The sequence below is a fragment of the Coregonus lavaretus genome (genome assembly GCF_964263955.1).
Source record: "Coregonus lavaretus genome assembly, contig: HAP1_SCAFFOLD_2574, whole genome shotgun sequence".
Taxonomy (NCBI): domain Eukaryota; kingdom Metazoa; phylum Chordata; class Actinopteri; order Salmoniformes; family Salmonidae; genus Coregonus; species Coregonus lavaretus.
In genome coordinates this window covers 6,654-78,604 of record NW_028160723.1, presented here as the reverse complement: position 1 = coordinate 78,604, position 71,951 = coordinate 6,654, and the positions used below count along the sequence as shown (strand labels likewise).

Sequence of the window (71,951 nt, the reverse complement as noted above, 5' to 3'; positions counted from 1 at the left end):
GCACTAAAATAACTTCTTCTGACATGTTTTCCTTTTCTTTCTGTCCTCCTGGAACGGGAATAGAGGGAGGGTGGTATAGTAGTGTCTGATGATTGACATACAGGGATGGAACTCCCATCTTCTACACAGCACGAGTTGGTTTTGGGGGGAATACAGCAATGGGGCATGCCCTTGATGTCACGGCTGACAGAACAACAAGAGCAACAATACTTTGAATACGGAACAACCTTGATCACTGGCGTGGTGGCATGGAGGGAAATTCAAGATGCTATAGCTAGCTAACGACAAAATACAACACTGACGCACTGCGTCAGAACTGTCACAGGCGGTTCTAGACTACTCTCTAGAACAATTAGTAGGCCTAGCTATCACTTCTACTGCATTCGGATGCCTAGCCCAAGCATACTCACTCTTTGTCAGTTTAATTAATATAAATCCCATCAAAGTACGGCGATTTGAAGATTCCAGAAACATGCCGCTCCAATCCGACAGAAAAGCCGAGACTAACAAGTGGGGACGATCAAGAAGTTGACGATGAGGCGTAACCATGTTGGATGACTTGTATTCCAGGAGGTAATAATAACAGCCATGCTGTGCCGGAGCATGACCTAGAAAGAGAAACCACAGGCGTGAGTGTCCGCGTCACACGCTCTCAATCATATTCATATGGCTGAGTCTGGAATAAAGAAACATGTTGCTGTCTGGCCCATCCCACGGCCTCCTAATGAAGTCATTGGAAATAACGTCGGAGATGGTACCTGAACGCCAATCTAGCGGTGCAGGTTTGATGAGCCAGTACAAAGCCCTGGGCCACCTTCAAAAAGATGGCAAAAGGAGGAGAAGAAGATTTTTAATTGAACAGCCAAACTTGAAGAGACTTCTCAGTATCATTCTCCCCGACAACTAGGAAAGGTGAAGCATGCCCCCAGCAGACAGGCTTGTGCTAGCGTCTGCTGGGTGATTCACTGGGGAGGATAGAGCTAGGTGGATGGTGGAGGGAGAGATGGAGGTAGGGAAGGAGGGAGGGAGAGTGGCTCTGGTTAATTGAGGGGGGTTCACAGCTCGGCCATGTTGTATAGGGGGTGCCCCCGTGATCACGGCAGGGGCCCTGCGGGTGCTCTCTCCCTCCCACCTCACCTCTCAGTCCAGCCAACACGCAGACACACACATATACACTCTTCATCCTCGCAGGCCATGAAACCAGATCAAACCAGATCCTACCTTACACTCTTCAACCCAGTCTGTCTACCTTGAGAGAGAAACTTCACTCAGAGATACCAAAATAAAGTCCATTAAAACTGAAACTTATTTCCTGTAACTGTGTTAGCCTACGTGGCCCACCACACTTCAGTAGGACCCTTTCTCTGTAGGTTATGTGCCCCAACACGCTGCACCGCACCGGGATCAAGGCTGCAGAGGCGCGCCCCTGAAGTAGGTCACGGTGTGACTGGGCTATGGATGGGCGCACAAACACACGGCTGGAGACGACTGGGGTTCAGGTACCCTGGCAATCACAGGAGGAGGCGGAGAGGAGAGGGATTGGGCCTTTCTAGGTCACGTCTCGCGACGGCACTCCTCTCGCTCCGAGCAGACCCGCCGCCATATAACCCTAGGCAGCAATAACACATGGCTACCTGAAACACAGCACACTGCTGGGCTATGGGGGTCGTTACCTCTTACTCCACCTCTGCTCTCTCACTCGCTATGTCCCCCAATCCCTCTCTCTCTCTCTCTCTCTCTCTCTCTCCCCCCCTCTCTCCCTCCCTCTCTATGTCCCCCTCTCTCTCTCTCTCCACCCTCTCTCCCTCTCTATGTCCCCCTCTCTCTCTCTTTGCTCTCTCCCTCGCTCTGCTCCCCCCTCTCTCTCTCCTCCCTCTCTCACTCTGCTCTCTACCCTCTCTCACTCTCTCTCTCTCTCCCTCTCTATGTCCCCCTCTCTCTCTGCTCTCTCTCTCTCTGCTCTCCCCCCCTCTCTCTCTCCCTCCCCCCCCCTCTCTCTCCCTCCCCCCCTCTGCTCTCTCTCCCCCCTCTCTCTGCACTCTCTCCCCCCTCCTTTCTCTCTCTCTCTCTTCCCCTTTCTCTCTCTTTCCCTCTCTCTCTATGTCCCCCTCTCTCTCTCTCTCTCTCTCTCTCTCTGCAGTATTTCTCTCCTCCATTATTTCCCATCTAAATCCATTCTGTCCCCTGTTCAGGGATCAGCCTGTGGACTTCAAAGGGGTTGGAACTGGGTCACAGACTGACACTGCTGCAGTACACACATCTTGGCCTGAGCAGAGAGAGACAACTCATTTAGTTTCTATCGCACTCTCTCTCTCTCTCGCTCCACCTCTCTCCTGCTAGTTTACAGTGAGAAAGACCTTCCTATGGGCACAGAAAGGGTGTGCGGCTGAGGGACACTGGTAAGGCCATCAGGAACAACAGAGAAAAGGGGGAGAAAGTATGTATGGAGGGAGGGAGGTAGGGAGGCTTGTAGTGGGCTAGGACTAGGCAAAACAGCACAACTCTACAAGGACACACACATACATACTTCAAAGGGCAAGGCAGTGTGGGTAAACCTGGGCAGGCAGGGCATTATTACATACAGAAACAAAACAAACATCACACACACCACCCCCAGAAAGGAGAGAAAGACAGTGAGGCAGGAAGAAAGAGCAAGAGAGAGGCAGAGCAAGGTCAGTCAGAACACAAAGCTGCAGGGGCAATGTGTCTGTACATTTTGTAAAAACATAACTCTGAACAAGTCTGAAAGACAGAGAGAGAAATAGAGAGGGAGTAAAGCCACTTCTGCCTCATCATTACAATGAGGTCCATACACAACAAAACCGATCCGTCCTAAACCCTCAAACCAGTCGTACACACACACACAGACACACACAGACACACACACACACACAGACACACAGACACAGTGCAAGGGCCAAGTGATGTTTATCGTAGATGTAGCTTATAACCTGAACTGGGCTGGATCGACTCCGAGACATCAAAGACAAGGCCAGAGCCTATCATTGCCTCCACTGATACACACACATGCATCAGACACCCACAGGGGACATGGGGCTGTTTCACTTCAAGGACCACCACAGATGTTTCTCTGTCCATCAAAAACCTACAGATAGGATACATGATTTCCAAACAGGGCTCTATAGTACGTAGTGAGGGTAGAGTCCCTTGATGGCATTGTGCATGCGTGTGCGTGCTTGTAGGTTGATGCTGAGATGACTGATGGCAGGCAGGGGCAACAACAACACAGTGGCATATGGTGCGCCTGGTAACCGCAAACTTGACATAAGCGCAAACAACTCAGCCGAGCGTGTCCCAGTCCTAAGAGGGTTAAGGGATAGGCTGTCAGCATATGGGAGGATAATAACACGTATCACTGTGACGATAACGCGCTTTAGGCCGCATGTCAACTTTAAAAAGAGACGGAAAAGGAGAGAAAATACATGGGCTGATGACTCCGACAAAACACTTGACAACGTCTCAAGACGAACGAGAGAGTGAGAGGGAGGGAGGGAGCGTTTGAAATGGGTGAGGGCATTGAAACACACGCACATGGAAAACGACCAACAAACACACCAGGTGCCAAGGATCATTCCACGTGTCTCCTGTCGTTGACCCTGTGGACTTCTGACCTGTAGTGACACCAGTGACAAGAGAGGGACACAGAGGAGCAGCAGACATACAGATAACACCTCATCACTGACTCCATCTCGGAGCCATTCTCTGTCTGTCTCTCATACAGACATGCAAACAGAGAGAAGATCATTTTAAGAGAGAGCGAGAGAGAGAGAGAGCAGCCTTATCTACAAGCCCTGACAAACACCCTCAGCCTGTGACCAACCATAAACCGAACTGACCTTTGGAGGAATGCATGGACACACACACACACCGGCAGACACAAACACAAACTAACATTCAAAACACACACACACACCAACTTGGACTTCGGGGAACACTCTCACCCTATAGTTACACACACTGACAGAAACATACCTACTGTAGATGAGCACGTACACAATCACACATCCTTCCCAAGAAAAGCCTGCCCACATACACAGATCAAAGATAGGCCCTATCTTATGCCCATACAGTACAAAGAAAGACACGCTCCATGCACACACACACACACACACACACACACACACACACACACACACACACAGCACCTGGTCGTGGGAGGTGGGGGAAACAGAGAAAAAGGAAAGGTGTCAGTGTGTCACTATAATTAACCCAGTTGATCGCTGACACCCTGTGTGTGTGTGTGTGTCTGTGTCTGTCTGTGTGTGTGTATGTGTCTGTGTGTGTGTGTGAGAAGCAGGATGAAAGGGAGAAGGGAGAGGCAAAGGTGGAAGAGAGGAAGAGAGAGAAAGAGAGAGAGAGAGGTAGAGTGACACGGATGAGATGTGGGCAGATGCGCTGTCAAGGATCTGGGGCTCTTGAGGGATCTTGGCCAGGAGACACCGGCCCCAAAGCCCAACACACACATGCACGCAGGGAGGGAGGGAGGCACGCACACACAAACCTTCTACACAACACAGATCATATTTCTGTTTAACTACTCAATATAATGTGCATGACAGTGTACATTTCCATTCTAGCCTGCATCTGTCTGTGTGTGTGTGTGTGTGTGTGTGTGTGTATACGTGTGTGTTTGTGCATGTGTGTGGGTGGGTGGGTATAGTAAGCCTGTTTCAAGGACAGAGTCTACTCTCATTGGGGAGGCAGGACACCCTGTCTGAACGGCTGGCTGCTTCCTCTGCACCCGGCCGCTGGAACACACACACACACACACACTCCCTCTGCAACCTGGCACTGTGACATGGGCACACACACGCACCAATGCACACCCCTCTGATTCATACTGTATATGAATCAGATTACATGTCAAACATGGATGCTCTATGAGCGTCTAATGAATGCCTAAGGAAGCCCTTATGAAGCCCTTGTGAATGGCCTGGTCTCATACCGGCAGCCAGAGGCCCCACCGCAGCTCCTCCATCATCTAAATTTGATCTTTCTCCACAGAGGGAGGGCTAAAACTGTTTACAGCGATGTTGCGTGGTGTTTTTATGTAACCTCAGTATTGTTGCTGCACCCCGTTAACCCCTATTTAAGCAATAAGTTCTCTCTCATCGAGCAAGCCCTCTACCAACGCGAACCAGGAGCCCGTGTGGGCGCTGCACACGCCTGGACTCAAACGTGACCTCTGGAGTTCCTCGGTGGCTGACCACGCGTCCTCTCACCTCCCTCCGCCTCCTCCCCAAGCTCAATCTCCTCTGTACAACTCTGGCACCTCGTCTTTTAACCCCGGCAAGCCCGCCGCCATGTGAAACCCCATGTAACATCAACAAGCAGAGGAAAGGAGGGGAAGGGTGGGAATCGATAGCTGTGTTTTAGTGGTGTGTGTTCTCTGTGCCTGGCCTCGTGGAAGACAGTGAGCAGGAATCCACCACACACACTGCCTCGGGCACTCTGGAAGAGTCTAAACAAGACCGTCCCAGCGGGACACACACACACACACACACACAAAAGCAACACACACACTGCCCCGCAGCCGCAAACGACCTACTACGCACCTCACACACTGCTGCCTTGATGATACCATTTGTTAATTTGGACAAAAAATGCAATTATCAACACTGGGGCTAATAAATGCATAATTCCTAATAATGTTTCACCACTCAGATCAGAGTTTTTTTTCTCCCCCGTTTCTTTTTTCTTTTCTGTTCCATCTACCCTCCAGCTAGCTAGCTTGTTTCTGTTTCTAGTAGTGTGAGCCTCTCATCGTTTTCTAGTACTTTCTGTGTATGTACATCTGTTTCCTCTTATTCCTCGTCCGTCTTCAGAAATCATATTTTGTTTGTTTTCCTAAAGAGGACAGGAAGTGTTGCTTTTTTCTACATCCTTTTCTGACTGACAACTAAAGCCTCCCAGAAAAGTAAAACTAAATGAGAACACAATCAATACAGAGCTGGGGGGAAGCCGCACGCACGCCCACGCAGACAGGTACGTACGTACTCACACACACACAGCAATCTAATCCTGAAAAAAATAACTAATAATAATCCAAACACACGCTTAATATGCAAATGCATGTTTTTACACTGAGCACGGTGTTCCATTGTTCATGCAGAAGCAGAAGAGTGGGGGGGATGAAACCCTGTGATGAGAGAGATTCACTGCAGCACTGTTAAGATAGGGAATACGAACACAAAATAATGTTTTCTCCCCTTCTGATCAATTTTTAATTTGGCCTGTGCAGGCGAGCTATTCCCGGGTCTGGGCTGGTAATAATTGGGTTTTATTGACAGCTGCCATCCCACGGGAGACTATTTAAAAGAGGTTTAACCCCAGAGCAAGTCTCAGCCTCCGCTGCCTTTGAAGGTGTCAAGTGCATTGATTTTAACTGCAGGAAACGCTGCACCTTCCACCTGGAGATTTGGGACCCATGCAGGACCTCAATTACAAGGCCAGCTCAGACCAGCCCTTCCTCTGACCACTTCAGGCACGGCACAGCACACACTCCTTCGATGCTACCCTCCCAGAACCCCAGAGAGCCTCGAAAATCCAAACCCTATACACACACACATGCCCTTCTTGTACACGCATACATACATACATCATAACCTAGCCCCCAAAGACCAGCATCCACCATGATCACCAGAACAGAGGAAAAACACCCTAAGATTTACACACAAGCAACATACACTGCTATTTAATGCACAGAGCAGTCAGAGAACATACACACACACACACGGGAGAGTTCAGGGCTAGGGGGTAAAATGAGGGGATTTGAGGAGAAAACAGGGAGGAGGGAGAGTAGAAGGAGAGAGAGAGAGAGACAGAGAGAGAGCGAGAGAGCGAGAGAGAGAGAGAGAGGCCTGCTGGTATAAAGTACCACAAAGCGATGAAGTAGAGAACCAGATTTTGAAGAAGACATCAATCCAGAAAAAAAAAAAAGAAGAGCAACATGACAGAAATTAAACAAGATTCCTGTGTTTGAGTTCAGCCCGCTTCCCTGCCCCCTTTCAGCCTCCCATTGAAATTCTGGGCAGATACAAACCCCTAGGCTTTTGACACACTTTTGAAAACACCACACCCCTTCTTTCTTTCCAGAAAGTCTCCAGTGCCGAGCCTAACTGCCTAGAAAGAGCGAGGAGGGGGCGGGGTGGGAGGAGGAGGGTGTATAAATCTTATTTTCTATTAAATACTTTATTTTCAATGAAATGCAGTTGCTTGTTTTTTTCCCAAAGCTTTTTCCTTTCTTACTCTGCGTGAGTGTGTGTGAGTGTGTGTGTGGAGCAGGAGTGAGGGTTGAGGGGTTGACTTAAGGGGGTTGTTGCGGTAGAGGGGGGTGCACTGCAGGGAGAAAGGGGGGTGATGCGAAGGGGACCGGGGGAGGGGGGGGTGAAAGGGGGCTAGAGGTAGGGGTCAAAAATACATTCAAAACCAAACAGAAAAGAAAGCAAATATGTTACAAAATATGGATTGGAAGAGGGAGAGGGAATGTGAGAAAAAGAGGCATGGTTGAGGCTGCAGCAGAGGTACTGTATGTATTGCTGCTGTCAAATGCTCTTTTTCACTCCCTCCTGCGCTCCAAAAGCCACTGGGAGAGAGCAGCTTCCTACCCCAGCCAGGTCACCTGTGACACAAGTCAGTATTCAACGTCCATCCAAGTCTGAGGACGTCGGGAGATGAGGTGGAAACTGGCCACTTGGGGCAACAGTGAGCGCTATTACCTTCAAGTAGGTAATCCAGTGATAGAAAGTTGTTTTTAAGATTTTTGTTTTAAGCCTATCCCAAATATGAACCCTTACCTTTACCATTCGGAATTAATGCCTAAACTCAACCCTAACTTAAAAAATCTGGAGTTAATGCCTAAATTTAACCTTACACACTCTGACGTTTAGAACGTGGATGAACGTCTAATTCTGACGTGAGACTGTGAGAGCTAGTTGTCCTACCCACCATCCCTCCATCCATCCATACGGGAGACCTAAGTAGCCTAATAGCAAGCTTAAAGAGTGCTGTATATGTGTGTGTGCTTGTGTGCGTTTGTGTTATGCTTGGGCGGTATACCATATATATCCTGGGATGATTTTAGGAGATAAAGCAGATCGCGTCCTTCATTGCATCTGTCATATTATTTTTCATTATGAAGCTTACCAGTAGTCCCATCACATGGTGTTTGTATACAAGCACACAAGGACATTACATTACATTTACATTTACGTCATTTAGCAGACACTCTTATCCAGAGCGACTTACAAATTGGACGAGAGACCGGAGCCTTGTGAGTCACTCACTGTTGTGGAGCACACGCCAGGTGATCTGGTTACAGTATGGAATTCACAACTAAATGTTTGCCAGCTAGAAATCTTATTACTATTAAGCTAACTGTCTAAAATGTTCTAAATGCTCTGGAGTTCTGCATTTGGTTCGCTTCTTGCAAAATCAAGCTTCTCTTGGTAAAAGCAGAGAAACACCTCCTGGATCAAGAGCCTTGCTGTCTAATATTTTTTTTGTGTGTATGCAGCAAACTTTGAGTAGCATTTTTGAGTTACTTGTATAACTTTATGAACCGGAATGTATGTCCCGCAAATTTTTTTTTTTTCAGAGACTGTGGGCCCGTTAGCATTTAGCTAGCATTCGCTATGGGATTTGACATGTACTTGTTAGCATTGCCAATATTCAGATTACAGAGGCTCAGTGGGGTTTGAAATTGCACCCCTTGTGTTCAGTGCCAATATTACTGAATATCCCAGGATGACACAAGGTCGGTATGAAGGTATGGCAATCTGGATACCGCCCAAGCCTAGTTTGTGTGTGTACTTGCGTGCGTGCATTTACCTAGATGAATGTTTTCCGGAATATTGCAGACAGTATGCGACAGCATTTGCTATCCCTCCCTTTCATCCATGAATGACAACAGTGTTTGTCTTAGTGGTTAAGAGCGTTGTGTCAGTAACCGAAAGGTCGCTGGTTCTAATCCCCGAGCCGACTAGGTGAAAAATCTGTCGATGTGCCCTTGAGCAAGGCACTTAACCCTAATTGCTCCTGTAAGTCGCTCTGGATAAGAGATTCTGCTAAATGACTAATTATTATTATTATTATTTGTGTACTGCACCAATCCACTGAGTCCTCTCACAATACCAGAACTACTAGAACCCAGCACTGCTAAACACATCCTACCTGCATCCTCTTCTCTCTTCTTTCTTTCTTTCCCTTTTTCTCATTCTCCCTTTCCCCTCTCTCTCTCTCTCTCTCTCTCTCACCACTGGTCGGTTTTCCTCTCTTTTCTACCTTCCTTCCTTTCTCTTGCTCTCCCACTCTCTCTGTCGCTCTCTCTCTCTCAAAATGCAGCCTTGACAGGGCCAGAAGGTAATGACATTATGCAACAAGCAGACCTGTCCACTTTCAACAATTGAAATCATGAAGGAATAAGCTGTCATTAAGAGGGCCTCTCCCTGCAGTGGAGCTGTCAGCCGGCTGCCTCCCTCCACCCCTCTCTCCTCTCCTGCCTCCCGACTCTGCCTGTGCTGCCACTGGGGCCCGCGCTGGAGTGGGCTCCCCTCGCCTGTCACTTTACCGCCAGGCTCTGGGAATAGCGCCACTTCTACACCACCCGCAACAACTGTGCCGAGTGTGAGGGAGGGTGGTGTGAGTGGTGGAGTGTGTGTGTGTGTGTGTGCGTGCTCCGTGTGTGTATGGATACATGTGTGTGTGTGTGTACAGCATAGTGTTCTCATACATAAAATATCTTAGTAGTCATAAATGGGTAGGTATAGCTGTCATAAGTGGGTGTAGTTTTTTTTAAACCACACACTCAGACATTGCTTATTTAATTGTCATAGTCTTGGGGATAGTGTGATAGCTTGTCATAGACATACTTATTATCCATAGTGGACGCTACAGTTAGTATTTTTCACTATGGCAACTGATATAGCCTATAGGTTGGCGTCACAGAAATAAGCGTGTTTTGAGTAGGGCAGGTCTGATGGTGAGAGCCAGGGAAGGTTGCCCTCAGATTCACCCTGATGGGGGAGAGGCACATGCCCAGTCAGGGGGAGGTGGGACGTCTGGGGTCTGATTAACCAGCGCAATCAGCTCCTTTTCCCACAATCCACGGCTTTGCCAGAACTGATCCCATTGGATAGGAGGCCGGGGCTAAGTGTGGCTTCAAAGGAGGATGGAGAGGAATGAAAAGTGGGTTTTCTACCACTGACACATACATGGTGTGAATTCCCCCCTCTGCCGGCGATATGGCTGTGTGTGCATCCGTGTGTGTGTATGTGTGTTGAATGGCTAAGGGCTCCCTTTGTCTCCATTAGAACACACTGGTAATGACTGTGGACTGCAGGGCCCAGACTGCACAGCTCCTTTGCATCTGCTAGTAGTACACATCAGGTGGGGGGGGAGTTTTGAGGGGGGAGAAATGAATGAATTGTATCCCGCAATTCATCTGCACGGGATTGCCTTTGTATGCTAAATAAACAACTAAGTTAGAAAATAGTAAAACAGATTATTATAGCCTAGCACCATTCTGGCATGACTACTAGATAAGGAGAGGGGACATCTAAGGCCCTAAATCAGTCCCACCTACACTTTAGCCTTAGCTCTTCTCTTCAGACAGTACACACTCTGCTGTTCAATATCCTGTACACTAGAGCACTCTGTGGCTGCACAGCTCTCCAAGAGAGGAGTCTTCCAGACAAGTGGCCAGACCGGACGAGAGAAAATGAGAGAAGAGTGGAGGAGAGGAGGACATGATGAATCTGCAGTGTGAAGAGGTTCTACTTGATCTCCTGGTCGGCTGTGTGTTAATCAGCCCACCTGAGATGAGAGACGGAGATAAACGTCTCCTCGTACAGTCTAGCTAGAGCTACCACTCAGTTAGTCAGAGAGGGAGCTGTCTGCCTGTCTGTCTGTCTGCCTGCCTGCCTGTCTGCCTGCCTGTCTGCATGTATGTCTGTATGTCTGCCTGTCTGCATGTACAGTGGGGAAAAAAAGTATTTAGTCAGCTACCAATTGTGCAAGTTCTCCCACTTAAAAAGATGAGAGAGGCCTGTAATTTTCATCATAGGTACACGTCAACTATGACAGACAAAATGAGAAAAAGAAATCCAGAAAATCACATTGTAGGATTTTTAATGAATTTATTTGCAAATTATGGTGGAAAATAAGTATTTGGTCAATAACAAAAGTTTCTCAATACTTTGTTATATACCCTTTGTTGGCAATGACACAGGTCAAACGTTTTCTGTAAGTCTTCACAAGGTTTTCACACACTGTTGCTGGTATTTTGGCCCATTCCTCCATGCAGATCTCCTCTAGAGCAGTGATCTCCTGAGTGGCGCAGTGGTCTAAGGCACTGCATCGCAGTGCTAACTGTGCCACTAGATCCTGGTTCGAATCCAGGCTCTGTCGCAGCCGGCCGCGACCGGGAGACTAATGGGCGGCGCACAATTGGCCCAGCGTTGTCCAGGGTAGGGGAGGGAATGGCCGGCAGGGATGTAGCTCAGTTGATAGAGCATGGCGTTTGCAACGCCAGGGTTGTGGGTTCGATTCCCAGGGGGGGCCAGTATAAAAAATATATATATATGTATTCACTAACTGTAAGTCGCTCTGGATAAGAGCGTCTGCTAAATGACAAAAAATGTTTAATTTTTTTTTTTTATGTTTTGGGGCTGTCGCTGGGCAACACGGACTTTCAACTCCCTCCAAAGATTTTCTATGGGGTTGAGATCTGGAGACTGACTAGGCCACTCCAGGACCTTGAAATGCTTCTTACGAAGCCACTCCTTCGTTGCCCGGGCGGTGTGTTTGGGATCATTGTCATGCTGAAAGACCCAGCCACGTTTCATCTTCAATCCCCTTGCTGATGGAAGGAGGTTTTCACTCAAAATATCACGATACATGGCCCCATTCATTCTTTCCTTTACACGGATCAGTCGTCCTGGTCCCTTTGCAGAAAAACAGCCCCAAAGCATGATGTTTCCACCCCCATGCTTCACAGTAGGTATGGTGTTCTTTGGATGCAACTCAGCATTCTTTGTCCTCCAAACACGACGAGTTGAGTTTTTACCAAAAAGTTATATTTTGGTTTCATCTGACCATATGACATTCTCCCAATCCACTTCTGGATCATCCAAATGCACTCTAGCAAACTTCAGACGGGCCTGGACATGTACTGGCTTAAGCAGGGGGACACGTCTGGCACTGCAGGATTTGAGTCCCTGGCGGCGTAGTGTGTTACTGATGGTAGGCTTTGTTACTTTGGTCCCAGCTCTCTGCAGGTCATTCACTAGGTCCCCCCGTGTGGTTCTGGGATTTTTGCTCACCGTTCTTGTGATCATTTTGACCCCACGGGGTGAGATCTTGCGTGGAGCCCCAGATCGAGGGAGATTATCAGTGGTCTTGTATGTCTTCCATTTGCTAATAATTGCTCCCACAGTTGATTTCTTCAAACCAAGCTGCTTACCTATTGCAGATTCAGTCTTCCCAACCTGGTGCAGGTCTACAATTTTGTTTCTGGTGTCCTTTGACAGCTCTTTGGTCTTGGCCATAGTGGAGTTTGGAGTGTGACTGTTTGAGGTTGTGGACAGGTGTCTTTTATACTGATAACAAGTTCAAACAGGTGCCATTAATACAGGTAACGAGTGGAGGAGAGAGGAGCCTCTTAAAGAAGAAGTTACAGGTCTGTGAGAGCCAGAAATCTTGCTTGTTTGTAGGTGACCAAATACTTATTTTCCACCATCATTTGCAAATAAATTCATTAATCAATTTGTCTGTCATAGTTGACGTGTACCTATGATGAAAATTACAGGCCTCTCTCATCTTTTTAAGTGGGAAAACTTGCACAATTGGTGGCTGACTAAATACTTTTTTCCCCCACTGTATGTCTGTCTGCCTGCCTGTCTGTCTGCCTGCCTGTATGTCTGCATGTCTGCATGTCTGCATGTCTGCATGTCTGCATGCCTGCCTGTCTGTCTGTCTGTCTGTCTGCCTGCCTGCATGTATGTATGTCTGTCTGCCTGCCTGCCTGCATGTCTGTCTGTCTGTCTGCCTGCCTGCCTGCCTGCATGTCTGCATGTATGTCTGCCTGCATGTCTGTCTGCCTGCCTGCCTGTCTGTGTCTGCCTGCCTGTCTGCGTCTGCCTGCCTGTCTGCCTGCCTGTATGTCTGCCTGCCTGTCTGCCTGCCTGTATGTCTGCCTGTCTGCATGTATGTCTGTATGTCTGTCTGCCTGCCTGCCTGCCTGCCTGCCTGTCTGTCTGTCTGTCTGCCTGCATGTCTGTCTGTCTGTCTGCCTGTCTGCATGTATGTCTGTCTGCCTGCCTGTATGTCTGTCTGCCTGTCTGCATGTATGTCTGTCTGTCTGCCTGCATGTCTGCCTGTATGTCTGCCTGTATGTCTGTCTGCCTGCATGTCTGTCTGCCGTTATGTCTGTCTGCCTGTATGTCTGTCTGACTGCCTGTCTGCCTGCCTGTATGTCTGCCTGCCTGTATGTCTGTCTGCCTGCATGTCTGTCTGCCTACCTGCCTGCCTGCATGCCTGCCTGCCTGCCTGCATGCCTGCCTGCATGTATGTCTGTCTGCCTGCCTGCCTGCCTGTATGTCTGTCTGCATGTATGTCTGTCTGCCTGTCTGTCTGTCTGCCTGCATATATGTCTGTCTGTCTGTCTGTCTGCCTGCCTGCCTGCCTGCATGTCTGCCTGCCTGCCTGCCTGCCTGTCTGTCTGCCTGCCAGCCTGCCTGTCTGCCTGTCTGTATGTATGTCGCCTGTCTGCCTGTATGTCTGCCTGCCTGTCTGCCTGCCTCGCTTCCACTTTTCCTAACCACGTAAACCAGAGTTTTTCCTGGTCTGGTCATATGGTCAGGAAATAACTCCTGGCTTTCCTCCAAACACCTTCGCACCTTAGACGCCTCCAGTCGTCAGGGCTGTCTACCACACTCCAACAGTAGTAGAGTAGGGTGAAGTTGCCCTCTAAACTGATCTTGGGTCAGTTTAGCATTTTCCCCACTAATGGTTAAGGTTATGATTGGGAGAGGAGGAGCTGATCCTAGATCTGTACCTAGGGGAAATTTCACCTGGGAGCGCCAACAGTAGCGGCTACTAGCTAGGTATCCAGCTCCATCCCAGAGTAAAGCCAGAGTGGAAGGACTTCCTGTAAATGCCATGATGACGATGTGTCAGGGCGTAAGGATACGGCTCGTTTTATCATGATGAATGGACACGGCTACACTCACAGCGTTCTCTATATCTCGCCTGTCACTTTGCGTCTGAGGAACGCAACTCTCCCGGCAAATGTAATAATAACCAGTCGTACTGTAACACACACATCTCTGCTCCAGTCGCGCCTGCAAATAAACTTAGCCATCTGCGCAAGTCTTTATGACATTTAGAAGGAGGGAGAGAGGGAGAAAGCAGGGATCTCCCCTAAGTCAATTTGAACGGTGGGCCGATTAAATTAGGCAGGAAGCTTAGACCACGTTGACAAATGAGCGCTGTGATGAGGGGGGAAATAAGAGCGTGGAGAGAGGGGCTTCCGGCGCGCTAACGCAGACCTGCCATACACGAGGGCACGGGGAGAAGAAATGAGAATCTAAATTACACTTCACACAACATCGGCATCACGGCTCACGCTAAAACTTCACCTGGGTTTACACATTATGGATGGGAGTCTGTGGAGGAATGTGCCTGCCCTAAAATAAGGTTTTTCATTGGAGAGAGCCCTAACAAAACAATAGAATACCTCTCTGTGGCAGAGAGAAGGAAGTGAAAGGAGAGATTCAAGGTGGTCTAAAAGCTTCCCCAGTCTTTTAAGCCTAGTTTACTCCTAAAGGCCATTCTTCACATCACCACCCTTATTACTACAAAAACATACTGCTTCCACCACCCCCACCCCCCCCCCCCCCACCCTCTAAACCCAAACCCTGGGTATCTCTGGGGTACACACACTCGTGAAGGAGGGCACGGCTGGGATGCCTTCCAATGGTCTTCGAGAGAGGGGGGGGGGGGAGAGAGCGAGAGAGAAAGAAAGAGAGAGAGAGAAAGAAAGAGAGAGCGGTAGAGAGAGAGTGTTTGTGCGTGTGTGTGTGCTGTGTTGAGGGGGGTGCCATGCTAATCAGGGAGCACAATGATGTGAAGCCGCTGCAAACCTGAGGGCTGACCTGCAGCTAAGACTCCACACAGACAGACATACAGAGACAGACAGACAGACAGACAGAGACAGACAGACAGAGAGATCACAGCCTAGCACACTGAACTGCAGTGCTGCAGCCGCCAGTGCCACACATAGGGGAATACAAAGAGAGATAGAGAGGGGGTGGGGTGGGGGGGGGGGGGGGGGGGCTACAGGCCTACATACTCTCACAATAACCCGTTTATAAAATGACAAAGTATTCAATACAAATCAAAAAGCAACTAAGACATATATACACCACAGAAATAGGCTACAGGCCTACATACTCTCACAATAACCCGTTTATAAAATGACAAAGTATTCAATACAAATCAAAAAGCAACTAAGACATATATACACCACAGAAATGACACAGAATCACATTTGCAATGTCCCTTACACACACACACACATGCATCCACACACAAACACACAAACATTGTGGCCTAGACCCATCTAAAAAGCCCCGGCCAACCTACAGTACAAGAGAGCTTCGTTGACACGGCCCTAACCAACCAGGCTACCATAAGTCACGAGGCCACACCAAGTTCTGCCATTCACAAAGACAAACAAGACCCATACCTAAACACAACCTGAAGAGCCACCCCATGGTAACCCCAACCACCCCTGCCAACCTAACACCTCTATACCCCTGGCAGGTTACCCTCAGTGTCACCCGGGTGGGCGGTGCCCCTACCTCCTGGGCGCGGGTGATGAAGGGGATCTGTGTTCCTGAGTCAAGGTCTTCGTTGATGATGAGGCGTCGTGCCCACTGGCCGGCCCGGACCACCCCGCCCCCCTGGATGAGCACCAGCAGCTTGGCAGGGTTGGACATGGCATCAGCACTCAGGTAGATGAAACTCCTGGGCTCCTCCTCTGTGGCATCCACCTGGTCACATGACACAGTATCATCCTTTCATTAGTACTGCAACTTAAACAAATATGTAATCAAAATCATTTGAAGTACAGTCCTCGGAAGTAAGCATGGCCCTGTTAGCATGTTTTTGGAAGGGGGTTGGGGGTCTGACATCCTCCTTGGTAACAAATAAGTCCTTAAAAAACGCCTAGTGTGTGCGTCCTCGACTGCCCTTGGACCCTTGGATGGACGCAGTCCCCAGTGTGCCTAAAGGAATCTCTAAAGAGACACACACTGTCCATAAAACCACGGGCGGCAGCTGCAAGAACGTAATCCAAGCAGACAAAGAAAATGGAGGAGGAGAAATCTCAGCCTTTCTTCTATGTCGTTCTCTCGTTCCCTCCTCCTATACTTGGCCCCGGTTAATCTGCGGTCACAAGTTCAACTCGAGGCAGGTGGACCGACCCACCACTACCACACACACACACACACACACACACACTAGAACATAATGATTTTCCAGTGGAATAATGAGATAAAATAGGGCAGGCAGAGTGTAAAAAGTGTATAGGTGTAATAAAACTGGGTTAGCTAGGTGATTTATAGGTTGTTAGTGCCGTTACGGCTACTCCCTGCGCCAGAACAACAGAGGTCGTAAACATTCACTATAAACAGGGCTAGAAAAATTATCTGAGCTAATACGAAAAGGACCAATCTTCCTCAGAAAGAAAGAGCAACAGGGAAGTCAAGCCTGTGTTGGATGTTGGGATGAGCAGAGAGCAAGAATACACAGCTGACAGCGAATAAAGTCCCCTTGAGCGCATTTGAATGCAAAACAGATTAAGCAACAGCTTTTCTGACTCGGGAGACGACGTGTCACAATACAGTTAATTTGTTGAGGAGACACTTTTGGACAAAGAGAGAGATAGAAAAGCTTATTCCATCTCCCCAATCCTAGTTTTCGCGGGACACTCAATATCATAATCATTCTCAGAAGCCGACGCATTTACGTCAACTTTCACATTAATATCCCCTATAATCTTCAAGGGCGTGAATGAAAGGCCTGAATGCCTCATTTTTCACTCACAATACTTACTGGCACGATTTCTTTTGTCAAGTTGCACTTCGTCTCCAGCAGTTCGTAAACATAATGCGTGATGATCTGAAAGACAAAGAAAAACAGACTACTAACAACAATGGCACAGTGTGCGGTACACATCTCATGTACAGCAACACAACAGTATGCAGCTTGAGTGAAGAATAATGCACTTTTACTTTGTTTGTGTATACAGTGTATTTGGCCCCTACACAGGCAGACGGTACTGTATGTGTGAGCTAATTGAAAGTGATTGGAGTTGGCCGTGCCGTGCTCTTCGAGCTCAGAGCTCAGTGCAGTCCCGGTATAGAGGGAATGGAAGCCAAGGGAGGAACTCTGTGATATAAGCACCGAGCTGATGTAAGATATGTTTATCCTCCCAGCCACAACACCGAGGAACTTGTATACAGTGCAATTTCAACCCCAGGCCAACGGTTTCATGGTTCAACGACATCAACAACTTTCTTTCTTTTTACCCCATCTCCTCCCCTTCTTTCTATCCCTCCCGCTCTAACTCGTCGGCAGCTGAAAACATAAGGGCTTTTGTGGCATCGTTTTTTTTGGAAGCAAATGAGAGAGGGATGAGGGAGGAGGAGAAATACTTTCTGTCGTCCGTGTTTTGGCGTGTTTATAGTGGATGATGATGATGATCTCTCAGCTGTGGGGGTATTAATCAGACGTGCCCAGCCTGGCATGGAATGGCATGGAGGTGCTGTGATGTGGTATAGTGGCCCACACGGGTGGGCGAGGACAGGGGTGTGTAGTGTGGCATGGTGTGGGTGAGGTCTGTGGCGTCAGGGGGCTGTGGGTCTGCTGTGACCACAGGGACAGCTGGACAGGCCAAAGTCAGGTGCCTCCCTGTCCTTTGTGTTTGTGTTAGCTTTAGCTTGACTCTTCAGAGCCCCACAGGAAACCAGGGGCAGGGAGGGATGGGGGCGCCATGGAGGCAGAGCATGTCAGGTCTAAGCCCTGAGACACAGGCACACACAAACTGAGTGACCACTGTCACACTGTTGCCTAGGTACTTAAACCTATTTACAGAGCTTTGCAGCATCATCAGTACAATACAACATAGTACACCCATATCCCGAAACTACCAGAGATAGCAGGGACTCGGTACGGTATAGTCTCTGGATACAATACAATACTCCACAACATTGTGCAGAGTTAAACCAACACCTAAAAGTTCAGTATTCAAAGCCCACAGACTCCTCTAAGCAGTCAGAAAGAAAATACTAATACCAATCATTATAACCTCTGTTAAAGCCAAAAGAAACTCAGTGCTAACCTGATTATGTGTCTAAAGAAACACATTATGGACAAATGATGCCATGAGATATGATTACGAAGGATTAGCCAATCGCAGGCCTGGCGGACAGACCAAATGAGATGACAGATCTTACCATTTGACCCGCTAGATGAGGAATTCTCCAAATGGTAAGAGATATAGCTGCGGCCGCATCAGCTAATTCACTAAATGTCAGGATCCCTGATGAAGACTAAAATGAATGTGAGGCTCAATATGAGAGTTTTTAATGGCATCAATAAGCCTTGCAGGAAATTTCATTTGTGCTACATTATTTGTTAAGCGCCTCAGGTGGCCCGGAAACCATCTGATGTGGAAAAAGAGAAGGAACGGGGGAGGTGGAGGAGAGGGAAGTGGACTGAGAGCGTGTGTGTGAGTGTGTGTGTGTGAGTGTGTGCAAGCGCGTATGCATATGTAGGCAGAGCACGCATGAAGCATAGTGTATATGTGCTGTTTCGTGTGTGTCCGTCCGCCGGTACACAGAGGTCTTTGTTCAGGTTGACAGACAGGCCCAGGGTCAGGATACAGGGGCTTGCTGATTGGAGTCAGATGAGGAAGCACAGCTCTGAGATCAGTATCGCTCCAGGACCGGATGAGAGAGCGAGAGGGAGCAGACCTTAGAGTCCACACACAAGCCCACAATAACAAACACCACAGAGGACTTTTTTCTTTATTTATTTCACCCTTATTTTACCAGGTAAGTTGACTAAGAACACATTCTCATTTACAGCAATGACCTGGGGAATAGTTACAGGGGAGAGGAGGGGGGATGAATGAGCCAATTGGAACCTGGGGATGATTAGATGGTCGTGATGGTATGTGGGCCAGGAATTTAGCCAGGACACTGGGGTTAACACACCTACTCTTACGATAAGTGCCATGGGATCTTTAGTGACAACAGAGAGTCAGTACACCCATTTAACATCCCATCCGAAAGACGGCACCCTACACAGGGCAATGTCCCCAATCACTGCCCTGGGGCATTGCAATCTTTTTTGGGGACCAGAGGAAAGAGTGCCTCCTACTGGCCGCCCTAACACCACTCTCAGCAGCATCTGGTCTCCCATCCAGGGACCGACTAGGACCAACCCTGCTTAGCTTCAGAGGAAAGCCAGCAGTTGGATGCAGGGGGGTATGCTTCTGGCAACATGGTCAACATGGACAACATGCCCACAGAGTCAAACCATCATACTGATGGGAGCTGTTAACTACCACACACACACAAACACACACAGGCAAAGAAGTGCAAACATGTTCAAACACACACACGCTACAAGAAACTTCACTACTACGAGAAAATGGCTACCATTGCTGCGCGGGCCTCAGCCATCGCTCTCTGCAGCCGATCAGCAGCATAAGCTACAGCACTTTGTCACTTCATTAACACAGTGTTATTAGTCTTATAATGAAAGGCCTGGCCCTGCAGGTAGTGGAGGAGTGTTAAGTGGTCCTGTCATTCTCTCCCTGGAGCTATGTCTGTCTGGGACTGGCTGCTGGTGCTGCTGAGGCTGATTATGATAGTGGGGGTGCACTCAACACTGACAGGGATTGGGGACATTTGGCTGATGAAAAAAAATTATAACTGCCCAACTGTCAAAATTAGATGTGCTGCCAATATTACTTAAACTACTCGATGTGGCAAAAATGACAGCGTGGCCGAGTGTGGATTGGCAGATGAGGGAAGATGAGGAGGAGGAAGCCGCATCTATCCCTGACCCCCGTTGAACCTGTGACATCACTCGGATGATGTCACCAAATGACCCTGGACAACACCCTGTCGTTCTCCGCTAACATCAAAGCGGTGACCCGATCCTGCAGGTTCATGCTCTACAACATTCGCAGAGTACGACCCTACCTTACACAGAAAGTGGCACAGGTCCTAATCCAGGCACTTGTCATCTCCCATCTGGATTACTGCAACTCGCTGTTGGCTGGGCTCCCTGCCTGTGCCATTAAACCCCTACAACTTATCCAGAACGCTGCAGCCCGTCTGGTGTTCAACCTTCCCAAGTTCTCTCATGTCACTACCGCTCCTCCGCACACTCCACTGGCTTCCAGTTGAATCGCATCTGCTACAAAACCATGGTGCTTGCCTACGGAGCTGTGAGGGGAACGGCACCTCCTTACCTTCAGGCTCTGATCAGACCCTACACCCAAACGAGGGCACTACGTTCATCCACCTCTGGCCTGCTAGCCCCCCTACCTCTACGGAAGCACAGTTCCCGCTCACCTCAGTCAAAGCTATTCGCTGCTCTGGCACCCCAATGGTGGAACAAGCTCCCCCATGATGCCAGGACAGCGGAGTCACTGACCACCTTCCGGAGACACTTGAAACCCTACCTCTTTAAGGAATACCTGGAATAGTATAACAGTAATCCTTCTACCCCCCCTCCCCCACCCCCCATAAAAAAAGGGTAATTGTCCCACTGGCTATCCTAAGTTGAATGCACCAATTTGTAAGTCGATCTGGATAAGAGCGTCTGCTAAATGACTTAAATGTAAATGTCTCTGAAAGCAGTGTAGCAGTCACCATCTCCACAGCCCAGCCAGGTAACCCACATCCCAAGGTCTCCTCCACTCATCAAGGCCAGGCATTTCGAAACAGAGCCAGTGGGGGCATGGCAGACGGCAGCAGTAGAGGTACCGTGATTGACCCTTCCTTCTCCCTTTCTCTGGGGGTCTATGTGGTTTGTTTTAGGGGAAGTGTTGTGGTGACGTTCCCCCCGGTGCCCCAGGAACCAGGAGGAGCAGAGAGGAAGGAAGGGTTTACAGGAGGGCTCAGTCTGTGGGGAGGGAGGGCAGGAGAGAAAGGTAATCCTAGGGAGCGTGTGTGTGTTGCCGGTGCCAGCTCCCACTGTGTTAGACAGCTGAGATTAAAGGGAGGGAGGGTGGATGACTGGCCTTGACCAAGCACTTTCCACTGAGTGGGCGAGCGATAGCACCCCCCTCAACGCACCTCTCCTATCCTTCTCGTCTTCTCTCTACTGCCCCTCTCATCTCACCACCCCCTGGCTACGGCCTTAATGAAGACCACTGTGTCGATAAGTCGATCTGTTTGTAAACTAACCTAGTGGAAAAACCCTCTTCAAACTAACAGGGGAGAGCCTTCCTCAGAGAGAGGGGGGAGAGAGAGGGTGAGAAAGAGAGTGAGGGAGAAAGAGACAGAGGGAAAGAGAGAGAGAGATAGAGAGAGGGAGAGACGGATAGAGAGAGGGGGTAGAATCCAGACCTCCCACATTGTGTAATGCTCTCTGATTACTCCGGTCATGGTTGGTCCAGCTGACCTCTCGAGGCAATAAGGAGATGATCCACCGGACATGGGTGTGTGGGGGGGGGAGAGGAGGGGGTGAGGGTTACCCCGGACATGGGGGGGTGTGGGGAGAGGAGGGGGTGAGTGTCTCCCCGGACAAGGGGGATGGGGGGGAGAGGTGGGGGTGAGGGTTACAACTAGGGTTGCAAAGCTATCGGTAATTTACCAAAGCAATTTTGGTAATTAACAGGAAATCTATGGCAATCTATCGTAACTTTGGTAATTTATACTTGAATAACTTTTTTAAACAATTATTCATATATATATTATTCATTTATTATATCTGTGCCCATATTGTCCATACATTTCTAGTAGGTAGACAATATGGTTCAAGAGAAAATAGCTTAATTAATTAAAAAAGCATCTAATCAACAATGGCATTCTTTTCAATTAACTCTGCAACTCTTCCAACTGTTGACTTTTTTCATTTTTTTGACGCCAAAACATTGACAACAAGTAAAATAAATACAATTTTGTAAAAACAATTATATATAAAGGATATTTCATGCTGAAATCCTCATATTAAACACCAATAGTATTCACTAAGTTGATGGTTTATATTTAGGATAATGTTTTACAGCTTTGTCATTCTATTTTTATTTTAAAATCATATTATTCAATTATTTAATATATTTTACATGTGATAAGGCCACACAGAGGGCCAGAGATTATTACAGACGCCTGTGATAATCTGAAGTACCCAAAAGGGCCACTAGATGTCTTGTGATAGATTAAATAAAATCCTTAAAAACATACCAAACTTCAAAAGTTTCCAGTAATACCCTCCCTTGGCAACCCTTGTTACAACTGATATGGGGGGTGGGGCGGGGAGAAGGGAGAGGAGGAGGTGAGGGTTACCCCGGGTCTGACCGTTGCCGAAAGCCCAAACACAGACCACAGGTGTCTATGGAGCAGGCCTGCTCTGCGCTGTCCAGTGGTGGCTAGAGATGTGGGCCTGAGGAATGGGGGAGTGACCTCTACTCACTGTCCTGGTTGGTTTAAGTATCTCTCTACGCCACACAAACAGCGAGAGAGAGACAGACAGACAGACAGAGAGAGAGACACACAAACACACACGAGAGCAGGCGGTCCGGAGCGCTCTCTAAAAGCCACTTATACAGAGAGGAGGCACACAGCGACGATATCAAAGGTGTTTACATAATGAAAGTGAGGAGAGCTCTGCATGGTTACAGTGACAGGGCCCGGAAAAGAAAAGCTTCTTCTTTACGGAAGAATAGAAAAAGATGAAGAAAATCCCCAAACAAAACAAAAAAAGGACAACGGCAACAGTAAAGCAAAGCTACAGGAAGAATAGTGTTTATTTTAAGGGTTGGCTTGTCTAACATCAGGCTGATATTTAAAATAGAGTCAATTGTTGTCTTACTTCAACCCCCTCCCGTCTTTTCTTTTTTATCAGTGGGGTATATGGAGGAACAAAGCTGATGCACTCCCAAATAAATTCCCACAAGGTCCCTGTGTTGTGTCTGCCTGTATCTGGGGGACGTTTGTTCTCTGGAGAGATGAGAGGGAGAGAGAAGGGGGGGTCTGCATGGAGGCTCATCTCACTTCCTCTCCCTCTCTCTTTCCCTCCTCTCTGGCTATGCACTGTGCTGCGCCGCACTCCTTAATGGCAGTCTAATGACCACCTCAGGTGTTACCTCAGAAGCCGGCCGAGGGATAATTCACTTTTAAAGTACGGCGCCGTGGATGCCTGTGCTTTGGCTCCCCCCCCCCACCCCACCACCACCACCACCACCACCACAACCTCCCGCTCTACCAGCCGCGCCGTGGGGTTTGAGGAGTGATGAGACGCGATAAATCAAGAGAGACAGCTGCCATTTTGCTCCTCTTTAGAGGGATCCTCTTAACTTCCAAACAAAACGTCCGTGACTGATAGGGGTGTGTGGGCTCGCCGTTGCCTTCGCACGCCCTGCTTCCCATCTCGCTGACGGGTATACAGTAGAATAGAGGCCTACTGCTTCCCCCTGGGTGTGTGAAGTGTGAAGTGTGTCTTTTTACCATTCCCCTGTCATCATTACACTTCAGTTGTACACTCCTTTGAAAATGTAACATGACTATACTCATGACTATATAAAATACCATATTGCTGATTAATCAGCATTTACTGTTCATTTGATCAATTAAACTGCATGTACAGCACACACAGGACCCACGGGTGTTAAATAGTAGCTTTGAGCTTGTCTTCACAAAACTGTCTCTACTGTAAAAAGGGATGAACCAACGATACATACAGTGGAGAGAGAGAGAGAGAAAAACACAAAGAGAGAGAGAAATCTTCATAATACAGCCATCTGGATGGGCCCAGGTTCATTAGAATATGGTGTGTGTGTGTGTATGTGTGTCATCCCACTGATACAGGGAGGGGGGGGAGAAATATCCTCATTTATTAACAGCTTAATTCAGCTCCATCTGGGCCTGGCATCATGCTTGTCATCTATCAGGGGGAACTATCACTTACAGCAACAATTACACTTTCACTGAGCCCTACAGGGCCCAGGTCACCCTGATCCTACACACACACACACAGGCTTGCAAGAAAACACACACACACACACACACACACACACACACACACACACACACACACACATAACCTCAAAGGTAATCCTGGAACACACACACACACACACAAAAATGAAGAACTGCAGAAGTGTGCATGCTCACACACACACACGAAAACTCGCTGAAATAGACAGACACAGCTCCAAGGGGTACTAGATAGCGTTCAATGATGCAGATCAAACAATGATCTCTCATTCGTGAGTGTGTGTAGTGGGCTAGGCTAAAGACAATAGTGGGAGATATTAACACGGGCAGAACGTGGATCGGCTGACTGAGTACGAGGCAGGCGTGCCCCCCCCCCACACACACACACACACACACACACATACATACAGTGGGGAAAAAAAGTATTTAGTCAGCCACCAATTGTGCAAGTTCTCCCACTTAAAAAGATGAGAGAGGCCTGTAATTTTCATCATAGGTACACGTCAACTATGACAGACAAATTGAGGAAAAAAAATCCAGAAAATCACATTGTAGGATTTATAATGAATTTATTTGCAAATTATGGTGGAAAATAAGTATTTGGTCACCTACAAACAAGCACAATTTCTGGCTCTCACAGACCTGTAACTTCTTCTTTAAGAAGCTCCTCTGTCCTCCACTCGTTACCTGTATTAATGGTACCTGTTTGAACTTGTTATCAGTATAAAAGACACCGGTCCACAACCTCAAACAGTCACACTCCAAACTCCACTATGGCCCAGACCAAAGAGCTGTCAAAGGACACCAGAAACAAAATTGTAGACCTGCACCAGGCTGGGAAGACTGAATCTGCAATAGGTAAGCAGCTTGGTTTGAAGAAATCAACTGTGGGAGCAATTATTAGGAAATGGAAGACATACAAGACCACTGATAATCTCCCTCGATCTGGGACTCCACGCAAGATCTCACCCCATGGGGTCAAAATGATCACAAGAACGGTGAGCAAAAATCCCAGAACCACACGCGGGGACCTAGTGAATGACCTGCAGAGAGCTGGGACCAAAGTAACAAAGCCTACCATCAGTAACACACTACGCCGCCAGGGACTCAAATCCTGCAGTACCAGACGTGTCCCCCTGCTTAAGCCAGTACATGTCCAGGCCCGTCTGAAGTTTGCTAGAGTGCATTTGGATGATCCAGAAGAGGATTGAGAGAATGTCATATGGTCAGATGAAACCAAAATATAACTTTTTGGTAAAAACTCAACTCGTCGTGTTTGGAGGACAAAGAATGCTGAGTTGCATCCAAAGAACACCATACCTACTGTGAAGCATGGGGGTGGAAACATCATGCTTTGGGGCTGTTTTTCTGCAAAGGGACCAGGACGACTGATCCGTGTAAAGGAAAGAATGAATGGGGCCATGTATCGTGAGATTTTGAGTGAAAACCTCCTTCCATCAGCAAGGGCATTGAAGATGAAACGTGGCTGGGTCTTTCAGCATGACAATGATCCCAAACACACCGCCCGGGCAACGAAGGAGTGGCTTCGTAAGAAGCATTTCAAGGTCCTGGAGTGGCCTAGCCAGTCTCCAGATCTCAACCCCATAGAAAATCTTTGGAGGGAGTTGAAAGTCCGTGTTGCCCAGCGACAGCCCCAAAACATCACTGCTCTAGAGGAGATCTGCATGGAGGAATGGGCCAAAATACCAGCAACAGTGTGTGAAAACCTTGTGAAGACTTACAGAAAACGTTTGACCTGTGTCATTGCCAACAAAGGGTATATAACAAAGTATTGAGAAACTTTTGTTATTGACCAAATACTTATTTTCCACCATAATTTGCAAATAAATTCATAAAAAATCCTACAATGTGATTTTCTGGATTTTTTTCCCTAATTTTGTCTGTCATAGTTGACGTGTACCTATGATGAAAATTACAGGCCTCTCTCATCTTTTTAAGTGGGAGAACTTGCACAATTGGTGGCTGACTAAATACTTTTTTCCCCCACTGTACAGTAAGTTAATGCCTCCATCTCTCTCTTTTCTCCCGTCAATATCAACACCAGGACAGAACGGGTGAGTCTGAGGGGAAGGGTATAGCTGCTGGCCTACAATTAGCTTCAGTTCACTACCAGGTTGTGGTTCATTCAAAGGTCAAATAAAAACCATCTCCTCTGAAATAACGATCAGCACTAAATCACGATCGGAATACAACTAGCATACCGTCCCACCGTGCCTATGTGTGTAGCGTAGCCTGGTGCTGCGTAGCGGTGCTGCCTGGGTTCCTGTCGTACTAATCGAGATGTCAGAGCAGGGATGCTCTTACCCCAGTTCCCTGGCCGATGGAGGCTTTTTGATGCATTGGGGTTAATCTGGCTGACAACATGAAGAGAGGGCCAGGGCTTTCACTCACAGCGCTCATCCAGATACCAGAGCAAACAGCCTTTAATCGCCGCACAAGGTCTTATCCAAACAGGGAGAACAGATGTGACGCTTCTGCTGCTCACATACACGCACACACACACACACACATATATCCAGAGGGATCCACACAATAGCAATTTATTCAACAAACAGCACCTTAAATTATTGGCTTCGTGGGCTGGTATTCAGAAGTTTTCAAACAACTCAATTCAATATGCCAATTCACCACAAACTGGGACATCAAACAAACCCGTTCCAAGAACATGTAGAGTACAGTGAAGGATTTTTGCTCCTTGGAAAGATCTACGCATTGAGCTGTAAAATATATAAATAAAATGAGAATAATTTTAAAATCTGGGCCCACAATGCAATGCCCCTGCATTCAACATCAGCTGCGAATCTTTCCTCCAAGCGGCCATTAAGACATCGTCCACCCATTCAGACGAGGCTGAATTGCAAATTGGACATCTGGTGCTGTGATGCCTCTCACAATGTGGCCGCCATTTCTCCCTAGCACTGCACTGTCACAGCTAGCTCTGCTCGGAAGACTGGCAGGACCATAGAAGGGAGGGAGGGAGGGAGGCAGAGAGAGAAAGAGAGAGAGAGAGAGAGAGAGAGAGGAAGAGGAAGGGAGAGACACAGAAACAGAGACAGAGAGTGAGAGATGATGCTAGTCCCCACCCATGCAGGTTGGTTGGGCGCTCTCTTGCTCCACACCCCCAGGGACAGTCACGGAAGGGCACCGCATCTCCTTGCTTCCCTTTCCACCCCTTCACAATGCATTGTGGGTAGTGCACCCACTCTAGGGCGGTTGGTTGATATAGGGCATGTACGCTTCAGGATGGCCATTGTTGTGAACGAGGGCTCTCAGCAGCAGGCTTTTTTTGCGCTCAAATCTAAACCCTGAACTACCCAGGCCTGATCACACAGACAGACAGGAGTCCTAACACACATTAGCCACGCACCTCTCTGTAACTCCACTCCAATATCTTGTTATCACAGCTAGCTTCACCAGCGGCAAAGCCTACTAGCCTACATGTTCTCAATGAATGAGATGCTGCCTCTTAACCACATAATCTCATTAGCATGTTAGATCCTTAATGAATTAACTAAACATCTGGGCCTGCGCCTGATGTCTGAGTTCAAGAAGTTTAAACGACTGTGCTCTCTGGGCTACTCCAATCCGCACTACCAAATGTTTGCTTCCAGCGTTTCAGATGCTGGCGAGATACCTCCGGCAGCAGAAGAAAGAGCGCCTTCAACAAAAGGCTAGTTCTCAAAGAACGCACCTGGATTAGAAATTAAACACACAGGTAATCCCACCAAAGAGTCCATCTTTCGCTTTGAACTTCAAAGAACGCAGGGAACAATTAAAAGCAAAATAGCGGGGTTGCAAGTAAAGCAGAAGATTACAAAAGGAAAAACATTGGTTTGTGATTAGTTGAGTTGAGACTGAGTGAGGGCAAAGTGAACTTTTGGACGAGGTGTGACGGTGTGGTGGACACGTCACACGTCCGTCAGTCCGTCCGCCCGTCCGTCTGTCAGGGGGCTAACCTAACCTTCAGGCTGGTAATCCTGACAAATGTATATACTGTATGTAGGCCTACATTGTGTGACATGACATATGAGCTCTATGTAGCTGCCTTTCCATATACCAGCATACTTACCTACACTGTATGATACGCACACACAGAGACAGACACACACGTCTGCTAGAGCCATGAAAGTGGCGAGGGCCTGGCGGGATTGAGGGTCTTTTGAGTGTGAAGGTGTAAACAGCAAGACCGCTGAGCCAGTTATAAATCAGGGCAAACCAAGCCTGATCACAACACACACACACACATACTAAGACAGGGATCCACTACTGCTGCCAAGGAGTATCCACCATGTCCTGCCAACCACCGTGTGTGTGTGTGTGCGCGTATGTGTGTGTGGTGCGTCTATGTTCAATACCACTCTGAATCAAATTAAAGAGTTATTAAATCTGGGGAGCGCAGATACAACAAAATCATCATCAAAGTTTTGCCGTTAATAATACAATATGGTAGGGATCTTTTCTCCCATTTACTTATTCAAAATCAGGGATACATTCCTTTCCTCTTTTGTCTTGTTTTAAATAACATCCTATCCTATAGTAAAACAAAATATAAATATTTCAGTACAAAAGGTAAAGGAATATAGTAATGCAGTAGTAAAAATGACAATAGAACATATGCCCTGATGACTGATAGACAGAGTTAGAGGGGGGGGGGGGGTGAAGGGGGGAATGAGCAGTAAGAGTACGTACCTCTCCCAGGGCCTCGTAGCGTTTCTGGTTCCACCTGTGGAGATCCTCCCGGGCGTTGAACACAAACGCCTCGCCCGTCATGGTGTGCCTCAACCTGCCCTCTGATAGGCAGACAGACAGAGGGAGGGAGATAGAGACAGAGAGACAGACAGACAAACAGAGACAGACAGACAAACAGAGAGACATACGTACAAAGACAGACAGACAGAAAGCGACAGATAGACAGAAACAATGTTAATCTAGGCCTACTCATTGAGACTGATTGAAACCCTCTCTAGGAGGAGTAGTTGAGAAACTTCTTTCAGTATCTCAACTATTTTTGTTCCAGGGTAGGGATCAATCTAGCATCATTTACTAATTGAAAAATCCTCAGAGAAAATAGCAGGCAATTTCCAATTCATGGGCTGAATATCAATTAATCAATCACAGTATCCATTCAAATGGAATTGACCTCATCAACTAGAAGCGTTCAACTGCGGATGGGGCATGCATGGCAGAAGGGTCTGGAAGGCTAACGTTGGACCAACTCCTCAGGTCCCGAAAGTAAGAGAAAACTAAACGCTGTTCAAACTGACTGCCGCTTAATTATGGCAGGAAAGCTAATGATAGTGTGAGGAGTAGAGCAGCGGTAGAATAAAATAATGTGGTGCTTGTTAGGTTTCTACCACCGTATGGACATGCTGAAGTAGTTCCGCCTGTCAAAAGAAGCAAACTAGCTTTGACCTTCAGTTCAAACTGAGACCCTGCTTTTCTGCGCCTCTCTCCCTTCATGCAATTAAAAAAAGTGTTTGTGGCTGCGGTCCCCCCATCTGGCAGGTACAAGGCCTGCGGATGCAGAGCGCTCTTCCATTCACGAGTCCAACGGCCTTCTGGGACGTCTGGCAGCCCAGGCCCAGACAGCAGGTGTGGCATAAACTCTCTCTTCCTCTCATTCCTTGTTTATATCTCTCGCCCTTTTTTCTCATCCTGGCATCGTCCCATGCGTCTGTAGCCCTATCCACCTGAGATCAACTGTTCCCCACACTGCCTTTGAGGCTGGGCTTTGGATGGCAGCCAATCAGCCTTCACTCTCATTGACCCTGGTCACTCTCCACACCACTCCAATGCCACTCCTCTCTACCAGGCCTAGCCAGCGGGGAGCGACTGGGTGCAGTGTATGTGCGCGCTAAAGGGGTAGTACATTAGGAGTTACATTACGGCAAAAGTGTTTGAATCATTGGGTGGAAACTAGGGACACAAACGCATATTTAGAGTTTACAGGGGAGAACACCTGTGTTTATTTTCAGAGCCCAGGTTCATTTTACAATAACAGCTAAATGAGGAACAAGCAGAGAATAATGTAATGAGGGAGAGAGCAATTCTAGACTAGTAACTTTTTCAAGCTAAACAATTATCCCTGCGTCTGTTTAACGCCTCCAAATACAGAGGTTTACAATGAGGCCATCTATCCTTCTGTTGACACTGCAACATAACAAAGCACAAATCAGTGTTAAATTGTGACCTCTACGACTGCAAAACGCATAATGCTGAAATACTCAAAGTATACAACCCAAATAGCCGGAGGGTCTCATACTTTCTCAATTATTCCACAACGGCAAACCCCGGCAAAAAAAGCATATTGTTAAGATAAAAGATTGCATAAGCATTTTCATCTCCCCCTAAATTGCACCACTTTACACTCTGTTATCGTGTGATAAATCTTACACTGCTTACTCGCCGAGCATTACAACATTTTGCTTTCATCGTTAGCTGTTAGACAACATTTAGCACCGAAAAGGCTGTTCGTCAACATGGAGAACTAATAGCCAGCTTGTGCCTACGAGATGGGCGCTGGGGGAGGGGAGGGGGGGGGGGGGGGGTGTATCAGTTTGAAAAGGCGCCCGCAGAAAAGTACCTTGAAGATATCAATTATGCATTCACGGTAGTGAGAGAAGAGATCTACTAAACAACAGTGTGTGTGTGTGTGTCTGTGTGTGTGTGTGTATACGAGAGTTCAGCTCCATCGCCTCCACAACACAGCCTCTCAGAGGATTATGTTTCCTCAACTTTTCTCCCCTTTTCTAGCATAATTAGCATGCGGTGCTCAATTTTGGAGCTTAATTAGGTGTACATAACCTTGAATTTCCAGTAATGGAAAACCGGAGGGCTACTGTGATGAAGCCATCATCTTTATAATTAAGATACCTGTATCAACTGTATAGAGCCTCTTATATATTCATTTCATATTTCTTTTTACACTATATAGACGTAGGCTAACTTGGGTGTTGGAGTGAAGAATGCCCTCCAGTCATGGCAGCACTGATCTATCTCCACACTGAGCCGGAAGGACTTTAGTTTGAATAGAAATGAAATTCTTGGAGAGGAGAGTGAAGACAGACACCCAGGCAGGCTCCTCAGAAGTGGCAGTCCGGGACTGTTCTTAACAGCAGCAAGGTTATGCAAATCCTCCGTCAGATTGAGCGCAAGGCTGAGTAGGTTACTGACAGGCCGTATAGTACACAACATGTTCTCAGCCCCAGTACAGCCACGCAGTCAGCAGAGACTGTGACAGAGAGAGCGAGAGAGCAGCGCAGGAGAGAGAAAGAGAGTGAGGGGGAGAGAAAGCGAGAGAGAGAGAGAGGCAACTGGGGGAATATTAAGAGCCAAAGACACCAGGCCTCCACCTGTGATAAAATAATCCATACATACATAATATAAATTATAATAATCATAATATTAAATGATATGACTTACGCTCGTTGAAGGCATACTCAAACTCCTCAAGTGTCTTGGGGAAAGTGAGCGGAGGTTCATCTTTCTTCATGAGTTCGTCTAGGTCTATCCTGGACAACAGGTCTGGGCCAGGTGTGGGGAGGGACACAGAAAATCTATATTAGCTACATTTGCACTCAGCCTTGCTAAAACACAGAGGGCAACATTTTCGTAGTGCAAAATGCAAAAAAATACCATAAACCTAGCGTGATTTAATTAGAAATGTTTCTTCAACAATGTGTCTTATAAGGAGGCAACTATTTATGTTGCTCAGATTAAACTCTTTAAAAACATTTGCCTTCTTATAACACACACTGTTGAAGAAAAGTTTTCAATTAAATCACACTGCGAGATTGAGGTTTAATGCTTTTCGCACTTTGCACAATGATTTTGCACTACCAAAGACATCGTAAAAGTCAAATGTCGAAGACTCTCGTGGTGTCAAATATGGAGTCATAGTGTGATCCACTAAAATGATTGACTCCATGGTGTCGGCATATGGTGGCAAGATTATTTTTAAGGAGAAAACCCTCCAATGCTGGTCCTCGAGTGAAATAGCGCAAATGTGACGAAGTAGCCGATTATCAAAATGTACACTACCGTTCAAAAGTTGGGGTCACTTAGAAATGTCCTTGTTTTTGAAAGAAAAGCAATTTTTTGCCCATTAAAATAACAGCAAATTGATCCGAAATACAGTGTAGACACTGTTAATATTATTGTAGCTGGAGACGGCTGATTTTTAATGGAATATCTACATACAGTTGAAGTCGGAAGTTTACATTCACTTAGGTTGGAGTCATTAAAACTTGTTTTTCAACCACTCCACAAATTTCTTGTTAACAAACTATAGTTTTGGCAACTCGGTTAGGACATCTACTTTGTGCATGACACAAGTAATTTTTCCAACAATTGTTTACAGACAGATTATTTCACTTGTGGTCCTCTGTAGCTCAGCTGGTAGAGCACGGCGCTTGTAACGCCAAGGTAGTGGGTTCGATCCCCGGGACCACCCATACACAAAAATGTATGCACGCATGACTGTAAGTCGCTTTGGATAAAAGCGTCTGCTAAATGGCATATTATTATTATTATTTATTATTATTCACTTATAATTCACTGTATCACAATTCCAGTGGGTCAGAAGTTTACATACACTAAGTTGACTGTGCCTTTAAACAGCTTGGAAAATTCCAGAAAATGATCTCATGACTTTAGAAGCTTCTGATAGGCTAATGGACATCATTTCAGTCAATTGAAGGTGTACCTGTGGATGTATTTCAAGGCCTACCTTCAAACTCAGTGCCTCTTTGTTTGACATAATGGGAAAATCAAAAGAAATCAGCCAAGACCTCATTCAAAAAATTGTAGACCTCCACAAGTCTGGTTCATCCTTGGGAGCAATTTCCAAACGTCTGAAGGTACCACGTTCATCTGTACAAACAATAGTACGCAAGTATAAACACCATGGGACCACACAGCCGTCATACCGCTCAGGAAGGAGACGCGTTCTGTCTCCTAGAAATGAACGTACTTTGGTGCGAAAAGTGCAAATCAATCCCAGAACAACAGCAAAGGACCTTGTGAAGATGCTGGAGGAAACAGGTACAAAAGTATCTATATCCACAGTAAAACGAGTCCTATATCGAAATAACCTGAAAGGATGCTCAGCAAGGAAGAAGCCACTGCTCCAAAACCGCCATAAAAAAGCCAGACTACGGTTTGCAACTGCACATGGGGACAAATATCGTACTTTTTGGAGAAATGTCCTCTGGTCTGATGAAACAAAAATAGAACTGTTTGGCCATAATGGCCATAATGACCATTGTTATGTTTGGAGGAAAAAGGGGGTTGCTTGCAAGCCGAAGAACACAATCCCAACCGTGAAGCACGGGGGTGGCAGCATCATGCTGTGGGGGTGCTTTGCTGCAGGAGGAACTGGTGCACTTCACAAAATAGATGGCATCATGAGGAAGGAAAATTATGTGGATATATTGAAGCAACATCTCAAGACATCAGTCAGTAAGTTAAAGCTTGGTCGCAAATGGGTCTTCCAAATGGACAATGAACCCAAGCATACTTCCAAAGTTGTGGCAAAATGGCTTAAGGACAACAAAGTCAAGGTATTGGAGTGGCCATCACAAAGCCCTGACCTCAATCCTATAGAACATTTGTGGGCAGCAGAACTGAAAAAGCATGTGCGAGCAAGGAGGCCTACAAACCTGACTCAGTTACACCTGCTCTGTCAGGAGGAATGGGCCAAAATTCACCCAATTTATTGTGGGAAGCTTGTGGAAGGCTACCCGACACGTTTGACCCAAGTTAAACAATTTAAAGGCAATGCTACCATTTTTTTTACATTTACATTTTAGTCATTTAGCAGACGCTCTTATCCAGAGCGACTTACAGTTAGTGAATACATATTTTTTTTATACTGGCCCCCCGTGGGAATCGAACCCACAACCCTGGCGTTGCAAACGCCTACTACTTTTAGATAACAAACCAGCTACTCATTTCAGGATTGACAACAGGATTGCAGCGAACATGTTTCTGGAGAGGATAATTAGCTATGAGATGTGTATTTGTACTAGCTAACTGGCCAAGTTAGCCCGCTAGCATTCGTGGCCTGTGCCCGGGCAGGTATATTGCAACTAGCTTACTAACGTTAGCAATCTAGGCTATTAGATACATGTTAGCTAGCACTTCACGGGCATTTCAACACACTTTGAGAAGACGTGTACAGAAGACAAATTGTTTTGAGAAAGGTGGCTGAATACATAGACGGGTAAATTTGTTTCGTTCACTGCTGCAACATATTTTTCCTTGCTAGCTGCACTGTTTCTCTTATCGGGGCCACATGGTCCAAAATCGCAAACGTGGACGCCATGTTACCGCCACGGATACTTCGTTTTCTTTTTCTACCAAATACTAATGTATGTAAACTTCTGACCCACTGGGAATGTGAAAGAAATAATTCTCTTAAAATACAGTGGTGATCCTAACTGACCTAAGACAGGGAATTTTTACTAGGATTAAATGTCAGGAATTGTGAAAAACTGAGTTTAAATGCATTTGGCTAAGGTGTATGTAAACTTCCGACTTCAACTGTAGGCGTACAAAGGCCCATAATCAGCAACCATCAGTCCTGTGTTCCAATAACACGTTGTGTTTGCTAATCCAAGTTTATCATTTTAAAAGGCGAATTGATCATTAGAAAACCCTTTTGCAATTATGTTAGCACAGCTGAAAACTGTTGTGCTGATTAAAGAAGCAATAAAACTGGCCTTCTTGAGACTAGTTGAGTATCTGGAGCATCAGCAATTGTGGGTTCGATTACAGGCTCAAAATGGCCAGAAACAAATAACTTTCTTCTGAAACTCGTCAGTCTATTCTTGTTCTGAGAAATGAAGGCTATTCCATGTGATAAATTGCCAAGAAACTGAAGATCTCGTACAACGCTGTGTACTACTCCCTTCACAGAACATCGCAAACTGGCTCTAACCAGAATAGAAAGAGGAGTGTTGCACCCTCTACTGGACACTTGGTGAACCTAGCCAAACCAGTCAATTTACACTTTCTTACATGTGAGACAAGGTAGGCTAGATAATAATGATAAAACACATATAAAACATTTTAGGTGTAACCTGCATGTAGGCAAGTGTACACGTCCATGGAGCCTTATATGCGAAGATGTCATTAGGCCCTAGCTTTGTGTTTTTGAAGAATGCTGAATAAAGTTCAAGCTACTTATTAAATTAATTCTTAATCTTCATTTGACTGCACTTTCCTCCTCAACACAAAACCACAATGAATGCAAGTCCACATGTCAAAGCAAAAATGATGACCCCACGGAGGATTTGAACTTGCGTTGCAAGTGTTAAAAAGTGTCAGGAACTAGGCATCTTACACTATGAGCTAATTGTCCAGCCACTTTTCTATGTGATTAAGTTATTTTGAGTATCAGAACGTGCTGGTGGACTTCTGTTAAGGATGCTTTAGTGAAAAAGTGTTGGATCACATCCAACTATGAGGACAATTTTAATTGGCTGAGATGGAATGTGTTACCAAATATAATTATCTGCTCAGTTGGTTGTCCTCAGCATCGTGGCTAATTTGGCCAGGTTGGCCTATGAGAAAAACTAGCAGCTAGCCATTTTAGACCAATGGTTTAAACCCCTCAAACGCAACTCTGGACCTCGAAGCCAGTTCCACTGCATTTTTTTATTGTTCCCCTCTAATCAGGGACCGATTTAGACCTGGGACACCAGGTGTGTGCAATTAATGATCAGGTAGAACAGAAAACCAGCAGGCTCCGGACCTCATTGGGTAAGAGTTGAGTACCACTGGTTTAAACCATGGTCTAAGCAAAAGTTCTGGTTAGTGGTATTTCTGCAGCACTCATGTGATTGCAGAGTTTGCTAAACAAATGGCCACTTGACGCAAATAATCATATCATTCTGCCAGGTAGGCATAGGCTACTTTGTAGTACAAATTTAATTGAGAAGGTTTTTGGGAAAGCCTTACCATCTCTACCAGAAGGTTATAATTAGCATCATTGCTAACGGCTACACAAAGTGCAGACAAGCATGCACACACAAATAAGCTTTTTGTGCTTATGGAACATTTCTGGGATCTTTTATTTTATCTCATGAAACATGGGACCTACACTTTACATGTTGCATTTATATTTTTGTTCAGTATAAGTTCAATCGATTTTTGAATATTGTTGAATTCTGTTTTAATGTCTGGACTCCTTGATTCCGTCCGCATTCTACACAATACAGATTTTATAGGGCCCTAAGAGTGGTTACATTGCTCCAGCCCATCCCTCAGCTGTTTAACAAACAAACATTGTTTGAACTACAAATTGCCCCTTTAATAGTCTCCCGAGCTGTTCCATATAGATGGTTGGTGTTTAGCCTTCATAGGGAAAAGAGGGGAAAGCATCCTAAATAGGCCTAGGCTTAACCACTAAATTCAAACATGGCTATGTGTGTCCCATTTTTACTGGAAACTGTGGAAAGACAAAAGGGGTTGTTGAGAGGAGAAAGACCGTAGCCTATAGGCTACAGATTAAGAGAGCAAGCACATTTCTCCCTTTAGCAGGATCAGACTAAAGTCCTTCCTACTCTCATAGACTAAAATCCTCTCTGCAAACAAGTGTTGATGCAAACAGTAGACCTAGCTGACAGTAGGAGCGGGCTGAAGATAGTTATGATGAAATCACCTCCGCAACTAGCACTTTTCACAAGTCTCCATTCGCCCTGATAACACACAATACCTTGGACAACAAGGAATACAAGTTCGCTTGTTTACCAATTACTTTCGAGCTGTGAGTGTGCACAGTGAAAGACAACATGTTCAGGGTACTGTACAAGGAAGGCAATACCATTTACCTAGTTGCTCACCTTTCAGTGCAGTTGTTTTCTCTTTATCCTCTTGGCCAGGAATCTGGGCCATGGTTATCCACAAAATGAACAGTATAAAAACACAGGGTCCAGTAAGCATGGATCTTCTTTTCTTGTGGATCACTGCTGGTTAGCGTTACTCTACATGGAAGGGAATAGAAAATGTGGGTCCCACTTTCTATAGATGGTTTGTAGAATAGTAGTTAGTTACAATGTAACATTAACAACTACATTGTTTTCATTGTAGAGGAAGGTACTTTATAATAGTCTAGGCAGCGAATTAATTTGTAATAATAGTTACAAAGAATGATTTCACACACGAATGCAGAATACATTGTATCCATCTTGAATAGTTAGCAAGGCACACATAGTAAACCACTTCCCTTTACAATTAAATGCCTGGCATTTCTTGACACCACTGTTGTGGTATCCATCATGACTATCATCTAGTTATTGCATAGCCTAATTTAATGTGGCTAGGTAATGTGGACTATTTAGCTAGCTAAGCAATTAACCTGCAGACGTATGCAACTAAGTAAACTAGCTAGCTAGCTAGCAGAAATACCTACAAACCCTGCCATATCAAAACGCGTATGCCACAATTAATACAAAGCAAAGTGAGCGACTGTCTAGGTCGAGCGACAGACACAGGCAACCCAGATTTATTCATGCATAAAATAACAACCCAATGCTAGGGACTGAGAGCGCATCCATGCAAGCGAAGCAACCTCCAGGAGAGAAGCATTCGTTTCACACGTGTGCATGGCAGAAGTAAACGTCAGTGAAATACTACTTTATTTTACAGTCATGCATTATGCTTCAAACACATACCACCACTACAAGCGAATATCCAAAACAAAAATAAACCAGAATCCCCTGCTTCTTTAAAACGTACAAAAACAGGAAGGAATCTTAGAATTGAAAGCTTCCGGGTTACAGAGACAACCGACTGGAAGGAATATTTAAAGGTACAGCTCCATGCTGCTTCACCCACCATGCTTCACATTGGAAGAATGAGGTGTGCAGCATTAGCTAAGCACATTCGATTCTTTCATCCTATGCCCCCCCCCCCCCACCACATCCCTGCAACAATGTTTTCAAAAGCATTAGCAATTTTCATCCTCCAAAATAAACATTATATCCCAAAGGCAGGATAGGTTTACTGTTTGAATAAATATGTGTCCTTACATTTTCTCAGGGATATCAACGAGTCATAACTCCTGGAGAAGCATAATCTCATCCTAAACATTAGAATAAGCTCTTCTTTGGAATTCCCTTCTGTGTAGACAAAACCAAATCAAAGCTTCCATTCTGTCCTGAGAATATAAGAGAGAAGCCCATTATGTAAACCCTCAAATCTTACAGGAGCAGTGGCTTAAACTTCTACACCAATATGAAAATAATGATTTGCTTATCATTATATTATGTAAAATATAAGCAGCACAGTTTTTCAGATGAAGCAAAATAATAGCTTGAGAGCATTTTGTTGTTGTTAGTATAAGTATTATATTAGTAGCTCATTGTTATGAACTGTATGTATCCTACTGATCACACATTTGCATGAAACTAGGAAAAACAGCAACATATCTGTCTAGTTGACACGCTATGTATGTACAACGGAATAAATAGCAATGTAATGTGGTAAAATCATGAAGAAAATGTATTATTTATTATTTTAATGTTTCATACTGGTAGATTCTGTCTCATCTCATGAATAAGAAAATACAGAAAACCTGGAAACAAAAAGTATCACAAATCACAAATAACAAACTATGCTCTCAGTGCACAAATGTCTGACTGATGTTATATGGTGGGACACATTCCGGTGACATTTTGTAATCATAACACATCTTTGCCTCTAAATCTGAGTATATGAAGTTACTTTTTTGGGAACAGGGAAAAAATATGCTGACACCAATGCCTTTACACAAGCTTCTTCAACATTTCGACAACTTCAGTGATCACATAGTCCCTGGAAAAACATCTTCCCAAGCAAACAAACTCTGCCTCCAATCCAGAAACCTGTCCCGTGGATGTGCACCAAAAATATGAAATCCCAGTGATAACAAACAAGGAGAAGAGAGTGTGTCTCTGGGTACACAAACATTAAATAATGCATGCAAACACACACACACACACGCACAGGCAAGCACTCACGCATATACACACACCCAGGGTTTGGGAGTAACTGATTACATGTAATTTAATTACAAAAAAACTGTAATCAGTTATGTTACCAGACATTTTTTTGTAATCAGATTACAGATACTTTTGAAAAACTAGATGATTACTTCTTGGATTACTTTTAAATTCAGAAAGGATGTTTGCAAAAAAAGTAATAAAACATAATGAGACCTTTCTGTTTCTCAATGATCCACCTCTCAAATTTGATTCACCTGAGCGAGTCTGCCCACAAGTCAGACGGCAGGTAGCTTAGTGGGTAAGAGCGTTGTGCCAGTAAACAAAAGGTCGCAGGTTCTAATCCCCGAGCCAACTAGGTAAAAAATCTGTCGATGTGCCCTTAAGCAAGGCACTTAACCCTAATTGCTTCTGTAAGTCGCTCTGGATAAGAGCGTCTGCTAAATGACAAAAAAAAAGTCAGAGACCACTACGATGGCTTTTAATTTTTTTTTTTTTTCGAACCAAATGCGTTTGATGGATCCTTTTTGTCTTCTTCTAATGCCTCTTAACCCTTTACACTCATGGGAATTGGCTTGTATGGATAGGGCTATATTGAAATGTTTCTTACAGAAGAAATATGAAACACATATGCATAAGCATTACAGCAATTAAAAGGGAACAGTTTAGGAGATTATGGGGAAATTATTAGACCAAAGTTGAGGACACAACAGTTCACCAGACACAAGACTGAATCCAAATATTACACTGTTGATTTTATGTACATTTACTGTACTTTGTTGTATTTGTTGATAACGACATCTGAAAATACTCTAGATACATTCAGTAATAAGACTATTCCTGGAAAATGTGGGGTAGGTGCACATAAGACAAAAACATTACAAGGGTTTGAGTGAGAGTACTAACTGATGTCTCAAAGTGGCCATACACCTCTCCAAAGTGTGCACAATTCCCTAAGCAATTTCAATGCACTTTTATGACTCAAAGAAGAGTCTTCAACTATATGTTTTTGTTTAGCTCTCCTAGCTGTGCCATTGAGGAACTAGAGTTTAATTTCTAACCCAACCCAGCATCTCCGCCATCACACAATTACCAACAAGCTCTCACAGTCTCACGTCAGAATCAAACGTTCATCCATGTTTCTCAAACATAAAATTTCGAAGTGTTTGGTTACTTCGCTGTATCATTCCAAGGTTAAGTTTAGGCATTAACTCCGAATTCTTAAGGTTAGGCATTAACTCAGAATGGTTAAGGTAAGGGTTAAGGTTTGGGATCACTGGATTCCAACATGCAACCTTTTGAATCAGAGGCAGATGCTTACGCCCATCCACCATCCCTGTCCACAATGCCCTAGCAAAACCCAAACCTACTTGAAGGTAACAGAACTCACTGTTGCCCCTAGTGGCCGGTTTCCACGACTTCTCCCGATGTCCTCAGACATGGATGGATGTCGAATACTGACTTGTATCACGGATGATCTGCCTGCATTTACTGTTGTTGTTTACGCAATCCAAAAACTGTCCATTATAAATCCCAATCTGGGTCAGGTGGGCATGATTTGAAAGCTTGTTGTTGTATTGCCAACATGACTAGCTAAGTTATAAAATACGATCTTACAGTGTTAGGCTTTCACAAGGCAATTCAGAGAAAAATATCGTAATTTTGGTGTGCATAGTCATGAGTGCATTTAGGTGCATGTGCCCAGGCAAATTTTCTTCACAATAAACAAAAATAGGCTTATTCTGTTCAGAACAACCCAGGGTATGACGCCATTTCATCTTGTAACTGTACATCAAACATAGTGAACATGATTTGGACATGTGAAGTGCTTGTATGACATCAAAGTGGTATTTATTATGATCCTCAACATCTCATCTTTCAAAATACATCGTGTCATTTTAATTTACAGCATTTCCCTCACTCAGACAACAAAATATTTGCTAAGTTTGCCCAATTACTGGGAGGGATGGGGGCAACTTCATGTCACACGCGATGCTCAAGTTCAGAACAGCTGTCAGTCAAAACCCATACAGTGCCATATCAATAGCTCTGACATCATGTATAGCATGTTACTGTACAGCCATTACGTTCCAATTTAGGTACTTATTAGTGCCCTAATCTGCCATTGTCAACCCGTATACGGGTATGAGTGTAAAGGGCTATAGGGAAAGTAATCTAAAAGTAACTGAAAGTGATCAGTTACTGAGTTTGGGTGATCCAAAATGTATGTTACTGATTACAATTTTGGACAGGTACAGTGGGGAAAAAAAGTATTTAGTCAGCCACCAATTTTGCAAGTTCTCCCACTTAAAAAGATGAGAGAGGCCTGTAATTTTCATCATAGGTACATGTCAACTATGACAGACAAATTGTGGAAAGAAAATCCAGAAAATCACATTGTAGGATGTTTAATGAATTTATTTGCAAATTAGGGTGGAAAATAAGTATTTGGTCACCTACAAACAAGCAAGATTTCTGGCTCTCACAGACCTGTAACTTCTTCTTTAAGAGGCTCCTCTCTCCTCCACTCGTTACCTGTATTAATGGCACCTGTTTGAACTTGTTATCAGTATAAAAGACACCTGTCCACAACCTCAAACAGTCACACTCCAAACTCCACTATGGCCAAGACCAAAGAGCTGTCAAAGGACACCAGAAACAAAATTGTAGATCTGCACCAGGCTGGGAAGACTGAATCTGCAATAGGTAAGCAGCTTGGTTTTAAGAAATCAACTGTGGGAGCAATTATTAGGAAATGGAAGACATACAAGACCACTGATAATCTCCCTCGATCTGGGGCTCCACGCAAGATCTCACCCCGTGGGGTCAAAATGATCACAAGAACGGTGAGCAAAAATCCCAGAACCACACGGGGGGACCTAGTGAATGACCTGCAGAGAGCTGGGACCAAAGTAACAAAGCCTACCATCAGTAACACACTACGCCGCCAGGGACTCAAATCCTGCCGTGCCAGACGTGTCCCCCTGCTTAAGCCAGTACATGTCCAGGCCCGTCTGAAGTTTGCTAGAGTGCATTTGGATGATCCAGAAGAGGATTGGGAGAATGTCATATGGTCAGATGAAACCAAAATAGAACTTTTTGGTAAAAACTCAACTCGTCGTGTTTGGAGGACAAAGAATGCTGAGTTGCATCCAAAGAACACCATACCTACTGTGAAGCATGGGGGTGGAAACATCATGCTTTGGGGCTGTTTTTCTGCAAAGGGACCAGGACGACTGATCCATGTAAAGGAAAGAATGAATGGGGCCATGTATCGTGAGATTTTGAGTGAAAACCTCCTTCCATCAGCAAGGGCATTGAAGATGAAACGTGGCTGGGTCTTTCAGCATGACAATGATCCCAAACACACCACCCGGGCAACGAAGGAGTGGCTTCGTAAGAAGCATTTCAAGGTCCTGGAGTGGCCTAGCCAGTCTCCAGATCTCAACCCCATAGAAAATCTTTGGAGGGAGTTGAAAGTCCGTGTTGCCCAGCGACAGCCCCAAAACATCACTGCTCTAAAGGAGATCTGCATGGAGGAATGGGCCAAAATACCAGCAACAGTGTGTGAAAACCTTGTGAAGACTTACAGAAAACGTTTGACCTGTGTCATTGCCAACAAAGGGTATATAACAAAGTATTGAGAAACTTTTGTTATTGACCAAATACTTATTTTCCACCATAATTTGCAAATAAATTCATTAAAAATCCTACAATGTGATTTTCTAGATTTTTTTTTCTCGTTTTGTCTGTCATAGTTGACGTGTACCTATGATGAAAATTACAGGCCTCTCTTAAGTGGGAGAACTTGCACAATTGGTGGCTGACTAAATACGTTTTTTCCCCACTGTAACTAGTAACAGATTACATTTAGAAAGTAACGTACCCAATCCCCCCGCACGTGTGCACATACACACACACAGCTTCTCCTTTAGCTTCTAATCCTGTACTGCACACACGTTACAATGTTTCTCATTTAAAACACAAAGGGCTTTTGGAGGAAGGAGTCTTTTTAATTGAGTGCAGTAGTTTTAATTGATGATGTTTGCTGCTGCATACTGCTCATCCTGGGCTGTCTGGGTGACTCCATGGGGGCCTTGGGATCCAGCAGGGCTCTGGTTGAAGTAGGCTTTCTGTAGCTCCTCCACCACAGGCTTCTCTTCATCTTCCAGAGCTGCACCATCCTGCATCTCCCACCTGGAACACACAGACAGACAGACATATACACAGTGCTTAGTTAGTTCCCAGAGTTTGCTATCATCTAGAACACACACATATCCCAGCTCTGTCTGACAAAGACAGAGACACACACACACTTCTCCCTCAGATTCTGCCAGGTTCAGCACAGAGATCAAGTGGAGAATCCTCCAATGCCCACACCACATCCGCACAGTGCACTCTCGCAGATGTACAGTGTTGGTATAAAAACCAAGATGTACACTGTGAAGTTTTCATATGGGATTGTGTCTTGATATTTCAGAGTTTACAATGTGTCAGATTCAGAGCTTTCACTGTCAGCCTGTGTATAGAACTCTATGTTTTACACACAAGAATGAGAGGACTGCTCCCAAAAGAGGTTCTAGGAAACATCAACACAGTGAAAAATGAGGAAGAAAAACAGAAGCTTTCTCTCTGACAATGTTGAAATATTGATGTGGAGTGCTCATACACTGGTGGTTCACTTCACCTGCTTATCTCACAGCATACAACTCCTGACCCTCTAGTGGAAAGCACAGTAGCACAGCACAGTGGCCAACTCATAAGGGGCCGGTATGATCAGTGTTGATCTGGGTTTATACTTAAATGGATAGTTCGGGATTTTGGCAATAAAGCCCTTTATCTACTTGTCTACCCTAGAGTCAGATGAACTCGTGGATACCATATTTATGTCTATGTGTGCAGTTTGAAGGAAGTTGATAACTAGTGTTAGCATTGTCTTGTGAAACTACCTATAACTTCCTTCATACTGGACGCAGACACATACAAATGGTATCCACAATTTCACCTGACCCTGGGGAAGTAGATAAAGGGCCTCATTGCCAAAATCCCAAACTATCACTTTAAGGTGCCCAACTCCTCTAGCTTTCTCTGTCCCTCTTCACCTGCTTCTCTCTTTTCCACCACTTTTCTCCCTCAAGAGAAAGCCAGCCCTTTGAGCTGTGACTGTGGTCAATCAAATGTTAATATCTATACTGAGAGAGAATGAGCGCAAGGTAGAGTCTCTCGCAAGGTCCTGTCATGTCGTCCCATCTAAAGAGAACTCTATCGAACTGTAAATGATTGCATTTTCAATGCAGTCTCTGTCTCCTTTTATTGCCCCCCCTCGCCTATATATTCACCATATCTTCAAACGGGGGAAGGTAGACGTATTGTATATGTGTGAGAGGGAGAGCTTTGACTATGTGATGCATTCCATGCATACAAAGGAGCGGGCTCCTCCATGCGAGCGCTTTGATGGAGTTTCTGCCTCAGTCATTGTGTGTATCTGGCCGAATCAGACATCCTCTTTCTCTTCCTCTCCTGCACTGTCACCGTGGTAATTACCATCTATATGGGGAGGATTTGTTTATGTAAATATGTGCGTTTGATGCATGGGGCCCTTCGCACATGTCTGCTCTCTTCTCCACGGCCTCGTTTTCTCAGTCTCTTCTCTCTCTCCATCTCTCCCTCTCTCTATCACAGAGCCAGTGGACTGTCACCTGATAGACAGACCAACGAGGGGGTGGAGAGGAGGGGGGGTTGGTTAAGTCAACCTCTCCTTATGACAACTCTATACCTTCAGGAAGACACCACACACTGACACTATAGAGTTGAACATGATGGGGTGGGGAGTAGGAAAGAGAGGGGCAACAGCTATACCTCATGACTATTACACTACACAGTTCAATAAAAATCCAATCACTTCACTTTGTCATCCTATAGTCAGCCATGATTTGAAAACCCCCAAAACAAATAATGGGAACATGAAAAACATAATATTTACAAATGTCACCGACGTGCAAAATGAACCATGGGAGGAGGGAGGGAGGGATAGAGGGTGGGAGTAGGGGAGGAAGGTAAGAAGAAACGCTAAAGGTTTTTCAATGTTTAATTTTCAAATAGGATTAAGCAGAATGACATTTAGCTGAAGGTTACTGGCTGAGCAGAGCGACGCATTGTCTTAGCTGATATTGATATTCAGGAAGCGCCCTGCTTGTCACTGGGACAAACAGAGTTGATGAATGAGAAGCCTTTCTGCAGGAAGGTGTTAAGTGCACATTTGCAAGAGGAGAGAGAGAGAGAGAGAGAGAGAGAGAGAGAGAGAGAGAGAGAGAGAGAGAGAGAGAGAGAGAGAGAGAGAGAGAGAGAGAGAGAGAGAGAGAGAGAGAAAGAGAGAGAGAGAGAGAGGTCTAACATAGTAACACTTGCCATGTATATATCTAAGCTACCTTATGCTACAAACACTATACAATGTCCAGACAGCGCAGTTTCACATTTACAATGCCAACTGTCCTAGACCCTGACAGAAATGCATTCTAACTGGGACTGAGGGTGATTTAGCTTTAAAAACACACACCAACAATATGTAATTCTATCGCTGTAGCTAATTTGAGCGAGTGAAAAAAAAAAACAATGCTGTTTAGAAATTCAGTTTCAAGTAGGCTAAAGTTGACAATAACTTCACAGCATCCTCATTTCAGAAGTTTCCTTGGAATTTACATCTTAATAAGGGGAGCCTTACCCTTTAATTCCTACAGGCTGGGCTCATTTCTCATGCATTAATACTGGACTTGCTGACTAGGCGGTTCCTCTGAATACAGAATAGGACACACATATTAAGACTCATATATTTACTGGATTGATGTCACAGAAGATTGTAAAAATAAAATTAAAAAAATAACCCTGAAGTATTTCGATAGGAATGTATGGGCACAATATTTAAGCCAATGTTTCTATTTCGGCTAGCTGCAATGATAGATACACTCTGATGTATGGAGCTTATTCTGATAATTAACCTTCATATCAATGTTCATCTCATCTAGAATTAAAGCCATGCTCAGGGATTATCAGTCTGTAAATTACCTACAGTGTCTTCGTTCAATTAGAATCTTACAATCTACATTTACTCTAAGGGATATGTGTTGCTTAGGCTATATTAGCACTGCACTTAAACCAACTTTCTACTGCATGATGAGATCAAGTGCTATAGTGCCAGGACAATAAAAAGACAGAGACTAGAGAGAGAGAGAAAATAAGTGAGAGAAGGAGCGATGGCAATTGTGTGAGCTGTCAGTGTTGGAGTGGTTTTCCTCAGTGGCGTGTTTGTGCTGCACTGGGTGCCAGCACAATCCCCGTCAGGTACCCGTGTTTGTTTAAAAAAGGTGCCTGTCAAACATTGAGCCACACAGCGCGAGACACTCGGCTAAATGAGTCTGACAAGGACCTAATCAAGGCCTTTACACATGCTGAGGGCCTCAAGGATCCATCATAACCCAAACCTAAACATTTAAAGTGCTAAACTTTCCAAAGGTCGGTGCTTTCCGTGCATGCCAGGATGATATGTGTCAGCAGAGAGGGAGAGCTGAACATTGGTCCTCCACAGGTCTGCTGCAGTAGTCAGTGATATGGGATAAGGATACGGCACTTAATTTCATGCTCCTGCACTTGCCCTTTTGTATTTACGTTACACTGCCTATACCGTGTGAGTGGGCACTTTTACACTTTACACTGAACACTTCTACACAACGCACCAAATATGGTTGTGATGAAAATCTTGGTGAACCACAAAGGTTGTGCTTCCCAAGTGATAGGAGATGTGTCGATGTGTATTGTGTGTGTGTGTGTGTGTGTGAGAGTGTTAGAGAGACAGACAGACAGACACAGAGAGGGAGTGAGGTAGATAGTAAGAAGCCCCATAGCAAACCGGCACAAGTTAGTGTAACTGACAAGTTCACAATGCAGAGCAAAGGTCAGCTCTGAACTCAATTTCCATTGAGGAGTCAACTCCAATTCAATTTGTATATGTGACTTCCCTTGGCTAAGAACGGGAGGACAATTGTAACTGACAAGCATGGGACGGTACGGTGGATTTGAATATTGACAAGACAGAGAGTTGACAGGACAAATTATACTCCAGCTACAGCATTACTCTATCAAAAGGGAACACCTACTATCTTCAGCACATTGTGTATGTCCATGGCCCCACTCAAATGTAGCTACAGTGGCTACATTTTAACATAATCTAAAGTTAAACTCTTTAGAATGTTCCCTACTTTAAAGCTAAACCTCACACAGATAGTAGAGCTGTATATCCACAGCTTCCACACTACAACACCCAGAACCCACTCTGTTCATACAGAAGAGTTCCTCTGGTCTCTGGTCCAACTATTGAGATGAATACATGATCTGTATGAGTCCGTCTCTCTACCCATACAGCTGTGTTCCTCTGTCAGCAGTCCATCTGTATCCTCAGAGTGACTCTATGTGAAGGCCCTGCTCTATAGCCACTGAGTCTCTGCTGCCCTGTCACGTCAAAGCCGGCCCGCCACCCACCAATCATGCGCCCTCCGACTCGAGGACTGCCGAGAGAAGGCAAGCAATGGAGCGCCTGATCAAAGGGCCACCGACAGATCTGCGCGCACCCTTTGAAATGGGACACACACACACAGACACATGCATGCATGCACACACACACACACACACACACACACACACACACACACACACACACACACATCGGGCTGCCTCACATCCACGCCACAGATTTAAACCCTCAATCCCAACAGTGATGAGACCATCACATCAGAGGACACGGTCGAGACCAAAGGACATTCTCCAGATATAAACCCCTGGCTACACATCCCCTACACGCACACACACACACCCACACAGACAGACACACAGACACACACACTAATGCCTTCCCTGCACTACAGAGGGAGGGATATCAAGTTCTGACTGAACACTGCAGCGAAGTTCAGGTCTGTGATCCAAGCCTCTTAGAGAGAGTTTGGTGGCAAGAGTTGACTTGAAGAGTTTTCTGCAGTAAGATGTAAGTGACTATGATTTTCAATTGAAAATCATCACCTTATAGATTGACTAATATTCACAGACATTCATTTCACATAGACATTCATAAGACCATTTAGGGTGAAACTCTAGTATGGAGTTTGATGAGGTGACCATTCCTTTGTGAGGGTGGTTCTGGGTCTTCATCATTCTCAAGTCACGTAGATTGTGCAAATTTGCACTGGCTTAATTAATGAATAATCAAATCCATGCTCTAAATTAATTGGGCCATTTCCATATTAATATGTTTGCCTTCTGACTGTGTATTCATTTGTATTGCAGCACGGAAAGTTGCAATTATTCTGCAGTTAGCTATATCAATTATGTTGGTATTACAGCAACTGATTACTGCCATTGTTATGGACTGCATCATCTACCACCACCCAGAAGGAGTGATGCCTTCTCTGGGAGAGAAAAACACACAATCCCCATCCAGTGATCTCTGGAGCTGTGCAGTTCAATCAACTCACCAAACTGTAGTTCCCAGTGTTAGTGAGAGCAGCACGGCAGCTCTTCTCTTCCCAGTGTTTGACTCAGGCCTTTGTTAAGCACTGGTTGGCCTGGGGGTGCTCATATGGCTGGCTGTGGCACCTCTCACTAAAATAGCTCCCTGGAAGGTTGGGACTCTCAGAGAGAAGGCGGGAGCCCAGGACCTCTTCACTTGAGCTAAATCATTACCCAAACTGCACCTCTCGACAGGACAACAACCACTGCCTCAATGTCAGTAAAACCAAGGAGCAGATCATAGACTACATGAAATGGGGGGCGAGCACACCCCCATCCAAATTGGGGGGGGCTGTAGTGGAGCGGGTCGAGAGCTTCAAGTTCCTCTGAGGTCTTAAAATGGTCCACACACACGCAAACAGTCGTGAAGAAGGAGTGCCAGCGCTTCTTCCCCCTCAGGAGGTTGAAACAATTTGGCATGCAAAAATCCTCAAGAAGTTCTACAGCTGCACCATTGAGAGCATCTTGACTGGCTGCATCACTGCTTGGTACGGCAACTGCACCGCCGTCGATCGCATGGCGCTACAGAGTGTGGCGCGGACAGCCCAGGACATTTTTTACATTTTAGTAATTTAGCAGACGCTCTTATCCAGAGCGACTTACAGTTAGTGAGTGCATACATTTTTCATACAGGCCCCCCGTGGGAAACGAACCCACAACCCTGGCGTTGCAAGCGCCTTGCTCTACCAACTGAGCTATAGGGGACTGAGCTCCCTGCCATCCAGGATCTCTATATCAGGCGGTGTGAAAGGAAGGTCCGAATTTTTTTTAAAGACTCCAGCCACCCAAGCCATAGACTGTTCTCTCTGCTTCCTCACGGAAAGTGGTACCGGAGCAACAAGTCTGACACCAACAGCCTCCTGAACAGCTTCTATCCCCCAAGCCATAAGACTGCTAAATATTGTAGCTAACAAAATGGCTACACGGACTATCTGCATTGACCCTATTTGATTAAATAAATGTGCACTCTCTCTATGCATACTCACACACTGACACTCTAACACACACACACATCATTTTCTCACACACACACTTAACACGCACACACATTCATACTTACTCTACACACACACACACACACACACTCGCATACAATCATCATATATGCTGCTGCTACTCTGTTTATCATATCCTGATGCCTAGTCAACTTAACCCTATACATATCTAACCCTACCACTCCAGAATGTAAATATGGTATTGGAACTGACCCGGGAGCGGCAGGTAGCTTAGTGGTTAAGAGCGTTGTGCCAGTAACCGAAAAGTCGCTGGTTCTAATCCCTGAGCCGACTAGGTGAAAAATCTGTCGATGTGCTCTTGAGCGAGGCACTTAACCCTAATTGCTCTGGATAAGAGCGTCTGCTAAAATGTAAATGTAAATATAGTTTACTTACTTTCTCGTGTTCTTCTTATTTCTATTTCTCGTGTTTTTTTGTTCTACTTGACTTCTTGTTTGATTTTGTATAGTATTACTGATATTGATTACCGCATTGATGGGAAAGAGCAAGCAAGAAAGGGATTTCCCTGTACTTGTGCATGTGACAATAAAAAACTTGAAACCTATTTCCCTTTGACAGCCCCTCACTGGACCTGTCTGTCTCTCACGCTCCAGGCAGTCGCATGTGGCACCAACCAACAATTAGCGTGGTCGGAATAAGACCCAAACCTACTACAACTGTACCACCACTTCACATCCCAATCCCAGCCAAACTAGTGTGCAGAGTCGATGTGTGCATGCAGAACAATGTGTTTTAATGTTGTAATGTGTGTATCTCTGAGAGGCTGAACCCTCCCTCTCTCCCTGTAGAAGTCTCAGTGTGGAGCAGAAGCTGCAGACACCTGCTAAGGGCTGAGGCAAGCCTCCAGGTCCCCGGGATCAAACAGCTCGGCACAGGCAATCTGTCTTCCTCGACAGGCCAGGGCAAAGCGCAGAGAGAAGGGGGATGACAGCTCTTATTTTACCCCCGTGGCCCTGCTCCACTACACACAGGCAGACCAGCCCCCAGAAGCAGCAACACAGATAGACCCCAGCCCCTACCCCAGCAGGCCCTCCATAACCCTCCAAATGCATAAAATATAGGCCCATGAATTAATGAACAAAGATGCTGGTGATAAACAGACACCAACTTTAGCTTCCTCACTCCCTGCTGAACAGGGAAAAGAACAAAAATATATTCCTCCTGATTTCACCTAGATATGCTACAAGGAAATAGGCTATCATTTATTCAGCACGTCCTCTTTGTCAGTTGTGCATATAAAGTCTTAAACACAGTGATGCACAAGAGACTTGAGAGAATTGACTGACACAGGGCCCTGCTTAAAACAAGTGAGACGTTGATACCTGAAAACTTTATTCAACTCCCTGGAAAATCATTTCCATAACATACAACATACAATATCAATTGCAGGCTATACTTAAAGGAAAATTCCTCCCAAAAACTACAGTTGAAGTCGGAAGTTTACATGCACTTAGGTTGGAGTCATTTAAACTCGTTTTTCAACCACTCCACAAATTTCTTGTTAACAAACTATAGTCGGTTAGGGCATCTACTTTGTGCATGACACAAGTACGTTTTCCAACAATTGTTTACAGACAGATTATTTCACTTACAATTCACTGTATCACAATTCCAGTGGGTCAGAAGTTTACATACACAAAGTTGACTGTGCCTTTAAACAGCTTGAAAAATTCTAGAAAATTATGTCATGGCTTTAGAAGCTTCTGATGGGCTAATTGACATCATTTGAGTCAATTGGAGGTGTACTTGTGGATATACACTGCTCAAATAAATAAAGGGAACACTTAAACAACACAATGTAACTCCAAGTCAATCACACTTCTGTGAAATCAAACTGTCCACTTAGGAAGCAACACTGATTGACAATACATTTCACATGCTGTTGTGCAAATGGAATAGACAACAGGTGGAAATTATAGGCAATTAGCAAGACACCCCCAATAAAGGACTGGTTTTGCATGTGGTGACCACAGACCACTTCTCAGTTCCAATGCTTCCTGGCTGATGTTTTGGTCACTTTTGAATGCTGGCGGGGATTTCACTCTAGTGGTAGCATGAGACGGAGTCTACAACCCACACAAGTGGCTCAGGTAGTGCAGCTCATCCAGGATGGCACATCAATGCGAGCTGTGGCAAGAAGGTTTGCTGTGTCTGTCAGCGTAGTGTCCAGAGCATGGAGGCGCTACCAGGAGACAGGCCAGTATATCAGGAGACGTGGAGGAGGCCGTAGGAGGGCAACAACCCAGCAGCAGGACCGCTACCTCCACCTTTGTGCAAGGAGGAGCAGGAGGAGCACTGCCAGAGCCCTGCAAAATGACCTCCAGCAGGCCACAAATGTGCATGTGTCTGCTCAAATGGTCAGAAACAGACTCCATGAGGGTGGTATGAGGGCCCGACGTCCACAGGTGGGGGTTGTGCTTACAGCCCAACACCGTGCAGGACGTTTGGCATTTGCCAGAGAACACCAAGATTGGCAAATTCACCACTGGCGCCCTGTGCTCTTCACAGATGAAAGCAGGTTCACACTGAGCACGTGACAGACGTGACAGAGTCTGGAGACGCCGTGGAGAACGTTCTGCTGCCTGCAACATCCTCCAGCATGACCGGTTTGGCGGTGGGTCAGTCATGGTGTGGGGTGGCATTTCTTTGGGGGGCCAGAGGAAGGCATTGATGCTATGGACTGGCCCGCCCGTTCCCCAGACCAGAATCCAATTGAGCACATCTGGGACATCATGTCTCGCTCCATCCACCAACGCCACGTTGCACCACAGACTGTCCAGGAGTTGGCGGATGCTTTAGTCCAGGTCTGGCAGGAGATCCCTCAGGAGACCATCCGCCACCTCATCAGGAGCATGCCCAGGCATTGTAGGGAGGTCATACAGGCACGTGTAGGCCACACACACTACTGAGTCTCACTTTGACTTGTTTTAAGGACATTACATCAAAGTTGGATCAGCCTGTAGTGTGGTTTTCCACTTTAATTTTGAGGGTGACTCCAAATCCAGACCTCCATGGGTTGATACATTTGATTTCCATTGATCATTTTTGTGTGATTTTGTTGTCAGCACATTCAACTATGTAAAGAAAAAAGTATTTAATAAGATTATTTCATTCATTTAGATCTAGGATGTGTTATTTTAGTGTTCCCTTTATTTTTTTGAGCAGTGTATTTCAAGGCCTACCTTCAAATTCAGTGCCTCTTTGCTTGACATCATGGGAAAATCAAAGAAAATCAGCCAAGACCTCAGAAAAAAAATTGTAGACCTCCACAAGTCTGGTTCATCCTTGGGAGCAATTTCCAAACGCCTGAAGGTACCATGTACCAAACAATAGTACGCAAGTATAAACACCATGGGACCACGCAGCTGTCATTCCGCTCAGGAAGGAGACACGTTCTGTCTCCTAGACATGAACATACTTTGGTGCGAAAAGTGCAAATCAATCCTAGAACAACAGCAAAGGACATTGTGAAGATGCTGGAGGAAACAGGTACAAAATTATCTATATCCACAGTAAAACGAGTCCTATAATCGACATAACCTGAAAGGCCGCTCAGCAAGGAAGAAGCCACTGCTCCAAAACCGTCATGAAAAAGCCAGACTACGGTTTGCAACTGCACATGGAGACAATGATTGTACTTTTTGGAGAAATGTCCTCTGGTCTGATGAAACAAAAATATAACTGTTTGGCCATAATGACCATCGTTATGTTTGGAGGAAAAAGGGGGTTGCTTGCAAGCCGAAGAACACCATCCCAACCGTGAAGCACGGGGTGGCAGCATCATGCTGTGGGGGTGCTTTGCTGCAGGAGGGACTGGTGCACTTCACAAAATAGATGGCATCATGAGGAAGGAAAATTATGTGGATATATTGAAGCAACACCTCAAGACATCAGTCAGGAAGCTTAAGCTTGGTCACAAATGGGTCTTCCAAATGGACAATGACCCTAAACATACTTCCAAAGTTGTGGCAAAATGGCTTAAGGACAACAAAGTCAAGGTATTGGAGTGGCCATCACAAAGCCCTGACCTCAATCCTATAGAACATTTGTGGGCAGAACTGACAAGGCGTGAGCGAGCAAGGAGGCCTACAAACCTGACTCAGTTACACCAGCTCTGTCAGGAGGAATGGGCCAAAATTCACCCAACTTATTGTGGGAAGCTTGTGGAAGGCTACCCAAAATGTTTGACCCAAGTTAAACAATTTAAAGGCATTTCTACCAAATACTAATTTAGTGTATGTAAACTTCTGACCCACTTGGAATGTGATGAAAGAAATAAAAGCTGAAATAAATAATTCTCTCTACTATTATTCTGACATTTCACATTCTTAAAATAAAGTGGTGATCCTAACTGACCTAAGACAGGGAATTTTTATTAGGATTAAATGTCAGGAATTGTGAAAAACTGAGTTTAAATGTATTTGGCTAAGGTGTATGTAAACTTCTGACTTCAACTGTATATACTGGTATTTGTTTCATTGGTCCATTGTTGACAAAGTCCCAAAATGTTTTGCTTGTCAGCACTCAAGTTTTCTAGATATGCAACTTTCAAAATACAGAAATCATCCATGTATGATGCATTTAGCATCATTTGATACTGAATTGATGCTCTTTCCCAACAATGCAGTAATCAATACAAATAAGCCAATGGTGTCATAGTAGGTCTCGATGAATAGAGTACCTTCACCTCAATCTGGTGACTGTGTTGAGTCACTTACCAGATCCTCCTTCCTTCCACACCTAGCAGCCATATAGAGATGTGGAGGGGCTGCTGCGGTCACCATAATGACGTTATTAGTTAATAGTCCTGTGGTTGAGCTTCGTCTATGTGTCAGGGCTGGTGTGAAGTGATTACCTCTAAAGGACATTGATCTCACCTGCCGCTGGAACACATTCCACCCCGGGAGCCTGATCTCCCGGCAAAACGCCGGCCTTTCAAGTTGGGAAGGAGGGCTTAGTCCAATCTGATCACACGACGCGCTCTTACCATTTCAAACAGCTCATTTTCCCCTATGCTAGTGGCAGTTTTAGGGGGTTAAAGAGATAAATAAGTCCTCGCTGTCAGCTCATTTAAAATCAAATGCCACCTAATTATAGCTGTATGTGTTTTCAAACACTTTGCATAATTTATTGTACTGCTTTTCCTAATCTACAGATTTCTATCAGTGGGCTGTGTGTTTTTTATCCCAGTCTTATAATGAAATTATAATGCTCTGCCACTACAGCCACCAACAGAAGCCTGAAGGAGATAAGGTGGCAGTGAAAAGGCTTTCATAGTCAGCGCTCACCTTGTAGGGATTTGCCTGCCGCCGTGAGGGGCTATTGTCAGCTCTGAGAGCACACATGCCAATAGAGATCACACGGGATCTGCCACACCACTTCTCCATAGCAATCGCACTCAAAACAAAGGACTGCTTCGTGTTTTCCTACTTCTCATTGCTATTTTGATCATTTTAGCTAACAGAAGTAGAAGTAGTAGTAATTGTTTATTTACGATACAACATGCTTGATACAAATGCATGATTCATTCAGCTATTCAAGTCCACCTATTGGCTCCAATGTCACTGAAGACAAAGGTTTTTTGATTGGTTCACAGAGATCTTTCTAAATTCATTACTGCAGTCACGTTCCATTCATTTATAAAGAAACAGAGGCTTTTGGATCTGTGTTAGGCCTCTTACTGAGAGAGTATTTGTAGCACACACACACATGCACACGCACGCACGCACACACTTTCATCAATGAGCCCCTTTGAATGAATGGACCAGATGGTCTGTGCATACCTAATGTAGTTAGAAAGATGCAACAGTGTTAGCATTCGGCTGGGAGGTAATGGATGGGAGGAGCATGCAGTTGTGCATCCTCTCTGTGGGCTCTCCATCGCAGCAGCGAGTCGATGGGGCCGACAGGTTGGGGCTTAGTACATCAGACAACTCCCATCCCAAGGCAACACGCAGGACTCACACAGCTCAATAGTGGGAGTTCCCCCCTGAAAATTCACTATATTCACTCTCCCTCCCTCTCTCTCTCAATCAATCAATCAAATTGTATTTGTCACATGCTTCGTAAACAAACAGGTGTAGACTAACAGTGAAATGTTTACTCTCTACAGCAGCTGGATGCTGGGCTGCATTCCAATAGGAAGTCTACTGGTGTCCCATCCTAAATGTAACCATTCCCACTATAGTAGTTTGGAGGTGGAGGTAGAACACAATATTGTATATAAACTGTATATATATATACACAGCTGCGGAAAAAATTAAGAGACCACTGCAAAATTATCAGTTTCTCTGGTTTTACTATTTATAGGTATGTGTTTGGGTAAAAATAACACTTTTGTTTTATTCTATAATCTACTGACAACATTTCTCCCAAATTCAAAATAAAATCATTGTCATTTAGAGCATTTATTTGCAGAAAATTACAACTGGTCAAAATAACAAAAAAGATGCAGTGTTGTCAGAATTGAATAATGCAAAGAAAATAAGTTCATGTTCATTAATATTTGGTGGAATAACCCTGATTTTCAATCACAGCTTTCATGCATCTTGGCATGCTCTCCACCAGTCTTTCACATTGATGTTGGGTGACTTTATGCCACTCCTGGCGCAAAAATTCAAGCAGCTCGGCTTTGTTTGATGGCTTGTGACCATCCATCTTCCTCTTGATCACATTCCAGAAGTTTTCAATGGGGTTCAGGTCTGGAGATTGGGCTGGCCATGACAGGGTCTTGATCTGGTGGTCCTCCATCCAAACCTTGATTGACCTGGCTGTGTGGCATAGCGCATTGTCCTGCTGGAAAACCCAATCCTCAGAGTTGGGGAAAAATGTCAGAGCAAAAGGAAGCAACTTTTCTTCCAGGACAACCTTGTACATGGCTTGATTCATGTGTCCTTCACAAAGACAAATCTGCCCGATTCCAGCCTTGCTGAAGCACCCCCAGATAATATGCTGGTTAAGTGTGCCTTGAATTCTAAATAAATCACAGACAGTGTCACCAGCAAAGTACCCCCACACCATATCCTCCTCCTCCATGCTTTACGGTGGGAACTACACATGCGGAGATAATCCGTTCACCCACACCGCGTCTCACAAAAGTTATTGGAATGTTCCGTATTGACTGACCTTCATGTCTTAAAGTAATGATGGACTGTCGTTTCACTCTGCTTAATTGAGCTGTTCTTGCCATAAAATGGACTTGGTATTTTACCAAATAGGGCTATCTTCTGTATACGCTTTAAGAAGGAAATAAATTCCACAAATTAACTTTTAAGAAGGCACACCTGTTAATTGAAATGCATTCCAGGTGACTACCTCATGAAGCTGGTTGAGAGAATGCCAAGAGTGTGCAAAGCTGTCATCAAGGCAAAGGGTGGCTATTTGAAGAATCTCAAATATAAAATATATTTTGATTTGTTTAACACTTTTCTGGTTACTACATGATTCCATATGTGTTATTTCATAGTTTTGATGTCTTCACTATTATTCTACAATATAGAAAATAGTACAAATAAAGAAAAACCCTTGAATGAGTAGCTGTGTCCAAACTTTTGACTGGTAGTGTATATACAGTACTAGTCAAAAGTTTGGACAAACCTAATCATTCACGGGTTTTTCTTTTTTTAAACCATTATCTACATGTAGAATAATAGTGAAGACATCAAAACTATGAAATAAAACATATGGAATCATGTTGTGTTGTGACAAGGTATGGGGGGTATACAGAAGATAGCCCTATTTGGTAAAATACCAAGTCCATATTATGGCAAGAACAGCTCAAATAAGCAAAGAGAAACAACAGTTCATCATTACTTTAAGACATGAAGGTCAGTCAATCCGGACAATTTCAAGAACTTTGAAAGTTTCTTCAAGTGCAGTCATAAAAAACATCAAGTTTTGTCCAAACCTTTGACTGGTACTGTATATATATAGTAGATTTTTTTATCAGTTGCAAGTTTATCTGTTTGTCCTTATTTAGGTTACCTTCACATGACTACTTGTCCCATTCAATACATGGGATCTAACAAGAAGCACATTCATGAATCTACATCGTAAACACAAGCAGATCGATAGTATAATAGAGCAGATCTACAGATGCAGTCATAACTATCAGCTTTCATATGGACCCCAACGATTAATATGGGATGTCAATCCGCCCTTATACCGTAGTGTTGTATTCCTGATGGGCGAAGCATGATGAAATGCATATTACTATTGAGTGTTCCAAATGTCAGGGCAATAGCAATCTGAACATATCAATGATTATTGCCTTGGTGTCTGAGCGTGCTTGGTTGTAATATGCTGTGGAAGGATGGCCATAGGGGTTCGTTAGTGGAAGAGCCTGCTGTCAAAGGCTCTGATTTCACCTCTGATCTGAGCGAATTTGATTTGGATCCGGGCAGGTTTAGAGGAGATGCCACCACGGGCCAGAGTTTAGTCGGACACATACATCAATGTTGTTCTCTTTTACATCCACACATGTCCTATAGCTCCTAATCTATTTTGATGCAACATGAGAACAGTGGGTGCTGTATTCGAAACCCTGTATTTATTTTTCATAGCTAGAAAAGCATAGATGGGGGTTTTGGGCTTTCTCAGTGTTTTGTTTCTGTGGGTTTTATTTTCCTCATAACAGAGCCAGGCTATGGTTCTGTATGGGGAGGAGAAGTCAGGGATCAGCGCTCAATGACAACTGTGTTAACATTCTCCTCTCATTACCTCATTATTTACCCCCATGTCCCAACGAAGGAGTCACTAAGTCTCTCTCTCTCTCTCTCTCTCTCTCTCTCTCTCTCTCTCTCTCTCTCTCTCTCTCTCTCTCTCTCTCATATTAGGTCAGTGTCTGGTGATTTGTCAGTGTGCCTGTGTTGATTAATTGGCCGAAGGCGCCACTATATTTGGGGCCTGTCAGCGGGGCTCCAGAGTGCCAGGTCTGCCCCACTGAGCCCTAGCACCACCCAGGTGGCCCCATTTGGGCTAAATGAGCTGTGAAGGGTCTCCTCTCTGCCCGCCCCGCCCCCTGCAAGCGCACACAAACACACACACGCATGTATGCGCACACACACACACACACACACACACAAATGCACACGCACAAGCATGGATGCATGCAAACGCACACACATGCATGCCTGCACGCCTGAACACACACACACACAGACACACACACAAACACACACTACCCTAACCCTCTCTACCACGCACGCCTGCATTCCCACATGATTTGTCATACCCCATCAATACACAATAAGTTACTGCGACTGGCCTGTCAATGGGCCTGTCTTCCCCATGTCCCCCTCCTCTGCCTGATAGCCTGAGGGGATATATGTGTGTGTGTGTGTGTGTGTACATGCGTCTGTGCCTTGCATGTGTAGAGGGGGCATACACAGTGGTTCAGTATGTGGTTCAGCAACACACACACACTTGTCTGGCCTTGAACGCATACTGTACAGTACTTGGGTTGTGCATGAATGCATGTGAATATGTATGATTATTTTTGTTCTCCTTTAACCAGGAGTGAGACCTTGGTGGATGAGAGCCGCCCCCTCCGCTGTGATTCAATCTGATTGGTAGCAGAGGGGGAACATGGGGGTTTGAAGGTCACCATACACACTGTGCATCTGGAGGGTAAAACTGCAACTAGCTCTCACCGTATCAAGTCAGAATTGAGACGTTCATCCATGTTTTTAAACATCAAATTTCAAAGTGTTTAAAGTTAAGTTTAGGCATTAACTCCACATTTGTTAAGTTAGGGTTAAGTTTAGACATTAACTCCGAAATCGTAAGGTTAGGCATTAACTCCGAATGGTTAAGATAAGGGTTAAGGTTTGGGATAGGCTTAAAATAAAAATCTCAAAAACAACTTTCTATCAGCTAGATTAGAACTTGCAACCTTTGGAATCAGATGCAGATGTTTACGCCCATCCGCCATCCCTGTCCACAACACCCTAGCAAAACCAAAACCTACTTGAAGGTAACAGCGCTCACTGTTGCCCCTAGTGGGCGGTTTCCACGTCATCTCCCGATGTCCTCAGACATGGATGAACGTTAAATACTGACTTGTATCTTGGGTGACCTGGCTGAAAACTGAGTGTTCACATGCTTATGGACAGCCAGATCCTATAAGGAAGTTACTTCCTCAAAAGTAAACCAACTTTATGGCGGGATGGAGGGAGGACCTCAAGAAAAGTCAATGTTACAGAGAGTTTTGGTTTCAAACACATCAACACATCAGCTAAGCTATGCCTTACTTGATCACACATCTAAGAAATAGTTTGTTCCGGACAAAGTATTGTTGAATTGTACCAATAAGCATGCATTATAATTACCTCCATATTAATTGCAGTAATTAAAGAGTGATTATTTCAGAGATGTTGTTGAACACAAAAGAAAGTGCAAGTTTTGAACATGCAAAGAAAGTGCACGTTTGGAACAGACAGCTGGTGCTGGCTGTAAGTAGACTGATAGAGAGATCACTTCACACAGACATTCGGTGGCTATAAAATTAACCTTGAACATTACAATAACCATAGGCTTCATTCTATTTATCAAGTATCAATCTTATGCTTGCCAGCAGCAGTCATATCACAGTTAACACATCATTTTAATACATAGTTTCAACACAGAGTTACCAGGCCAATCCATGTCAAAAGCATTCCCTCAGTGTTACGTGTCACCAGGCGAGGGCTGATGCGACATACAAATCAACTACATGTGTCCGGATGCAATTATTGCATTAGAGCAGGCCTTGGAACGCACGGTGCAGCCATAAATCCTATAGGGTGAGAAATGTAGCCTTTACCATGCGTGTCCAATCCCATCTATTTAGCCTAATTACAAACACCATACAGGCAATAAAAGGCTGCCTGCCATCAATTCTGACACTTAATCCCAGAGACTTTAAGGAATGCCTATTAGGATCCATAAATCCTTATGAGAGTGATGATCTGTGTGTGTGTGTGTGTGTGTGTATGTGTGTGTGTGTCTGCGTGTGTGTAGGATCTACAAGTAAAACAGGTGTGGGATGCAGGTGCCACACAAAAAGATGAACTGAGCCATGAACCGTAAGCATGACTTCTGATTGGATGCAATCAAAGATGAAATACAAAAACACTAAGGGAGGTATGAACAGGTACCAGAGGAGTTTACCAATCCCTGTTGAGCTGGCAGGCTTCCCTCCCCCTCCTGTTAGGAGGCCCGGCCCATGTCACTCGCTGACAGAGCCGCACGTCATGCCTGAGACGGGGCGGAACGTGGCTGCCGGTGTTTTCACTTTCCAACGTCACAGCGCGTGACTCGCTAAGGTAAACAGCGCACAGTCAATGGTCACAGATCCACTCTCTCCCTCTCTCTGCCTTTGTGTGCAGCACACCTGAGCTGAACCTGACACTCACCACTGAATGAACTGAGCACCGTGGAAGAACGAGGGGAGCGAGGCGAAACGAGCCAGAAAGAGAGAAAAAGGGAAAGGAAGAAAGAGAAATGGCTGGGCGTGATGAATACCGCAATCTGAAGCCTTCAACGCATTGCCCCATGGTACATAACATCTCTTCACCTTTCCGCCTAATTGATAGAAGACAGATCCATCACTATGTCTGCTAACTGAACACACACCCTTAGGACAGTTATTGGCCTGTCCATGACTGAGTACTGAGACTGTGGGCTGAGACAATGTGGTGTTAAACACACATGGAAGGATCTGGATGTATTGACCAGACCAGGACCAGACTGCTCATGGTTATGGTTTAGAGGGATTTGTTGTCTCGACTGGGAATGTTAATCACCTCAATGCTCTGTCAGCACCGATGCCATAGACACCACTAATCACAGCATAAAGACCAACTGTGCCTGCGTTGGATCCTAAATGCTAGCTTTGGTGGGTAACTTTGAACTGGTAGCCTATTCACCATGCTGTTTATGGAAATAGAATGGAACCCACTATATGACTACAAATGGAGATAAGCAATGGGAAAAGGAACCAGTGGTAGGGTTAATAGAGCACAGACAAATGTACACAATGGCTTTGAAACAGATGATAACCATTCAATGACTGACTGTGTTTCCTGTTTGTGAGCATCTTAATGGAATGGCACACGCTACAGGATCCTAAGTAAACATACAGACACACAGTCACACTCTGAGACATCCCGCAGATGTGACGGCATGTCACTTCACCCTTCAGACTGAGAATCAGTGGCTGCACAAAGCCATACCTGGAACTCACACATGGCATTTACAAAGACAATTATAATCCATCAACTTTGTACAAGGAGTGTGTTTTCTATTACAGGGATTACTCCTTTACCAAAACAACCGTTTAAAAAAGCAACCAACGTATACAGTATGGTAAATTGATTTATTATCTCTTAAGCTGAGGGCTGTGTTGGTTTTTGGATAAGCAGTGGCTTTGTGTCATAAACAATTCCTGTTCCCCACTTTCCACAGAAGTCTGGTAAATGTGACTGCCACTGGAGCAGAAGCCATTTGGCTCCTGTTTGGAAGCTTTCAAATGCTTTGATTGACAGCTGTGTTCTAGGAGGCGGGACTTTCCTACTCTTCATGCTTGTTTTGATAACTGCAAACCCAACAGACCCCAAACACCCCCCCCCCCCCCCCACTTATTGTGATTTGCTATTCATTTTATAAGGATTATGCAGCAGTTCTCTCATATGTTGGGCGCATTGTATCCCCTCCAGTCTCTCAAGACTAACACGCTCACGCTTCAAAGCTACTCCACCGCAATTGTTGCCTCAGTCACCTATTATAAACAAGCCATTTTTTTGAGAAAGGCCGTAATTGTGTGAAAGTGTGCCACAAATGGCTTTATGGCATTACTGTAGCCCCTTTCTTCATTGTACCCCTGTACACCAGCGCTGAAAGCTCTCTCCAATTGAAGTTCTGCTTTCATCCGGCATAAAAGCTCTGTCTGCGAGTGAGTTGTGGGTGAGAAGGAACGCACTCTGTCTACTCTACACACGTGAATACCTACCCACAATGCCTTGGGTACAGAGGCCATTCTGACAGCACAGCGCTGAAGTTCCATTTGACTAATTTCTGTTTCAAAGTGAAGTTGATTCTCTCTCATAATGCAGTTAATTTACTCTCACAGAGACACACAGCAGAAAGGTCAAACTCTGGGATTTTCTTCTTGTTTAAAAATGTCAACATCAAAGAGGATTTAGGTCTTTAGCAGAGTGTTCACAGTCCAGTTTTTCAAAAGTTATCTATCTGGATATGATTAAATACATAGAAATACAATGAATAGAATGGACGATTCATATACTTCTCCCGAGTGTCTCCCGAGTGGCGCAGGGGTCTAAGGCACTGCATCGCAGTGCTAGCTGTGCCACTAGAGATCCTGGTTCGAATCCAGGCTCTGTCATAGCCGGCCGTGACCGGGAGACCCATGGGGCGGCGCACAATTTGTTCAGGGTAGGGGAGGGAATGGCCGGCAGGGATGTAGCTCAGTTGGTAGAGCATGGCGTTTGCAACGGCAGGGTTGTGGGTTTGTTTCCCACGGGGGGCCAGTATGAAAAAAATAAAAATAAAGATAATAATGTATGCACTCACTAACTGTAAGTCGCTCTGGATAAGAGCGTCTGCTAAATGACTAAAATGTAAATGTAATATACTTGAATGGGGACTCCTGTTCTATTAATTATAGTTCTATGCATTTAATCCTATCAGATAGGCGAAATCCAAATAGATAACTTTTGAAAAACTGGGCCCTTGTAGTCTAGAACCATTTCCATGTTGCTAAGGAAGTAAACTGAGAGAGGCAGACCCAAAAGGACTAGACCTGGAAGTTGCTGGTGAAACAGACAGCTTTTAGTGTACTGTTGATGTGGTGGCTTGCTTTTAAATAGAATGCACTGTGCCTTTACAAATTGTGAATATCTATTTTAGCAGACTACATCCTTCACTGAGAGTGAGATAAAGTTGTTTTGGAAAGAGAGAAAAAAAATATTTGGCTGTGCTTGAATATCAATTACTCCTTAGAATCTAAAAAGTACACTAAACATACATTGATCTCTTACGTTTCCAATGATACATAACAGCATTAAGTGAAATATGTACTCTCTTAACATCTGTGTTAGTGAAGAGTTGCTATTCAACCATGGCAATTGACTGCTAATGCAAATGAGAGAAGGATTTCTAAACTCCCAGGCTGCCACACACACTCTGCTGATGTGATGTTCTCTGACATGTGTCCTATGTCACATGTAAAGGGTGTGTGTGTGTGTGTGTGTGTTTGGTGTGTTTGTGTGTGCGTGTGACAGAGTGAGCAGGCTGCAGATAGTAGCCACTGGGAAATCAAGGAGCACTTTGTCATGCATCCTTAAATGTGTGACACAGCGTCCCGGGAGACAGAGGCTGATTGGTCTAGGAGGCGTCGAAGAGAGATGGGTGAGTGACGGCCGTGAGGGACTGGGACGCGGGGGGGTTAGAGACACAGGATAGGATTGTGACATCTCATGGCGGCAACCTGTCACCGGCAGCTGGCAATGTGCAGTCATGCTGCCAAAGTGACGACATCAGGAAGCAGACAACGCCAATCAGAACACTCCATCTCCAAGTGCACTGACCAACCATCTCCAAGTGCACTGACCAACTAGAACACTTGAGCATACTGACAAATCAAAACACTTAAACTCTGAGTGCTGACCCATTCAGCAGACAGAAGGGCAAAACACAAAAGACATTAGATACAAATGATGATTGTTATGAACATGAGACATTTAAATCTAATTACAGGAATTTTCCTCCAGCAGACCATGGGCACTGCATGATACCGTCACTGATGTTAAGACCTCACTTCACATACACTACCGTTCAAAAGTTTGGGGTCACTTAGAAATGTCCTAGTTTTCGAAAGAAAAGCAATTTTTTTGGTCATTAAAATAACATCAAATTGATCAGAAATACAGTGTAGACATTGTTAATGTTGTAAATGGCTATTGTAGCTGGAAATGGCTGATTTTTAATGGAATATCTACATAGTCGTACAGAGGCCCATTATCAGCAACCATCAGTCCTGTGTTCCAATGTCACGTTGTGTTTGCTAAACCAAGTTTATCATTTTAAAAAGGCTAATTGATCATTAGAAAACCATTTTGCTATTATGTTAGCACAGCTGAAAACTGTTGTGCTGATTAAAGAAGCAATACAACTGGCCTTCTTGAGACTAGCTGAGTATCTGGAGCATCAGCAATTATGGGTTCGATTACAGGATCAAAATGGCCAGAAACAAAGAACTTTCTTCTGAAACTCGTCAGTCTATTCTTGTTCTGAGAAATGAAGGCTATTCCATGCGAGAAATTGCCAAGAAACTGAAGATCTCGTACAACGCTGTGTACTACTCCCTTCACAGAACAGCGCAAACGGGCTCTAACCAGAATAGAAAGAGGAGTGGCGCAGTGGTCTAAGGCACTGCATCACAGTGCTAGCTGTGCCACTAGAGATCCTGGTTCAAATCCAGGCTCTGTGGTAGCCGGCCGCGACCGGGAGACCCATGGGGCGGTGCACAATTGGCCCAGCGTCGTCCAGGGTAGGGGAGGGAATGGCCAGCAGGGATGTAGCTCAGTTGGTAGAGCATGGTGGTTTCGATTCCCACGGGGGGCCAGTATGAAAAAAAAAAAAAAAAATGTATGTACTCACTAACTGTAAGTCGCTCTGGATAAGAGCGTCTGCTAAATGACGTAAATGTAGAAATGTGAAGTGGTGACTCCGGGATGCTGACCTTCTAGGCAGAGTTGCAAAGAAAAAGCCATATCTCAGACTGGCCAATGAAAATAAAATATTAAGATGGGCAAAATAACACAGACAATGGACTTTTTCTTTGCAACTCTGCCTAGGTCAGCATCCTGGAGTCGCCTCTTCACTGTTGACGTTGAGACTCGTGTTTTGCGGGTACTATTTAATGAAGCTGCCAGTTGAGGACCTGTGAGGTGTCTGTTTCTCAAACTCGACACTCTAATGTATTTGTCCTCTTGCTCAGTTGTGCACCGGGGCCTCCCACTCCTCTTTCTATTCTGGTTAGAGCCAGTTTGTGCTGTTCTGTGAAGGGAGTAGTACACAGCGTTGCACGAGATCTTCAGTTTCTTGGAACACAGGACTGATAGTTACTGATAATGGGCCTCTGTATGCCTATGTAGATATTCCATTAAAAATCAGCCGTTTCCAGCTACAATAGCCCTTTACAACATTAACAATGTCTGCACTGTATCTCTGATCAATTTGATGTTATTTTAATGGACAAAAAAATTTATTTTCTTTCGAAAACAAGGACATTTCTAAGTGACCCCAAACTTTTGAACAGTAGTGTACATCCATTTGTTACTGTATACAGTGTCTTGCAAAAGTATTCATCCCCCTTGCCGTTTTTCCTATTTTGTTGCATTGCAATCTGTTATTTAAATTGATTTTTATTTGGATTTGATGTAATGGACATACACAAAATAGTCAAAATTGGTGAAGTGAAATGAAAAAAATAACTTGTTTAAAAAATAAAAAATAAATCAATAACGGAAAAGTGGCGCATGCATATGCATTCACCGCCTTTACTATGAAGTCCCTAAATAAGATCTGGTGCAATCAATTACCTTCAGAAGTTACATAATTAGTTAAATAAAGTCCACCTGTGTGCAATCTAAGTGTCACATGATCTCAGTATATATACACCAGTTCTGAAAGGCCCCAGAGTCTGCAACACCACTAAGTAAGGGGTACCTCCAAGCAAGCGGCACCATGAAGACCAAGGAGCTCTCCAAACAGGTCAGGGACAAAGTTGTGGAGAAGTACAGATCAGGGTTGGGTTATAAAAAGATATCTGAAACTTTGAACATCCCACGGAGCACAATTAAAATCCATTATTAAAAAATTGAAAGAATATGGCACCACAACAAACCTGCCAAGAGAGGGCCGCCCACCAAAAGTCACGGACCAGGCAAGGAGGGCATTAATCAGAGGCAACAAAGAGACCAAAGATAACCCTGAAGGAGCTGCAAAGCTCCACAGTGGAGATTGGAGTATCTGTCCATAGGACCACTTTAAGCCATTCACTCCACAGAGCTGGGCTTTACGGAAGAGTGGCCAGAAAAAAGCCATTGCTTAATGAAAGAAATAAACAAACACGTTTGGTGTTCACCAAAATGCATGTGGGAGACGCCCCAAACATATGGAAGAAGGTCCTCGTGTCGGATAAGACTAAAATGTAGCTTTTTGGCCATCAAGGAAAACGCTATGTCTGGCGCAAACCCAACACCTCTCATACCCCGAGAACACCATCCCCACAGTGAAGCATGGTGGTGGCAGCATCATGCTGTGGGGATGTTTTTCATTGGCAGGGACTGGGAAACTGGTCAGAATTGAAGGAATGATGGATGGCGCTAAATACAGGGAAATTCTTGAGGGAAACCTGTTTCAGTCTTCCAGAGATTTGAGACTGGGACGGAGGTTCACCTTCCAGCATGACAATGACCTTAAGCATACTGCTAAAGCAACACTCGAGTGGTTTAAGGGGAAACATTTAAATGTCTTGGAATGGCCTAGTCAAAGCCCAGACCTCAATCCAATTGAGAATCTGTGGTATGACTTAACGTTTGCTGTACACCAGCGGAACCCATCCAACTTGAAGGAGCTGGAGCAGTTTTGCCTTGAAGAATGGGCAAACATCCCAGTGGCTAGATGTGCCAAGCTCATAGAGACATACTCCAAGAGACTTGCAGCTGTAATTGCTGCAAAAGGTGGCTCTACAAAGTATTGACTTTGGGGGGGTGAATAGTTATGCACGCTCAGGTTTTCTTGTGTTATTTCTTGTTTGTTTCACAATCAAAAATATTTTGCATCTTCAAAGTGGTAGGCATGTTGTGTAAATCAAATGATACAACCCCCCCAAAAAATCTATTTCAATTCCAGGTTATAAGGCAACAAAATAGGAAAAATGCCAAGGGGGTGAATACCTTTGCAAGCCACTGTAGGTCTAGGCAAGCACAATTACATTGTATGTAGTAGTCACTAAGACTATGAGAAAGTGCAATGTATAGGCCAATAGGTTCAACACTGTACTGGCAAGACATGTTGAAGTTGTACTCCTGAACTAGGTAGAACTTGGTATTTTCCCAAACACTTCAATGAATCTCCAGCGTCTCCATGAAAAACGGCAGCAGTAAAAAACCAACAGGAGGCCACATATAATTACCAAATGTGTCCTTCATATTTACACTGTCTTAATTAGCTGCAGAAGAGAGAGGGAAACAGGCAATCAGAGGTTTGTTTTATTTCCATCAGAAGGAAGTGGGCATGGAGTGAGGGAAGGTGTTTCACTTTTCTCCGTTCCCCTTTTCCTAAACGATCCAGCCGCTCCCCTGCACTGAGAGGGAAAGAGGGATTTGCGCTGGCACCGCATTTTTGTCCAATTAATAAATTGCCACTGTGTTGCATATTTTGCATGACAAAGGAGGGTAATATTCGACTGCCATTCATAATGAAAATGCACTTTGTAAATTAAAAAGTGCCAAAACCCAATTCTTTCTACCTTTTTAGGAAATAAACAGTCCTTAAACAATTAAAGTGCATTGTAATAATTCTGTGATTTATTGCAGGTTGTTTAAGATTTCTAAACTGGGCTAACCCATATTAAGGTCACAATCCATCATGTCTTGCATGGGGAGCCGTGGAAAAATGGCTGTTGTATTAGCTGCTATTGATGATAGTATGAAAGAAGTATTAGCACTTGTCAACAAAACTGCTTACAACATAACATTAGCATGCATGAGCTGCACCGCCTATTCATTATGTTGGCAGCTCCACACACACACGGTTACAGCCTTATAAAACATTGTGTCGGCCCAGAGCGAACATACACTGTTTGGTTTTGTGATAGAGTGGCGACACACAAACCTCGGACTGCTCCGCTTGCAGTGCAAACAGACACGGCGAGTCCACACTGTCGGACTGAAACAACCCCAGTATTCAGGAGCAGACATTCATGTTTGCTCCTATCACACTTATCAATTAGCTATCCATCTCTTTGTCATACACAACACATTCATCTAGAGGCTGAGAGAGGGACGAAGAGAGAGAAAGAGAGGGATGGAAGTGAGGGAGGTAAACAGAGATCTTGTGGTGTGGAGGAGGGAGGGATGGACGGAGAGAGAGAGGTAAACAATGCGACCCAGGCAGTGGTGGGGGTGTAAGCTATAGCTGAGATGCAGGGCGGTGACATTTGCCGTCCCAAATAGGCTCTCTGGCTTTCGCCGAGCCCGGCACCCCCTCTGTGAGCCAAGAATGCACTTAGCTCAACGAGAGTAAATGAATCGCCTTATTTTGACTTCTACCATTACACTTCACCCTGATAGCAATGTCGGGCAAAGTGGCCCTTTGTTCAAGCACTAGGATTCCTGCATGTTTAAACATCCCTGGCCCCTGTTTTAATTACACTGTTTAGAATAGGGGAGGAGATCGTCCTGACTAGAGGCCATACAGTCTCTGATGATGACAAAGGCCATGTATTCATCCTGCCTGCCTGACTGCATCCCTGCCACTGGCCCCATCCACTGGGCATATGCACACAGCCACATCTACAGGCTACTATTACATATCAGATCAGTGGGGACAGTGTGGCACTCATTAGCCATTAGCAGTGCCAACCTAGTAACTTACTTTATTCATTTCATGCTCTGGCCTGTGGAAGATTCAGGGGCATATTTGAGGTGAAAAATACTGCAATGGTCTTATGTCGGGAAAAAGTTGAATTTTGTATGGAATCATATGCCATTGTTACAGTTCTTTACTGAATGGCATATTAAATGTGTATCACTGATCTGAGAATGGAGGCCTTAGAATTTCCCCATTACCAGGCTCAAGCAGCATGTCTTCACCTTATCCATATTATTTCCCAGAGCATTGAAGGGGAGTTTATATATCTATCCTCCTTAAGCCATTTAAACATATGTCAATGCGGCACACATGTAAACATCTGTGCGTTTAGCAGACCTACACACAATTCAATGGAGCTGATTGCGTCGCCAAGGCCACATAATCCCGTAGTTGCTTCCATACACACCAGGTGCATATTGCATCAAGGTGTCGTTTCTTCAGGCCTCCATATTACACACATGATGGTTCCCTCAGAGGGTATCAACATAAATCCATTCCCAGCATTCTGAACAAACAGACTGACTCCTCACAGCCAGCATCCTATTCCGTCCGTCTGTCTGTCTGTCTGTCTGTCTGTCTGTCTGTCTGTCTGTCTGTCTGTCTGTCTGTCCCTGTGTAGTCTCACCTACACTAGCACTCTGTCCTAACAGCATGCTCATAACAGACATTGCAGTGAACACATGTACACACACATGGAAACACACACACAAAAGCACATTCAAACAACACACATGCACTCACAAATACCACCTAGACAGCAGAGCGTGATTGAACAAATTGACTAGGGTTTGTATTGATGTATGGAATGGTGCCAGCTGTAGCTACCATTACATAGATCTGTTGAGTGATGCCTCTGATCACTGTGTTCCCTGGGCTCTGCATTTGTTGATATTCTCTCTCTCTCTCTCTCTCTCTCTCTCTCTCTCTCTCTCTCTCTCTCTCTCTCTCTCTCTCTCTCTCTCTCTCTCTCTCTCTCTCTCTCTCTCTCTCTCTCTCTCTCTCTCTCTCTCTCTCTCTCTCTCTCTCTCTCTCTCTCTCTCTCTCTCTCTCTCTCTCTCTCTCTCTCTCTCTCTCTCTCTCTCTCTCTCTCTCTCTCTCTCTCTCTCTCTCTCTCTCTCTCTCTCTCTCATTATTCACATGCATTTAACTCTCAAACAGCCCCTCATTAACTCTGGCACACTGGGCCATACGTTGAGCCAAATTACAGCGCTTTGACAGACACAAACCAGCAGGGGAGAGAGGCAACGATCAGGATAAAAGCTTCAGCTCACTCCATAAATAATGGCAGCCGTATAGCCATATAGAGCAATCAGTGTGTGTTTGTGTTTGTGTGTGTGTGTGTGTCAATGTATGTTGTGTGTGTGTGTTTGAAGTGATGAGGTGGAAGATGGTCGAGGTCCCAGACAATTTGTGGTGATCATCCTTACCACAAACGTCAAACTGCTATCATCAGGTAGAGTCTTTTATATTTATTTGTAATCTAACTATTTAGTTATAGAAACATGATACTATCAATGCAAGCTCCCAACTTAGAACACAGGAACCTTAGTAAGGTAGCTAGCTTGCTAGTTAGCTAGCTAGTTACAACAAGTAGATTTGTTGCTAGCTACCAGGAGCAGATAGCTTAATCACTAGCTAGCATGTCATTTCGGGGCAAGGAGTAATAATTTAAGACTACAAAAAAAGGTTCCAAAAGGGTTCTTTGGTTATCCCAATGAGAGAACCCTTTTTGGTTCCAGGTAAAACACTTTTTGGTTCCAGGTAAAACATTTTTTTCTAAGAGTGTAGGACAAGTAGTGGACATCTTCAAAGGGTCCCCATAGGTTCTTCAAAGGGTTCTCCTATGGGGACAGCTGAAGACCCCTTTTAGGTTCTAGATAGCACCTTTTTTTCTAAGATTGTAGGACAAGTAGTGTAAATCTAATACAGTCATCAAGGCAGGACCCACTCATTTCATTCATACTGACAAAAATAAATAACACATTATCCCTGTAAATAGTTGGAGTAGGATGATATCATAGCACTCTGCCTCAGACTGGATGTTCAAGATGTTCATTTTCTAGCTTATGCATTTTCTATTTTATGCATTCTTGTCTCTCACTTTTGTCTCACATGATCTACTCAGCTCTCCTGTGTTCTTGTCTCTCACTTTTGTCTCACATGATCTACTCAGCTCTCCTGTGTTCTTGTCTCTCACTTTTGTCTCACATTATCTATTCAGCTCTCCTGTGTCCTGCTCCCAGAGATTAACCAAGCACTATCCACCAAGCATGGGCTTTCACTCACCTGTGAGGAGAACCATCCTACTGCAATTTGAACTAGCCCTACAGTCACTATTTAAACATTGGGACCACATATGCATTTGCCTGTTGTGTTTTCTTTGTGGGTTTTGTCTTACACAGTCTAGTGCATTTTAGGGTTAAAGAACACCAACTACAGTGATACACGTGCTTGTTAAA

General features: G+C 44.9%; 1 protein-coding gene across 1 annotated transcript; it reads right to left on the bottom strand.

The window, feature by feature from the left end:
- Nucleotides 1–15,848: 15,848 nt before the first annotated feature.
- On the bottom strand, nt 15,849–38,027 carry LOC311121510 (cotranscriptional regulator ARB2A homolog; the record flags this gene model as incomplete). Its single annotated transcript, XM_084195990.1, has 6 exons — nt 37,958–38,027; nt 37,127–37,267; nt 31,704–31,805; nt 28,971–29,071; nt 17,137–17,202; nt 15,849–16,073 (listed from the first exon to the last, which is right to left on the bottom strand). Coding segments are annotated over exons 2-6 (594 nt in total), but the record flags the coding sequence as incomplete, so codon positions are not given.
- Between the last annotated feature and the right edge of the window lie 33,924 nt (nt 38,028–71,951).